The sequence below is a fragment of the Camellia sinensis genome, chromosome 11 (genome assembly GCF_055761805.1).
Source record: "Camellia sinensis isolate YWXY chromosome 11, ASM5576180v1, whole genome shotgun sequence".
NCBI classification, from domain to species: domain Eukaryota; kingdom Viridiplantae; phylum Streptophyta; class Magnoliopsida; order Ericales; family Theaceae; genus Camellia; species Camellia sinensis.
This window is the reverse complement of record NC_138971.1, coordinates 25981922-26054010: the sequence shown is the minus strand read 5'-3', so window position 1 is coordinate 26054010 and position 72089 is coordinate 25981922. Positions and strand designations below refer to the sequence as shown.

At 39.9% G+C, this 72089-nt stretch overlaps 1 pseudogene; it reads left to right on the top strand.

The window, feature by feature from the left end:
* The first annotated feature begins 24386 nt into the window (after positions 1 to 24386).
* Positions 24387 to 60037, top strand: LOC114302240 (sodium/hydrogen exchanger 7-like; annotated as a pseudogene).
* The last annotated feature ends 12052 nt before the right edge of the window (positions 60038 to 72089 follow it).

The window sequence follows — 72089 nt, the reverse complement described above, 5'->3', positions numbered from 1 at the left end:
ATGCAGTGTATGGGTACAGTGTGAACGCCGTGAATAGTTTGTCAGTGCAGAATGTAGTATATGAGTACAGTGTGTGAATGCCGTGAGCAGTTTGTTAGTGCAGAATGCAATGTATGCAGTGTATCAGATGTTGTGAGATCAGTGCGTTAGGTGTGGTGTTGTGCATCAGATTACACGAATCAACTTATGAATGGTTTGAGGCCATCGTCAGAAGAACATGCCGGAATACTATAGAGGGCTAGAAGGTCGAAGGTCCGCTGCAGCATCCCCATCATGGAGGCATTCAACTCCACGGACTGCCGGGTGTACTCGGAGGACGCCTGCAAGAGTGTAAGATACATCAGCGTTCTGCGGAATATCAAATAAACTGAAATGAAATCCCAATGCAAGATGTAAAATGAAGTAATACATACCGGAGGCAAGTCGGGGATACCGGCTAACTCATGATCAGCCGGGGGAGGAGCAAAGGGGATCTGGTAGGTGTAACAGCGCCCGCGTGGGGCCTCGTGCTACAGTTCGGACTCGATTTGTGTCACGGTTCTAAATCTGAACCAAAGAGTCCAAATCTGGCAAATCGTTTTGAGAAACAGATTTTTTGAAAAAGTAGTGCCAAACATGGACTGCTTTGCCAGATACAGAGTCGCCACCTAAATATTTTTTTTATGGGAGAATTTAGGAAACCCTGACTCGGTGCCGAAGGCCACATGTCCGTCATCACCGGAGTTGTCTCGGCTCGGGAGCTTGGGTACGATCGGGGAAGGTCAGCTATGAGCACCCCCTTTCGCCCGGTCCGAAGATCGGCCTCTACTAACCATGATATCCGTTTTTGAAAACTTTATGTGTTCTTAAACCAATTGTTAGCCTAGAATTACTATGTTATGCGCGCAGCAAACAAGTATAGACTAGATTGCCTAATTTGGAAATAAACATTGCATATCCGTTTGGTTTGAAAATGCTTTGGAATTTGCTACTCGCAAGTAGGCTAAAATACGAATTTCAACGAGTTTTTCCAACTCAAACAACCCAACCTTCACCCACAGGCATTCAAAGCAGTTTAACACATAAGCATCTAGCCACATGTTAAGCATGCTGTTATGGCAACATTCACACTCATGCGATATGCTAAAGCAGAAATACTTACATAGTACTCCGTGCCAAAACAAAGAACTTGTTAGCAAACATGCATGATCCAAGTCCATGTGAAGTGCCTAATGCATCGCATACAAAATGTTGCTAGAATAGGCTCGGCTATCCTAAACATGTCATGTGAAAATGCACAATTATCACGTATTCAGTTTGAAAATTGAAGTATTGATGCAATTAGCGTGATGTACCGAGCCTAATGCATGTAATACAAATGCATGGATGCACGCATGCATAGCATAAGGTATGCTAAAATAAATGTGACCTAATACTAACCATCAAAGCAGGTAAGTAAAAGGGAAGAAAGAAGTGGGGATTGGAAGACATTCACACACCCACACACACTTATTACAGATTTGCCCTCGCTCGGAGGGACCGAATAAATATTACAAATTAATTAACTACGCAAGCTAATTAATATTACAAATTAACTAATTTAATTAACAAATTAAATTAAATTAATTAAAGCAGGAAAGCGTCTCGGGAAACGCGCCACCATGCACAAGCTGCCTCTGTTTTCCTTCCTTTCCTCCTCTGGAGGCTGTCAAAGCCTCAGGACTACATCCTTGGACAGAGGGGATCATCACCGGCTGAATGGAACTTCCACCGGCAGTGTGGTATGGCCATCGGCACAAAATAGGGTCTGTCAGCAGAGAAAAATGTGCCGGTCGGCACATTACACTGCCGGTCGGCAGAGTATTCCTGCAGAACCTGCAACTCACAGCAACAAAGGGCAAAACAAGGCATGGCAGCATATTTCAAGGCATGTATGCATCAACCATGTCTCTTATCATTGTGATGACTCAAAGGGACATGTGCCTCGGTTCTTGGACCACCAATCATGCATTTCCATGCATGGTGGCCCAAAGAACCGAGTATGCATCTTTGATTTCAAATGTATGCACACCAATCAAACAAATAAGGCCCAATTCCTATCACCAATTCAAGGAACAAGGCATGCATGCGAAATGCAATGCAACCTAGGCATACAAGCTAGGAATGCAACATGGCATGGCAATCAACTCATGCAAGCATACAAGCATGCATATGGCAATACAAATGAGTGCAAAGATGGACTTAAACATGAATTAGGCGGCTCTAAAAAAGGCCTAAAACAGTAGCCATAATGACCAAAACCAGAAGCCAAAACACATGTACACATACACATGATGGAAGGCCTACACTTGGGCACAAATCAAGCAACATTCAAGCACACTTGAAAGGGATAAACAAGAGTAATTAGCATGCATTATAAGCTCTAAAATCATGCTAATACATGGTGCCAAACCAAGCAACAAATCACGCCAAGCATGCAACAAATGGCCTAAGTGTTCAAAGCAAATCAATAAGGCATTGAACTACACTTAACATGACCAAACATGGCATGCATTATGCAACTAAAAACAGAGTTTTAGCATGTTAAAACAAGGCCAAAGGACTCCTTAGATGGCACCTAAGTGGCTCAAATTCAAAGGCATGCAAAGGCACCAAAACATGGAGCATTGCAAAACATGCTTTCAAAGCATTAAAGAGACATGCAAGGCAATCCAACAAGCATGGAAATGGGAATGAAATAGCATGTAGGATGATTCCAAATCATCAAAACAATGCAAAGATGGCATGCTACACATGCACACACTCAAGGCCAACAAGCCCAAATACAAAGGAGCTATATAATGCATGCAAAGATCAACCCAAACGACTATGGACAGACCTAGAACATGGCAAAATAAGCACATAAACTTCACAAATACAAGCCTAAAACATGCTCCAACTAAGGCTAACAACCTAAGGCACATTAAGGCATAAACATGGCATTACATGGCAACTATGCTAAGCATGCATGGGGTTCCAAAACCAACTTGAAATCATGTTATATCATGGATATATAAGCATGAAAAACAAACCAAACATGCTCAACACACACTCAAGCATAGGCTTCTTTAAGAGGCCAAAATGTGCCCTTTTCAAGGACAACAAGGAGAGGGGGTGGCCCTCTCCTTCTTGGGACTTCAAAGCATCATCTTCACCACTGAAATCCCTCAAGATTTCAGTGGTGAAGAGACCTCAACACCAAAATCCCGGAGCTAGCACAAAATGGCTCAAAATGAGGCCTTTTGAGGCCTAAGGGTGGTCAACAACCCTCAAACAACAAAACACTCTTAATAAACAATAAAGAGGGCTTAAAAATAGAACTTTTTTATGTTATACAATAATCACAAAAATAGCTCTAAGATAGATGAAAAATCAATGCAAAAAAGGGGGAAAAAGGGACTAGTTTCTCACCCTTGTAGCCTTCTTCAACAAAGATGCTCCAATGGCCTCCTTGAGCTTGAATCCAAGACCAAAACTTCAAAACACACTCTTTAGAACCTCAGCTCCTAGAGGAAGGTGAAACACTAGGTGTTTGTGTGCAATAGTAAGGCACAAAACACCTAGTGTGCAAAATGAGAGGGAAATAGAGATAGAAAGTGTATATCTAACCCTAACCCTAGAAAAACCAGAGCTCTTCTCTGTATTTCTCTCCCTCAAAAATGTCTAAGCTCTCCTCTTTTGCCTTAGAGAGAGCTCTCTCTATAAGCCTCTTGTAAAGCTTACCAAACAAGCTTTGCAAGAGGGAGATCCCTCCATACACGTGTATGGAGGGGAGCAAAAGTTATACAGCTGTCCAAAAATATTTGCAAAAGCAGATGAACAGCAATCGGCCGGAAAAAAATGCCATCTTGGCCAAACAAAGTGCCGACCGGCACAAAAAAGTGCTGACCGGCAACAAATAGTGCCGACCGGCAAACTAAATTGCCGGTGGAAGCAAAAACCAGCCGGTGGCATCTAGCCACTGCCGGTGAAGGGTGGGGATGGTCTACAAGCCCCACTCTGCCTCTCAAAGGCAAGATGCAAGTGTTTGGTGCAAAACCAGACACTAAACGGTCGAGTTCGGGGATCCTGAGGCGGGGCGCGCGAGCCGAGACCTCCGGGAACTCCAAACGAACACAAACATGGATAATCACCGAGTGTTCAAACGGTGACGTCCAAGTCTTGAGGACGGTCAAAAATGGGGTGTCTACAGTAGGTCGCCCCATCTTGCCCTCTATATGACAGTACAGTGGACAGGGCGGGCCAGCCAGTCCCCCATCCCCTCCGAGCTCCGCTCCTACCATGCACTCGAGCTCTCCTCGACGCTCCTGCACCAGCCCCCGCTCCTGCTCCAATTGTCGGCGCCACTAGCCTCTCCCCCTCAGCTCGGCGACCACCGCTCAAGGGTCGCATAATGTAGGTCCGGACGTACTCTACGCAGTCACCCTTGCCTCTGTGATGCTCTGCTCCCTAGCCGACGGTGTAATCCCTCATCTTCTGGGTGGCGAACCTCTCGGTATCTCTCATATGGGCAGGAGGTGGACTCGGCACTATCTGCTCCGGTAAACCTAGGGTCTGACGCAAGAAATGCTCGCCCAGGTACCAAGCCCGACAGACCGGGCCCTCCAACAGAATCCGACAACGGGCAGTCTTCCCTGCGCCCTCATAGTGATCCCTCACCACAGCCGGCAACAGAGCCCAGGGCTGCCAGGTGATCTGAAAATGAAATGCAGTTTATTATCTACCGTTATTGAAAACATACGGTGCGAAGCAAAGCCAAAAATAAACTCTAAAGTTGAACATACCTCCGCGGCAGTGATGGTTGTCGAAGTATCGGCGGAAAAAAGTAAGAGACTCCCACGGTCTCCGCACACATCGCACATCGAAGCGATGAGAGAAGGGGACGCCGAGTGGGATCTCCGCATCGGGTACTGGGGTAAGCCTAGGAAAGTAGGCATACACCCACAACTGCAGAACAGATATCAGTATGACTATCAGATAAGGCAGAATATAGAATAAAGCAGAAATAGCATAACCGTGTGTTGTGCAGTGTATTGTGCGGAGTGTACAGTGTGTGCAGTATACAGTCAGTGTGGGGCAGTGTACAGTATATGTGCAGTGTCCAGAATACAGAAAGCAGGAAGTAGAAACGTAAAAAGGGAAGAGGACGTACCTCCCAGGCTCGCCAGTAGCCACCGAGAAGCTGTCCTCTGAGGTGGGAAGAAGAGCTCATATAACCATACGATGTGGCCAGGCCTGCGCCACCCCAGTCGTAGCAGCGGATCCACCTGACGTCCACCAGCGCGCTCAACAGGCATAAGGGCACGGTGTTCGTCAGATCGGCGAAAAGGGTAGTCCCAAAAAGAAACATAATGAAGCCCCACGCGTACTGGTCCACCTCCTCCGGGGACATCTGCACCTCCTTTGCCAAGGCCGGCTGGACCCGAAAGTGGCTCTCGAACCAGGAATACCTGACGAACCCCGCTTGAACGAGGGGAGGCTGAGTGCCAAGCAGGTACAGTTGGGCAGCGTCCCACTCATCCATATCCGTGTCGAAGGGGATTGGATCACCCCCTACCCCAATGCCGGTAAGCATCGAGAAGTCATAAGGGGTCATCGTCATGTCCCCTGCAACGGAGAAGTGGAAGGAGTTAGTGGTATCCCACCACCTCTCCACTAGAGCAGCAAGTAAGGGCCTGCAAGTGGTAAGTCGGGAGAGCCCCATGCAAAAGATGCCGAAGCCGGCGTTGTCGATGATGTCACGAACCGCGTCTGGTAGCTCTAGGTACCAGTCCCAAGCAACGGTGTTCCCATACCCGCGGATGGTATGGGAATCCCCTTGTAATCAAAAAAAACAATTGCAAGGCAATATTCAAAATGCAGTTTTAAGAAGCATAAAAGTATACAACATGCGTGCATGTTTTCAAATTCGAACAGACATCGGGTGTCGGTGTGCTTACAGTGAACTACAACGTGTGATGTGTCAGCGTGTTTGAGTGGTCCAGGACAAATACGGCATGCGTGCATATTTTCAGACTCAAGCCAATACCGGGTACTAGTGTGTATGCAGTGAAATACAGTGTGCGCCGTGTGTTTGGGAATCAACTACCTCCCACGTATGTTTACAATCAACTACAATAGACAGTATATCAGAATTAAGCAGTTAAAGAGCATAACCAGCTACGGCAGTTTTGCATCCTACATTGCAGAAAGTAAAGCAGAGAAGGAAAGTTACCTCGGAAGTGCCGAAGTACAGGTGGGAGGTAGGCTCACGCAGTAGTAGCTCGGGTAGCACGTGCCTATCAAAGCTCCTGAACTGGCGTAGTCCGTCAGGAAGCATCACGTGAACCGTGGGCCTGTAGGTCTCCAGATCGAACGGCCGGACGCAGAGTGGCAAAGGCTCGGCCTCAGGGTCCATCTCGTGCTCTGGAGGGATCCCGCCCTGTGGAAGGTCGTCCGCCATCTCGAAGAAAATGTGAAAATGGCCGGAAGGCGAAAAACCGGGCAAGAATGCAAAAAGTCAACAAAAAGTCAAACCCCGAGAGGGTTGAAAAGGGCCGAAAAAGTCGGAGTGTGGAAAAGGTATAGAGATCGAGAGGAACTCGAGGGAAACAAGCCCCGAGTGGTGGAAATCAAAAAACAAATACCGAAACCAAGTTTCGTTCGGTTGAAAATGTCCGAAACGCGAAGGAGATCGCGAATCGAACAACGAAATGAGAGCTAGAACGCAAGAGAATGAGGAGATCGAAGGACGAAAACACTCTAGAGAGAGAGAGAGGGAATTTTCGAGCAAGAGGGTGTGAAAAATATAGGGCTAGAGGCCCTATATTTAAAGACCCACGGCCGAAATGTCAAAACTGCCCCGAACAGGAATGGTTTGCCGATCGGCAGTATTTTGTGCCGATAGAATTTTATGAAGGCCGATGGATGGCCGGTGATGCATTATGATGGCCGGTGGGCATCCGATGGTCTCCTACAATGGTTTTTGAGCCTTTTACATCCTTGTTTGGGTTATATGTGTGGTTCAGGGCCTTCAGTGATCAAAACCGTGCAAAACAGTGCATTTCCAACGCTCAATAGGCCCCCGTTGTGACCTCGGGTCGTGTCTTTTGTGCGTGGCACTCGAATTCGTGCAAGGTGTATCCTTTTCGTATCCTTTTGGCTTTTACAAAACTCAAAAGTTGCCCCATGCGTATCGCATATCATTCGCACTGTCTTGTGCGCTCGCGTAGTCTAAAACGCATCGCGCAGTTTTGCACATCTCACTGCATTTTGCATGTTTGTTCAAATTTCATTACTTGCGTAGAGCGCATGTTTTTCTTGCGTAGACCACATGTTTGTTCAATTTCATTACTTGCGTAGACCACATGTTTTGCTTGTGTAGACCGCATGTTCCTAATCATTTCATTACTTGCGTAGACCGCATGTTTTGCTTGCGTAGACCGCATGTTTGTTCAAATTTCATTACTTGCGTAGACCGCATGTTTTGCTTACGTAGACCGCATGTTTGTTCAATTTCATTACTTGCGTAGACCACATGTTCGTAATCATTTCATTACTTGCGTAGACCGCATGTTTTGCTTGCGTAGACCGCATGTTTTGCTTGCGTAGACCGCATGTTTGTTCAAAATTCATTACTTGCGTAGACCGCATGTTTTTCTTGCGTAGACTGCATGTTTGTTCAATTTCATTACCGGCGTAGACCGCATGTTTTGCTTGCGTAGACCGCATGTTTGTTCAAATTCATTACTTGCGTAGACTGCATGTTTTGCTTGCGTAGACCGCATGTTTGTATTCAATTTCATTACTTGCGTAGACCGCATGTTTTGCCTGCGTATACCGCATGTTCCGCTTGCGTAGACCGCATTTTTTATGTCCAAGTTTATTACTTGCGTAGACTGCATGCTTATGATCAAATTCGTTGCCTGCGTAGACCGCGTGCTCCACTTACATGTTTGTGCCTTCACAGCATTGTTATTCTTCCCACTTGCTTCGCATTGTCACGCATTTCTAAGTACATTAATATGCATATTGTTAATCACATTGTACCTGTTAAGTTTGTTTTCTTTGCAGGCACGATATTGTATGTACGATTCATTTAAGGCTAGTGCAACCAGACGAACCGCACAGGTATTTACACGGTCTAGGAGACCTTAAATCCTTGGAAGGTGCAAAACCTTCGGCACATTGATGTGTGCAGTTCGGTTGCATTGCCATGCATGTCTTAAGCCACAGGTATTTACACGGTCTAGGAGACCTTAAATCCTTGGAAGGTGCAAAACCTTCGGCACATTGATGTGTGCAGTTCGGTTGCATTGCCATGCATGTCTTAAGCCGCAGGTATTTACACGGTCTAGGAGACCCTAAATCCTCTGAAGGTGCAAGTCCTTCGGTGTTTGTCGTGCCCGAACGACTTTCGATAAGTTGCGTTATACATGTATTTCAAGCGACTCGTGTCGTCGCATATTCAAGTTCACGTGCGTCTCAAAAGCCGCGTGTTGTCGCGCATTCCATGCAACATGCATTTTATACATCATTTGCATTTCAAAAAACAAAACAAAATATATAATTGCATTGTCATGCATCATTGTAATATAGTGTATATTGCATTGTAGCTTTATGGCTCGCGCCTTTCCATGATTGAGCTTGGTCTGGTATGTGCCCATACTTCTCGTGTCAAAGCATAGTTCAGTGGACCGTTCTATGTTAGACGTGGCTTGTACGTGTACATGCCCTTCCTAGGCAAGATTTGGTTTGGCCTGCGTGCCATATCCATTATATTGCATCCCCATTCCATTGCATATTTGTAGATGTTGCATTGTAGCTTGCATGCATTCACTGCATCACCTTCCATCTATGGCTTGCGTCTTTCCCTGTTGAGCTTGGTTTGGTATGTGCCCATACTTCTCGTGGCAAAGCATAGTTCAGTGGACCGTTCTATGTTAGCCGCGGCTTGTTTGTGTACATGCCTTTCCTAGGCAAGATTCGGTTTGGCCTGCGTGCCATATCCACTGCATTGTAGATCGCATGCATTCACTGCATCACCTTCCATCTATGGCTTGCGCCTTTCCCTGTTGAGCTTGGTTTGGTATGTGCCCATACTTCTCGTGTCAAAGCATAGTTCAGTGGATCGTTCTATGTTAGCCGCGGCTTGTTTGTGTACATGCCTTTCCTAGGCAAGATTTGGTTTGGCCCGCGTGCCATATCCACTGCATTGTTATTTGCATGCATTCACTGCATCACCTTCCATCTATGGCTTGCGCCTTTCCCTGTTGAGCTTGGTTTGGTATGTGCCCATACTTCTCATGTCGGAGCATAGTTCAGTAGACCGTTCTATGTTAAACATGGCTTGTATGCGTACATGCCTTGCCTAGCCAAGATTTGGTTTGGCCCGCGTTCCATATCCATTGCCATCTCCCCAGCATATCCATATATATATTGCATTGTAGTGTAATTTTTGCATTCGGCATTAGGATCATTATCCTTTCCCCAGCGGGTCGTTTCCCCACCTTTGTCATTCCCCCCCCCCCAAAATACTTGTTCTTGTGTCCGTCCACATTACTCATAGCTCAGTGGACCGTTCTATGGTAGACGGACTTGTTACCTCCATCAATCTAGTTGACATAGGTGTGGTTCCGAACCGCTCATGATTCGATCATGATTCAATTGCTTTGCATATAGTTTGCATTGTTTCAATTACATTGCATCTTCATTTGCATTGTTTATACATTGTTTTGTATATATTGCATATCATTTTGCATCCATTTTTGCATTGTCATGCATGTTGCTAACAACATCGTACCTGTTGAGTTGTTTTCTTTACAGGCACGATATTGTATGTACGGTTCATTTGAGACTGGTGCAACCAGACGAGCCGCACAGGTATTGTATCCTCCGAGTGAGAAGTATCGAGAATTGCATAATTCTCTTACGTCCTTTCTGCATTGTAATGTAGTTGCATCGGTGTATGCTACCTTAAAATTGTCGCATGTATGCTTCATTACGGCTTTCTTTGCATGATTATTAGTTATGCTCGGCTTAGTGCATTGTCTTGCATTTTGCCCCTGCCCTCGGGCGCATACCTTTATTTTTAGCTTGCATGTTTGTCTAAGTCTTCGGCCTTCTCAAAAATGGGTCGTCTCTGGGCTTTGACATTCACTCCCGTCATTGTTATGACTTTCGAGTTCTGTCAAAGAGGGGCAACTGTAGACACCCCATTTTTGACCGTCCTCAAGATTGGCACGTCACCGTTTGAACACTCGGTGATCATCCATGTTTGTGTTCGTTTGGAGTTCCCGGAGGTCTCGGCTACACGCCTTGCCTCAGGATCTCCAAACTCGACTATTTAGTGTCTGGTTTTGCACCAAACACTTGTGTTTTGCCTTGGAGGGGCAGGGAATACCTTGTGAGGCATCCTCACACATCACCGGCCATGGCCAGAAGGCACCGGCTGGTGTTTTGTTGCCATCGGCAATGTATATTGCCGGTCGGCATTCTTTGTTGCAGGTCGGCAGCCCATTTTGTCAAGATGGCAATTTTGAGCAGCCGACTATTGTTCATCTGCTTTTGTAGATATTTTAATATAGCTGTATGGCATTTTGTTCCCCTCCATACACGTGTAAGGAGGGATGGCTTCCATGTAAGCTTGTCTTGTAAGCTTTACAAGATTGGCTTCCCTATAAGAGGAGCCCTCCTCTCTTGGCTTGGGGGTTGGACAAAAAGGTTAGAAAATATACAGACGAGAGCTTTGGATTAGGGTTAGGGTTTGTGTCTCACCTATCTCTATTTCTCTCTTTCTTTTTACCTTTGTGTGTATATAAGTGCATTTGTGTCTTACTATTGCACACAAACACATAGTGTTACACCTTCACTTGGCTACTGTGGTTCTAAGAGGTTGTTCTTGAGGTTCTGGGGTGAGCTTGGAGGAGCAGCTGGTCCACCATTGTTGAAGAGGTCTTCAAGGGTAACAATCTTACCCCTTTTTACCCCTTTCTTGCATTGCATTTTTGCCTATCTTAGAACTGTTTTTGAGCTTAGTGTATAATATAAAAAAAGTTATTTTTTTAGGCCCTCTAAATAGTTTGTTTAGAGTGTTTTGTGGTTTGGAGGTGTTTGACCCCTCTTAGGCCTTGAGAGGCCCCATTTTGTGCTATTTTGAGTGAGCTCCGGGACCTTGGTGTTTGGGCCTCCACACCACTGAAATCTTGAGGGATTTTAGAGGTGACGATGGTGCCTTGAGGTCCTAGGGAGGAGAGGGCCACCCCCTCTCCTTGTTGTCCTTGAAATGGACCATTTTTGGCCTCTTGAGGGAGCACCTAGCTAAGCTTCATGTTGACCATGCCTTAGCTGATTTTTGTGCCTATTTTGTCATAATATGCTTCTGTTTTTAATTGGTTTTGGTACACCATGCATGCTTAGCGTACCTACCTTGTCATGCCATGTTTAGGCCTTAACATGCCTTAGGTTGTAAACCATTGTTCTAGCATGCTTTAGGCCTAGCTTTGTGAACCTTTCATGCTTATTTTGCCATGTTTAAGGTCTGTCCTTAGCCACTTTGGTCGACTTTGGCATGCATTGTATAGCCCCTTTGCATTTTGGCTTGCTGGCCTTAAGTTTTGGACCATGTTGCATGCTTGGCTTGTCTTTGTTTAATTGGTATGGCACCATTTTTTTTAAACATAATTTTAGAGCCTTTGTTGCATGCTATTTGTCCATGTTTGCATCCTCTTGAGTGTGCTTGGGAATTGTCCCTTTATGCCTAAGTGTTGGTCCTTGTATACATGCATGTTTGCATGCCATTAGTCCTTCATTTTTGGGCACTTTGGCCACTGTTTTTGGGCCTAGTTAGGGCTGCCTAGCTTAGTCTAAGACCACTCTTATATGTTGTAGCATGCTTACCTTGTATGTTGTAATACATTTGGCCCCTTTGGTATGTTGTTACATCCTTAGGTGGTAGTACATTTAGCATGTATTCCTTGCCAAGTTGTCTAACTTGTTGTATGCCTCACATGTGTGCACATTGGCACTACACATTGCATGCGTGTTGGTAGCATCCATGCATTCCTATGTCGCATCCTTAGTTCACATGCTTAGGATTGCATTCCATTTGCATGCATGCTTGGCCTCTTGAAATGCTTGTGATAGAGGTTCAGTCCCATTGGTTTGCTTATGTGCATTGCATTCCATATCAAAATGCACATTTGATTCTTTGGGCCATCATGCATGGAAATGCGCGATTGATGGTCCGAGAACCAAGAACCACGTCCCTTTGAGTCATGCACATGAAAAGGGGCTTGGCAGGTGCATACATTGCTTGAATTGCATTGCCATGCAAAGTCCTGTCCTCTGCTACTGTCAAACAGGTTCTGCAGGCACTTTCTGCCGATTGACTGCATAGAGTGCCGACCGGCAACCCATTGATGGCCGATGGATGCATTCTTGGCCGATGACCACCAGATCACAGCCGGTGATGATTCCTTTCAGCCGATGGCATTCCCCAGTATCCAGAGAAGCAATTCTGAGACTTTGACAGTCTTCAGAGGAGCAGAGTAGGGAAAACAGAGGCAGATTGCGCAAGGCAGTGAATTCCCGAGCAAGACCGAGCATGCATTGCATTGAGCTCTCTTCCCGAGGCGGTTTACTGTTTTTCCTAGCTTAGTTAATTGTTAACTGATTAGGTAATTTGTAATAATTAATTAGCTAGGATAGTTAATTCATTATTCAAGTTATATTATTCTTTTGGTCCCTCCGAACGAGGGCGAATCTGTAATAAGTGTGGGTGAGTGTGTGCATGTCTCCTAACCCCCACTTCTTTCTCCCTTTTACTTACCTGCTTTGATGGTTAGTAATAGGTCATGTTTAAATTAGCATACCTTATGTTGCGCATGCGTGCATCCATGCATTTGTCTCACACGCACCGGTCTCGGTACATCATGCTAACTACACTTGTACTTCAATTCCAAATTGAATACGTGCATCAATTGATTGCATTTCACATGCCATGTTTTGGTTAGCCGAGCCTACTCTAATTGCATCCTGTATGTGTTGCATTAGTCAATTTGACATGAGCGAGGACCATGCATGTTGGCTAACTAGTTTATTGTTTTCGCACAGAGTACGATGTAAGTATTTATGCTTTAACATCCTTGCATACGTGTGAGTGTTGCCATGATAGCATGATTACCATGAGGCTAATTGCTTATGTGATATAACTGTTTGAATGCCTGTGGGTGAAGGTTGGGTTGCCTGAGTTGGAATAGCTCATTGAAATCCATGTTTTTAGCCTACTTGCAAGTAGCAAATTCCAAAACATTTTCCAAAACAAACGGATATGCAATGCTTATTTCCAAATTAGGCAATCTAGTCTATACTTGTTTGCTGTGCGCATAACATAGTAATTCTAGGCTAATAACCGGAACAAGAACACATAATGTTTTCAAAAACGGATATCACGGTTAGTAGAGGCCGATCTTCGGATCGGGCGAGAGGGGGTGCTCATAGCTGACCTTCCCCAATCGTACCCAAGTTCCCGAGCCGAGGCAAATTTGGTGATGACAGACACGTGGCCATCGGCACTGAGTCAGGGTTTCCTAAATTCCCCCATAAAAAATATTTAGGTGGCGACTTTGTATCTGGCAAAGCAGTCCATGTTTGGCACTTCTTTTCAAAAATCTGTTTCTCAAAACGATTTGCCAGATTTGTACTCTTTGGTTAAGATTTAGAACCTCAAACAAAATCGAGTTCGAACTGTAGCGAGGGCCCCCCACGCGGGCGCGTCTACAGTGAGATAGCTGTCACAGTACAGAGGAGCAATGGACGCGTGCCATGTGTCTCAGTAGAGACACGATGTCAGGTACGTGAAATGATGGGCTGTATGACCGGCACGATTCTAAACAACTGAGCTACCTATTAGGTTGAGTATTTTACCTCGGTCGAACTAATTATTTTTGTTCAATTGAATTTCGTGCATTTAGCTCGACTTTGAAATAGTAATCACAATCATGCTAAGCAGATGGAATTAAGGAGCAACTAAGAGGGTAATTTATGTGAATAAATTGGGCTGAGCTAGATCCATCCATCTTAAACGCATTGGGCCTCACGGTGAAAGCTATAGTCAGCTCAGTCCTGGGTCATCTGGGAACCAGGTTGGACAGAGGCGTCAGCAAGGGTCTGACCTGGCTATCTAAAAACTAGGCTTGGTAGCATGCCGTGGTATTAACAAGGAACAGGCCGAGCTAATTTAGCTCAACAGGTGCTATCTTATAATAGGGGCTACCAGTGTTGCTTGAAGCAACCTTGAGCTGGGTAAGCTCGGTTGAGTGTGCTTCTAGCTGAGGCAAGGGTTACCACCATCTTACTTGGATGGCAGTAAGTAAGGTGTTATCAAGCTAAGCATTATCCCTAGTAGTGTAATTCCAAGGGGGACTCTGTTAGGGAAAGTTAGAGTCCTACTAGGATTGTACTAGGCAGAATCTATAAAAGCTCATAGCAAGACCTACGTAGAGATATGACAATTCTTACTCTCAAATACACAGAGCTTTTGTGTCTATTGTCTTTTCTGCTGACTTAAGCATCGGAAAGGTTTTCGGCACACACCCACCAACTAGCTCACATTTGTGTTTTCAGGTAGTGAAGCGACGACGTTTGGAGGAATGCAAACTTGATCAACAAGATTATACGAGAAGATTATTTCATGCTTGTACACCAACAAACCCTACAGTATGAACGGTTCAGATTATTAAATTAAATTTGAGACACACATTCCAAAACTCACAATACGATATTATTCTTATAAGAGATAACATTAACCCAAAGTTCCACATTTAGTGAGTTAACCAAAGTGGTCTACTTGGCAGCTTATTTTAGGACCACCCATATCCACCGCAACATATTCAATTAATACCTTCTTTATTAGGGCAAGTTTAGGAAGTCTCCATTTTAATTAAAATATAAAAAATTATTATTAAAAAGTTAATCATTATTTTATTTTTTTTTATAAATATTCTTTTTAAAAAAAGTTAATTAAAATAACTAATTTTCAAAATAATCCTTAATTTAAAAATAATATTCTTAAGTTGCGCACATATCAAATGTACTTAATACGTAGGTCTCATTTAGAAATCCATATTTCTAGCCAAAATGTCAAAAACCTCATTATCTCTATTTTTTATTTTTTTTTCACATATCTTTTCATAAAAAGTCAAAACAACCCTTTAATTTTTTTTTTCTTAATATGGAAGGTGAACATTTACGTCACATTTGACTAAGCTATGTTCTATCTATTACTTGGTCATGAACTAATCAGTCTGCTACATCTCTTAATGGAGACCTCCTAATTTCACTCCTAATGATGTGGTTAAGATCCATATAAAGCGGTTCCATACTCTCTCTCTCTCTCTCTCTCTCTCTCTCTCTTCCCCTCCCTCCTCTCTCATTTTAAGTCCTCCTAATTCCACATCATTGGAGTAAAATGGAGGGACAAAATCAGAGAGATGAATAATTTTTCCTAATCATATTATCTTGTACTTTCATCTTTGGTTTGTTTCTTGAATTTTAAGATTTCATATGTTCTATTGTATCTCTTTATTAGTAGTGGCCTATAATTAGAGTTGTGCAAAATACTACTCAATCTGTATTCGCTTAATCTGCCTACCAATCGCAGTTTGAAATTTATAATTATCTTTCAAAATTGCCTTGCTCCGCTATAATTAATACATATATTTTTTGGACAAATTACGTTGGTGGTCGCTACATTTTACCCCTTATGCCATTTTGGTTCTTACAGTTAGCACAATTTTGACCCTTAATTTTAAATTTTGTGTCAATTTGGTTCAATTTATAATGTTGTTAGTATTTTTGATTAAAAATAATTATTGAATTGGTTGAGGTTAACTCACTGAGGTTAATAAATTTATAATTTATTCTAAAAAATGTGACACATGCCATTTATATGCATATTTTTCATTAAAAAAAATGTTAAGACTTGCGATCAATTTGACCAAATTCAAACAAAATCATATATTTAGGGTCAAAATCAAGACAATTGAAATTACAAGGACCCTAATGACACAAGAACCAAAGCACATGGACTACTATCACAATTTGCCCATCTATTTATTTATTTATTTATATTTTACCTCTAATGAAATATTAAAATAAAATGTAGTATGAGAAAGATTTAAGATCTGAAATTTATTGTAAATTAGTGTTATATATATGAAAATATTAAGTAAAATTAGTTAGTGTTATATATATGAAATTATTATGCAAATTAGTGTTAGATATTATGCAAATACTTGATAATTATTTAAAATTATTCTTCAATCAATTAGCAAATTGAAACAGCCGAAACCGTCCAAATAGTGGTTTGATTATTTGATAATTCGGCAATCGCGGTTTGATTTAGAATTTTAATCTCAAATCGCATTGAATCACACCGCACACCCCCCTACCTATAATATGTGAGTAACTCGATATACCTATTGTTTAAAAACTCTTGGTAATGCTATATCGGAGAATTATGTATCAATGGAGAAGACAAAAAAATATTTACAAAAAAGTAAAAAATATCTATAAAAAAAGTGATAAATATTATAAATATTAATAATTAAAATTATGAACATTTTCACTTTTTTATAAATATATATACATATATTATCTTTTCCACTAATATGTAATTCCCCAATGTTATATCTCTTTTTGATTGTGACATTGAATTAGTAACCAACAAATGTATCTCTTTTCTTCATGTAATTGTTTTTTAGTTATAAAAAAAATAATGGAATTGAAAATTTTATGGAATTGTTAATCCCTCTAAAAATTAGAGTTAGCATTTTTATTTGAGTGGGATTTCAAAATGGGGTGATTGTTGTATATTAGTCATTGTTGTTCTTTCGATGAGACTCACTTCGGATCTTAGTTTAATAATCTTAACCATTCATTTTTTTAGAGTCCGTTAAGTAATATATCCCTATAAACAAAAAAATTAAATTAATTGAATATCGATAACCTTTTGATCAAATCATGTTTGAAATTTCGAGGTTTACAAATATTAAAATTGCAAGGTTTACAAATATTAAAATTGTTTTTGCTATTGCGAGGTTTACGAATATTAAAATTCTTTTTGCTATACTAAAGTAAGCCATCAATTTTTGGCGCCGTTCCCAGGGATCAAACTCGAGTCACCCGCGTGATAGGTAAGCCCAAGGTGGTTGTGGGAAATGGGAGGTAATGGACGAAAGTGGCTGCCATCGATAAGAGACAGTTGGCAATGGCTAGAGGTGGTTATTGGCTATAAGAAGTGTTGGTCAAAAATGATTGTCAATAGTTGGAGATGATGGTCAATTAGCCACCTAAAGTGGTAGTTGAATGTAGTTTTTAATAAAAAGTGATGGTCAAAGATGGTTACAGTCAGTAAGAGAGGGTTGGTGGCAATGGAAGTTAGTTGGCGGTTGAGAGACGTAGTAGCCGAAGATAGTTGACATATGATGTCATTATTGATGATGGTAGCCAATAGCGATGAGAATGAATGACAATGAGATAGGTTTGAAGCGAATTTACCGTCCTTCACCCTATATCATATCGGAGGCAGGGATAGGTTGGTTTTGTAGCTTTAAAAATAAATAATTAATAAAAATTAAAGGTAATATAGTATATTATAGATAATAATTATAATTAATGAGAGTTAAAAAAAATATGATAAATAAATGAGTGAAAATGAATATTAGGTATAATATTTTAATGGGGAATTTTTTTTAAGGTCCTTGATATTAAGATTTTATAGTATAAAGGGCATCAAATATTTTCATGATGTCTAAGGTGCCTCAACATTGATCCATAGAAATTTCAGTCCCAGAGAAATTCTCTCCAGAGAAAATTGAAATTCTCCCTAGAGAAATTCTCTGGGTTCAAACCAGAGAAAATTGAAATTTCTCTGAGTACCAAAGAAATCCAGAGAAAATTGTCGAGAGAAAATTTGTATGGCTATCCCAGAAATTTCTCTGACTTCACAAATTTCTCTGGCTCTATTAACTACAATTAAACCCATGTCTAACCTGATTCAAGAAGCCTTCTGTCACATCCTTTCTTACAAACCTTGTAGGGTGCGAGCCACCTCCTAACCAATCAGCCCAAGTAATGGTTCTATTCAAGGTGAGTTCAGGGCAGACCTTGGTGACTAGAGTTGGCAAGTAGTGCTCGTCCATGTAACAAGGTGGTTTGCAATGATCTTTGAATATTGAGTAGTATGTTACATCAGAGATTACTTGAATTGCAAGCTTTCGATGAACTTCAAACCATTGCGAACCTTTGCGCCAATCAGAGAGTGAAATGGCTGGCCACATTCTTTCCCTTGTTCAACTTCACCACCACCTAAACCCACCTCTTCAACTCCAACCACATTCTTTCCCTTGCACTGGCTGCCCTTCCCTATTGCACTGGCTGCAAACACAAGTCCAAAACACATAAAATATGAATGAGTTTTTCCTATTTATACGGAATTAATACACTAAAAATGTGCACAAAATAGAAAGAATGTTGTGGAGCCTACAATCTTTACTAACAAACTCACAAATTTCTCTGGTCCAAAACCAGAGAAATTTTCTCCAAACCAGACAGATCAGAGAAATTCACTGGATTGAAACCAGAGAAATTCTCTCTATTTGCAACAGACTTATATTTTTATGAACAGACCTTGGTGATTATATATTGATCCACGAAATTTCTCTAACATCACAAATTTCTCTGGCTCTATTCACAAAGAATTTCTCTGACTTTGTGTAATATGTAAGCCAACAATACAATCTTTACTAACAAACCTACAAATTTCTCTGGTCCAAAACCAGAGAAATTCTCTCCAAACCTGACAAATCAAATAAATTCTCTGGATTAAAACCAGAGAAATTCTCTCTATTTACAGTAAAGTTGTATTTTTATGAACAGAACTTGATGATTGTACATTGATCTAGGAAATTTCTTTGACTTCACAAATTTTTCTGACTCTATTCACAAAGAATTTCTCTGACTTTGTTTAATATGTAAGCTAACAATACAATCTTTACTAACAAACCCACAACAATACAATGTTTGCAACACATGGCCAAGCCATCCAAACCTGTTTTCTCTCATTGTGCCCAACAACACTGCCTACAACTTCTTACAAGTATATCTTGCCTCCAAATATGTACCTAAACAACAATGGTGCCCATAGGATATATATGGAAAGTTCAGAAGTTTTGTTTTGCCTAGTTAGTAAAGTTCAGAAGTTCTTATTAACTTTACTTTTGCATCATAGACCATGAAAAACCATTCTAGTAGTCCTAGGTAGTTAAAGTCATTGGTAACCAGAGTTACTGTCATCTAAATTGTTGTTTCTTGGTCTTTTTCTTCTTCTTATTTTTATTTATTTTTTACTTTTTTGTTTTTTCAGGTTGGCAATATGATATTCTGGTGCTTTTTCAACTTCTTGGTCAACCGATGTGCGTCCTACTCTACTACCACGACTTGATGAATAGAATAGAGAAAACACAGTGAAACATCTCCCTCTTGAAACAATGTATATCATCACACCATGGCCCAAGAGAGTACTCTGAAAATCAAAAGTTGCCCAATCCTACTGCAGTATGTCCCTCAGTAAGTTCCATCTTTGAAACTGCAGCATTACAATGGGTTTGTGCGACATGAAATTCCAATCATTCTAACATGATTTCATCACTTACCAAACATATTATCAAAAGAATAGACAAATAAAAATGGGAAGAAAATACATTAATATGGGCAATCCCAAGCAACAAAAGCTCAGGGCATTGCTTTGATCTTGGATACGCAGCCGCAGCCATAGCCACAATTCCGATCAGAGACGATGCTGAGTCAGCAACTCTCGCGACCCTAGTTGCCATGGCTTGGCGGCGTCGGAGATAAAGACTGAGAGAGGAGAAAGGAGCAGAGAGAGAGAGAGAGGAATGTGCACAAAGAGAGAGGGTTTGGTTTGGATAGAATGAAGATCAAAAAGAGAGAGAGAGAGAGAGAGTTAAATTTCTCTGATCTGATATATGGTTGTGGATTTAGGGACCTTAGACATCAAATAATAATATTGTGGATCTCTTCCATTACTAAAAATGGAAGAGGGACCTTGGACTAATTTTTCCTATTTTAATATTTTAGTTTTATTATATTAAAAAATTAAATTATGTAAATATTATATATATAAATATATTTAATAAATAAAATAGAGGTGGGAACATGGTAGATTAGGAGAGGAGAGCAATGGGCGGTAGTCAGAAAGAATGGGCGAAAGAAGAAGAAATGAAAAATAAATAAATAAATAAACAGAACACAAAATCAACTTTTTTGTGTTTAGAAAATTTAGTAAATTTTATAAACTGTTTATAACCTTTTGAAAACAAAAGCATAAACCAGATGAGTTTTTGTTTACAATTTTCAAAAAATCTGCTAATATAAACTGAAAATGGTAAATATAAATGTTACTAAACAGACCCTATGTAACACCCCTATTCCGTAATATGTTAATTGGTCCCTAATACGTATGTGACTATATGTTTTGATATGATTTTTGTGTGCCATTATGTGAATATATGCGACTTTGGAATTCTACCTGTTCACCGTAGGAATATCTGTTTGAATAATCTGCTCTGGAAATTAAATTGAGGGCCTTATCGGCCACGGAACCCGAAATTGATTACGCCATTGTGATTGGCATAATTTTTAGAGCCTACGGTGAAATTTAATTAGAAATTGATCCTGGTCAGATTAAACTGATTAAATTGATGAATTAAGTGCCCAAATATTTTATATTAAATTATTATATTAGTGGGGCTTGTTGTATGATAGCATTACACTCCCCTTTAACTCTTATGAACTCAAGAATCTAAGGGATTCAATTGTGAGAGAGTGAGGGCCGGCCTTAGTGAGAGAAAGGGAGAGAAATTGTGCAATTTGGCTTAAAGCTTGGAAATTTTGGGGATTTAGCTCAAGAATTGACTAGAGCTTAGAAGATCAAAGCTTCTAGGTGAGTAATTCTTGGATTATAGTTCGTAATTTTGTGTGTTCAAGCTAATTTGGTGATCAAGAATATGATTGAAATGAAATTGTGTTGGAATTGTTGAATTGAAGCTTAATATGTGCATGCATGTAAGAAATTACTTTGAAATTGCATGTTTGAGCACAAATGTGTGTAGTCCATGTGAAATGTTAAAGGAAATTCATGTTTTGATCACCATTTGTGTTATCTAAGTCGAGAATGATGAGCATCTCCCACATGCAAGTACAAATCATGGGAGTATAATTCTTGAATGTTTGAATTGGAGCATGTTGATGATGGGTTTGAGATATTATGGGACATGCATGTAGATAAATCATGAAATTGAGCTTCCTGATGTTGTAATTCTGTATTAGTAGCATGTTAGCATGTGTAAATGTGTAATTTGAGCCATTGCATGCAAGTAATGTAGCTGGAAAACCGATTTGGAGCTCAAGAACACGATCTGGGAAACCCATAATTTTGATGTCCGCTCGAGCGGGGTAATGGCCGCTCGAGCGGGAAAATCGTGCTCCCAGCACTTTTGCAGAGTTGGATGTCCGCTCGAGCGGGAAACCTCACGCTCGAGCATGGAGTTTTATAGACAGGCCTTCAGCTCGAGCGCTCTAATCCACACTCGAGCGCATTTTTCATGCAACCAGTACTTTCGTAGACCTAAGGGTCCGCTCGAGCGGGGAAGTCCACGCTCGAGCGGGGACCCTATTTTCTGAAATCCTGTTTTGCATTTTGTGTTCTGTTTTCCGTTCTCTTTCACTTGCAAGCACTCTTAGGCATATGTTAAGCATTGTAAATGAGTTAATGAGATGATAATAAAGCCTAAAGAGGAATATGTGAATTAAAGAACGGATTGAACTATTAATGACCCTTTTGTGTTCATGAAACGTGTAGGGTCAAGCTCCAGGGCGAATCCACAAGCCGATCACTGTGAGTAATATCAACATTCGAAAGCTTGTAAATGTCTAATTGTTTATTCCCTTATAAACCTTATGAGTTGTTAATTGGGGAATAGGCGAAAAGCCGTTTTGATATGAATGAATAGGCGAAAAGCCGTTTTGATATGAATGAATAGGCGAAAAGCCGTTTTGATATACATGAATGGACCGAAGGTCGTTTGATAAGAATGAATGGACCCAAGGTCGTTTCGATAAGCATAAATGGGCCAAAGGCCGTTTTGAAATGAATAAATGGGCCAAAGGCCGTTTTGAAATGAATGAGTGGGCCAAAGGCCGCTTTGAAATGAATGAGTGGACCGAAGGTCGTTTGACATATATGAATGGACCTAAGGTCGTTTCGACGTGAACGAATGGACCAAAGGTCGTTTCGATATGAATAAATGGACCGAAGGTCGTTTTGATAGAAATAAATGGACCTAAGGTCGTTTTGACATGAATGAGTGGGCCGAAGGCCGTTTTGACACGAATGTATGGGCCGAAGGCCGTTTTGACGTAAATGAACGGGCCGAAGGCCGTTTTGACATAAATGAATGGGCCGAAGGCCGTTTTGACATGAATGGAAATTTAAATGGGCCAAGGGCCAGAATGTTTAGAACTACAGCCACTTGGTTTGAATTTCGTATAGTTATATATCTGTTAAATGGAAATATGAATTGGGCATAAGGCCGTTTGGAACATGTTGATCTACATCGTTATGTAACTTCTGTATTTGATTTGATATTATTCACTGGGCTTTCGCTCACGCTCATTCATGTGTTTGTAGGTGAGCCAAGAGAAGTCCAGACCCAGCCTCAGAGAAGTCTGTATGGAACCACTAAGGTTTTGAGAGAGTCAGCCCTTGTGTCTCACGCATGAGACCCGCCTTCGCCTTTTTATTGTGTATTCGCATTTTGTCAGGTTGGCGAAGTTTTGTATATGTCTGCTTATAGTTTTTATGGGTTGACTTAGTTTTGGATGATCCTGTCTGTACAGAACCTATATCACTATGTTTCTGTTATGAGTTATTAACGTACATATGTATGGTTTGTTTTGATGTGCCATGTAAGCACAGCTCTATGGACAAAGTTTAAATTTTGCTTCCCTTTTGGCCCCCTTTACTCTGATGTATTAAGTTTGGTTTGGTTTGAGGCCGTAGGTAATCTCATGATTACTGGCCGGTTACGTCCTTAACCCACGGGGGCGGGTTTGGGTCGTGACACCCTAAGTGTTTTTTATATATATATATATATTTAAAATTGTTTCAAAAAACTAATTTTTAGTTTTCAAAAAAAAAATTCTAAAACAAGTTTTTGAAAAGCAAACTAAGCATGACCAGGTGTCCCTTTTTTTGTGTCAAAAATAGAATGTTAGTATGTTAGTAAACTTAGGTTACAACTTAAAAGGGCTATTGTTAATTCATCAGCTCGAACCCCAGACCTTCCACTCATCACAACTTAAGGCACGGCTATATGCCACTCAGCCACAATGGCATCGGTGCAGCATGGCAAGGTGTCTAACAGGTATGAATCCTTATTTAATGGGTCCCTAATTTTTTAACAGAATTAAATTATATTAAATAAAATATTATTAATTTAAATAATATTTTTAAGTTTTAAATTTTAAATTTTTTATTTTTTTTGGGATAGCTTGATGGGGTTATGAAACCCATCATTACACATCTATGGTACCCCTACAAATACATTAGCAAAAAGTAAGTCTCAAATACTTAGTAATTTTAAAACAAAGTTCATATGCTAGTTCAAATTATTATTTATGGCTAAAATTGAAAAATTCATCACTTTTGTATTAAAATTTTAAGAGACAACATAAAAAGTATTAATTAATAAATAGAATTAAATATTATTTTAAAAGTAATGAATAATTTCTCCAACTACTAATTGGGAAAATAACATGAAAGTGACCTTTGTTATTGGTTTTTGGCGTGACGATGCCATGAATAATTGTTTAAAATAAGTATGCTAGGGTACAAGATTAAATTAATTATCTCATTTTAATTGGTAGGTAATGAGGAAAATAAGACTATCATATAGATAATTTAGTAATGTATCTCTATCCCAGTTTTCTCATTTTAAGAGGCATAGGATTTACATGAGTGAATTTGGTTAAAAGGGGACATTCACATTCAAAAACTATGCTATGGAACAATACTAAAGTAATTGTATCATTTTAATTTGTAGCTAATAGGGAAAGTAAGAACGTCATAAAGATAAGTTAGTAATGCATCCCCATCCTAGGTTTTTTTTTCTTTTGGCACCAAAGGATGGTGGATAATTTTTTTAAAAAAAATAAATTGAAAGTTTAAAAAAAAAAATAAAACCTTCTCTTTCCACAACATCTAATTACATGGACATACATGCAACATTCTTAGGCAATACTAAAATATGGCTTCAGACAGAATCAGACTGATCATACTCTGTTTGATAAACATTCCTCTCATGGTAAGACAACAACTCTCATTGTATATGTGGATGGCATAGTGCTTACAAGAGATAATTTTGAGGAAATCCTTTTGTTGAAGAAATATTTGGCCAGTGAGTTTGAAATCAAAGACTTGGGAAACCTGAAGTATTTTCTGGGGATTGAAGTAGCTTGGTCCAAAGATGGGATTTTCATCTGTTAGAGAAAATATGTCCTTGACTTGTTTAAGGAAACAAGGATACTTGGAAGTAAAGCTTATGGCACACCATTGGAACCTAATCTGAAACTTTGTGATGATAATGGGGGAACAACCGTTGATAGGAGGAGTTATCAAAGACTAATGAGTAAGCTTATTTACTTAGCCTGTTCTCGTCTTGATATTGCTATTGTCATTGGTGTGGTTAGCCAGTTTATGCATGCTTCTCATGAAATACACTTGGCGACAGTTATGAGAATTTTCAAATACTTGAAATCTTCTCCTAGAAAAGGTCTTTATTTTTCCAAACATGATCATCTTGGTGTGAAAGCTTATACGAATGCTAACTAGGCAGGATCAATAGCTTATAGGAGGCCCACTTTAGGGTATTGTACTTTTGTTGGAGGCAATTTGGATACTTGGAGAAGTAAAAAACAGAATATGGTTGCCAAGTCTAGTGCGAAAGCTGAGTTTAGAGCTATGGCACAAGATGTGTGTAAGCTCTTGTGGATCAAGTTGTTATTGCATGATCTAGGAATTGACCAAAAAGACTCCATGCAACTATATTATGATAATAAGGTTGCCCTCAACGTAAGTCACAATCCTGTTTAGCATGACAGGACCAAGCATGTTGAGATTGTTCGCCATTTCATCAAAGAGAAGCTCATTAGTGGCACAATATGTACTCCTTTTGTGAAGTATGGTGAACAACTTGCAGATATTCTCACTAAGGGAGTTGGTAGTAAACTATTTCATGATATTCTTGGCAAGTTGGGCATGAGAGATATCTTTACACCAGCTTGAGAAGGAGTGTTAGAATATATGTTAGGATCATTCTATTTTTTGTTTCCTTATTTAGATCATATTTTGATTTCTTAATTAGTGCCTTAGGACTTTCTTATTTTATTAGTTGTTATTTCCTTATTATGTTATTTCCTTATTTATGCCTTCAGGGTTTCCATTATAAGCTACCTATTATCAATATAAAAGGGGTGATTGTCTAATCATTCTCTAAGTTAGTTTTCTCTCAAATAAACAATATTGAAGTATATTTATTTCAATAAAATAACAATAGATAATTCATCTTGTAAGTTGCTTTAACCTTAACATCTTTAGAATAAACATTACGATTTTTATTTTTTTAAACAAAAAAAAAAGGTTAAAAACATGTTGGATCTAACTAAATCTAATTGGATCCTATTAAAAACTCATTATCCCCAAAATAACAACAAATCATGTAAATATATTGGTTATTTTCGTACTAAACACTATTAGTTATATTATGTCATTTAACTAAAAAAAATAAAGAAAAAAGAATTGAAATATGATGGACATGACAGTTTCAAGAATTGCATGAAACATAAAAAGTGAATTGAATCGTGAATCAATTGTGAATTGTGTGATTCATAAAAGATTCACTTCCAAAATAGATTCACTCATAGGTTTGTATCGATTTGTAAAAATTGCGAATCGAATCGGAAATCGCAAGATTCTAATAATAGACTAGGGTAAAGGAATTTTCGATGTTCACAGCCAGAGAATCACTTAATGGGCAAAAAAGGATGTAGTACAGCTTTAGGAAACTATAATCTACTTACCATTAGGTTTGTTGTGGGTTTTGGTTAATTCATTTGAAGAATTAGAGCTCTAGGTAAAAGGGTCACTCGAGAAATGGTAGGAAGAGGAGTACGAGAGGATTAAAAATTGTAGAGATTTAAGATAAAGACAAAATGCAACTCCTCAAAATATTCTCTCATCAATGAAAGAACAATTAGGGTAGAAAAGCCCCAAACTGGGATTTTATATAACTAATAGGGAATCATCTAACCATTGCTTGAACAAGTGAACCATTTAGATATATTGGGTTACTCGTAAAATATGGTGGTTTTCTACATAGAATGGATTTTATTTCATTAAATTATACACTTCTTGGGTACATTACAAGTGACGTGGTTAGCCTTAAATTTCTATGGTTTTCAATTATTACTTTTGTTTGTACTGTAATAATTTGCACCCAACCTTTGTCATTCGCTGACACTAGTAAAATATTGATAATTTTCTCTTTAACTTTTTAGAAATTCCATAGATTCTGGAATTTGGTGATTTACATTGTAGACTCTTATCTTAAACATATAAGAAAACTAGTTAAATTTTTTTCCATGCTAATCAAATTAATGTTAGAACCCACTAGCCTGTGTCATGTTTTAAAGCTACTCTTAATCTGATTTTAACTTCCATTTATTAATTTAAGAAAAGAGATTTCATCATAGGTGTCCAAGCTGCTTATTGGGAAATGCTTGATGGGGGAAGGATCACATAAACTACTGCAAATACCTTGATGCAATCTGTGGATGAAGCATTTGACTTGGTATCTCATGGGCCCTTGGGCGACTGGAAAGGTTTGAAAGCACAAGTGCATTTCCCAAATTATTACAAGTTTCTTCAGTCAAGCATTTGTCCACCAAAACTTGTTACATATTTCACTGTGTAAAGGTTGGAATCTACCTGTTGCATTTCTACTGCATTTCTCCAGGCCCATAGAATCGCGCAACGACGACTACATGACTTCATTTGTAAGAATTTTTTGAATGTTCTTGAATGTTTTAGGTTTTCATAACTTCGACTTTTACAATGTCTTTCACTTTGTAGGAGTGCACAAATTCTATAAAACTAAAAACGCTTCTTTTTAGTTTAGACAATAGAGAATGAAAAAGAGGATGCATACAATGTTTATGCTAAGAGGGGAGTGAATAGGCCAAACCCTAGGTATTACAAGCCAATTAAAAATTTAGATTAACTAATAATAGAAACCAGTTCAACATAACAATTCAAAGTATTGTCAATGAATCCAAAGGCAACCACACAAATTCCAGTCATAATAAGATACACAAGCAATATGCATGGAAAACCCTAGAAACAACCATCCCTGTGCGGAAAAACCACGAGTAGCCCTCTTAGAGTTAACAACCCATTAGACCAAGTGTTTCAAATATAAAATTTAGGAAAAATGAGTTTGAACCTGAATTCAGATGCAGTTTGTCCTTGATGTCTACAGCCACAAACCTCTTGTTTGATCTCCACTTGCAAGTGACTATAAACACAAAACTCCATTGAATTCTCCCGCCTCCCTCTCTGTCTAGATAGTGCGATCGTGAATTCCCTCTCTTGATTCATTTCTCTGCTTAATTTGCTCTTTCCAAATATAGCTACTACCATTAAAGCACATGTTTTGAGCTTTGGTCTCTTTTACTCACTCCATTCATTCTCTTTAACCTCTCTGTCCATGGTTGTGGGTGGCTTCTATACTCGGTTTTGGGTTTGCCATGGTTGTTTAGTCACAGTTGGACAGCTCCATGCAAGGTCTTTCTATTATTGTAGGTTGAGCAGTGGTTGTAGGGGTGCCAACTTGCAAATATTATATAAATATATATATATATATATTTAATAAGTAGAAGATGAAGATGACACAGATTTTTTGTTTTGTCCTTTTGTAAATATTACATAAGTGTAATTGCCTTTTTACGTTAAAAGGTGACTTTGGCTTGATTTTTTCTCATCCCGACTCTCAGATAGGCATGTTACAATATCCATCAATTTGGACATAGTTCGTAACAATGCATTACTCCCAAACCACATGAGGGTTATGTGATCATTTTCAAACAACACATGGTAAAGTGCTTATAGGGCAATCCACAAGGGGTAAAAATGGATTTTTCCCTAATCTGTTTATACTACCACCCTATTATTAAAGACAATCCTTTAATTCTTACATGTGCTTTTTGCTAATTTAGGTGATAGTGGCATTGCAACTAATGTCATCGAAGAAAGTGAAGCTGAAGGAGAGGAAGCAAGAAAATTCTTGGAAGATGTTCGTGCTACATTTCCTCAGGTTTGTTTGTTTAAGCACCCTCATTGAATGTATTTTTAATCATCAATTATGCTAAATTCTTCTTAGAATATGTAACGCCCCGAAATAATTACTATAACCCATACTCAACATGAAAAACTGATCACAATAATAAAGTAGTTATCTTTCATTGATTTACAATTAACCTTTACAAAAGAGTGATATAATTGAAAGATAAGATAAAAGTTAGACAAATAAGAAATTCCCTAAAGGTTTACATCTTTCCAAGATGATGCTTGATTATAACAAAAGTAGACTTAAGTCCTATATAGTTAAAGCCCTTGGCTTTTACAAAAGTAAATACGGTAAATACACAAAAAAAGCTCTCGCTTCAAGTCCTCCCAAGCTATTGCCTTGGTAGAGGCACATCATCGGCACCTAAAATGTTTTTCCCATATAGGGTAAGCCAAAGCCCAGTAGAAATAATCCAACACAGTATATGAATCTTAACAAAGGTATAAGATGAATGTATATGCAATGTGCGTGCCAAAACATTTTATGTCTCTTTCCAAAACCATGCAATGCCAAGTTAATATTATGGTTCATAAATCATTTCCCTTTACAATAGAAACTAGGGTAGTGAATCACACTCTGGGAATTTCAAAACTATACAACCTTTCCAAAAATTTCGTCCGAAGGAAATCGGAAACCGGTACTCATGTAAACATAGGCTATACAAGCACTACTATTTCCATTTCACGGAAATTTCGTCCGCGGGATTAGCACCCATGTATATGCGCGATTTTCAGGACTTTCACCTTGGACATACATGTCAATTTATTTGATGTAACAACAATTCCTTCCTAGATTCACCCATTTTCTCAAAACAGTAGCATTTCCAATATATAAGTGTGAGATAATGCTCAATGCAAATGAATGAGAAAATAGTTTCAATTCTCCTAATTCACATACAATTTCTACAACACTTATAGCTATCCTCCACCAATAGCCCAAGATAGATATTTCGAAATAGATAAACAATTATCAATAAAAATAAATTCTACAAATTTTCAAGAGGTGAGTGATAATGCATATCTAACTCCACCTTCCTCATCAACCTCAATCCAATTTCACAATTTCAATGTCAATCTCATAATTTATATAAAATCATCATTTGAGGCATTTAGGGCAAAATCCATTTTCTTTCCAAAATCCATCCTAAATACCAAAATCAACTATTTGTTCCCAACTCAACATTTTCTTCCATACCAAAATCATTTTGAAGGACCTATTTGAAAAACCCCTCTTTTGATTTTTACCCAAAACCCTAGGTTATTCCAAATCTTCCAAAATCTCAATATTGTTTAGAAATAACAAATAACAATGGTAAAACTCATAAAAAGTGTGAAAAGTATCCCTACCTCAAGCTAAAACACGAGAGAGAGCGAGAGAGAGAGTGAGGAAAACCCAAAGATGCCAAAAATCAACTTTGTTCCAATTAGAACAAAGCCCTCGTCGAGCTCTATCTTTTTAATAGAGGCACACGGGTGAAAAGATCAACAGATCTAGGTGGATTTGTAAAGAGAATGTGAGTTTTAGAGAGAGAGTGTCTCAACTTAGGGCTTTCAAATGTTTTGAGAGAGAGAGAGAGAGAGAGCGAGAGAGAGAGAGAGAGAGAGAGAGAGATGAAAAGTGATGTACAAAGTGACTTTTATGGATTGATATACGCACAGACTGCTCGAGTGCAAGAAGTGTCGCTCGAGCGTCCAAAAACAAAAGATGTGACCGCTCGAGTAGAAGAAGTTTCAATCGAGCATAAAATACAAAATCCCAGTAGTTTTACAAACAGAGAGCCACCGCTTGAGCACAAGAAGTCTCGCTCGAGCAAGACACCGCTCGAGCAAAGAATGCACACTCCGAGTAGTTTTGCAGGTTTGCAAAAGTACTGAGAGTTCACAAAGTCCGCTTCAGTGTAAGAGTCAAAATATGGGCAACAACAATTTTGAAAAACTAACTCTCAACCTGTTTCAAACACAACCCTAACAGTCCAATGACCAAACTCAATGAGGAAAAGGAGAAACAAGACATGAATCACATGTAAGACGATGAAACCCAAATCCAGAACATCAAATGGGTTGGGTCTAAACCAGAATCACTATAACCTTCCCCCCCTTAAGGAATTCCATCCCCAAAATTTAAACCAAACATCAAATCCATGTTTTAAACCAATTACAACAAGGGTAGTACATCAAATTCATCACCATGAACCATCTACCGGTCATCCATTCTTATCATAATGATAAACAAGTTCTCGATATTGAATATACAATTCATATTTTCAAAACAAATACAATGTTTATATTTAATCAATACAGCAAAGTTTTCAATACATTCTCAAACATCAATAAATAGGTCCGGGTACATTTTCAGGTTCGTCATTATGTGAAAACGAGGCAAGTAACATATTGTGTGCTTAATCAATTAATTGACTATGTCAAAAATCTTGAGAAGATTAGGTTATTGGAAGAAAAAGAGACGATTCATTTTCATGATGTTGTCTAGTCTCGATGATAAATATTTTTTTGTCATTTTTCCTTCTTATGGTCTTCCTTTATATATTTAATTTAATCTTTTTTTTTTCATTTATATTGAGAGTATTATTTCAATTTTTATGCAGACCAAATTTAAAAGGCTACTAAGGAACCCTTCTTTAGAGAAGATTCCAAACAGTGTCCATCATTTCCTGGTAGATCTTCCTTCTTCTGTCCATCAGCAACTTGCAGGTTCTCCCAAAGAGATAATGAAACTACGTGGTGTGATGCTATTTAAGGAGGGTTCGAAGCCTGATGGTATTTGGCTCATTTTAAATGAAGTGGTGAAGGTAATTAAACAATTTGCCTGGGCCAATTAGAATCTGAGGGATAAAATTTTATTTCATTTGAGATCTCTCACAATTTTTGAATTTCAATATGTCACAAATGCGAATTTCTATTATGTAGTGGGCAAGTAAGAGTTTAAAAAATAAGCACTTATTACATCCAACATTTATTCATGGAACTACTCTTGGCATGTATGAAGTGCTGATTGGCAAGCCATGCGTATGTGACATGATCACAGATTCTATGGCACTATGTTACTTCATTGAAGTTAAAAAGATACGTACAGTGCTCAAATCTAATTCAACAGCAGGTATGATGATATTGGGAGTTTGTGATTCTAATCAGTGTAGAACATCTACGGCCTCATTCATTGGCATCTATGTTACCTAGACTTTTCAAAATTTGTAAAGCACCCACGTGTAGACGCGTTCCGGGGAACTCCTCGACATCTGCGCGTGGCACTTGCAAGGGCGGGGCGGGGATCTCGTTTTGTTCCAAGCTACTATAGTTCGGACTTAAATGTCACGGTTCTGAATCTAATCTTACAATGTGCGATGTAAGACCGATAAATCACCAAAGAGTCCAAATCCGAAAAATCATTTTGGAAAACTGATTTTTAATAAAGAAGTGCCAAACATGGACTGCTTTACCAGATACAGAGTCGCCACCTAAATATTTTATTTTGGGGGAATTTCGGAAACCTTGACTCGTGCTGAAGGCCACATGTCCGTCATCATCAAAGTTGCCTCGGCTTGGGAACTTGGGTACGAGAGGGGAAGGTCATGCAATGAGCACCCCCGCTCACCCGATCAAAGATCGGCCTGTACTAAGCATGTTATTTTGTTTTTAAAAACACATGTGCTCTTATTCCGATTAATTAGCAAATCTTACTACGTGATGCGCACAGCATACAAGTATAGATTAGATCGCCTAATTTGGAACACAACATTGCATATTCGTTTGTGAAAATGGTTTGAAGTTTGCTACTTGCAAATAGGCTAAATCGGGGATTTGATGAATTGTTCCAATTCAAGTAATCCAACTTTCACCCATAGGCATTCAGGCAGTTATACCAAATAAGCAATTAGCCTCATGGCAAGCACGCTTTCATGGCAGCATTAACACATATGCAGTATGCTAAAGCGTAAACACTCACAGTGTACTCCGAGCCAAAATAGAGAACTAGTTAGAAATCATACATGATCCTGGTTCATGTTAAAATGGCTAATGCAACACATGCAAGAATGCAACTAAAATAGGCTCAGCTATTCTAGAATGTCATGCGAAATGCAACTTGTTACATATATTCAAATTGGAATTGAAATACAATGCAGTTAGTATGATGCGCCGAGCCTGGTGCATGCAATACAGATGAATGAATGCACGCATGCGAAGCATAAGGATGCTAATCGGAATATACCCTAAAACTAACCATCGCAAGCGGTTAAGTAAACGAGAGAAAGAAATGGGGGTTGGAAGACATGCATCACACACACACACGCTTACTACAACACTATGCCCTGTCGACGGAGGGACCGAATAAGAAGCTAACCAGCTAATCTAAGCTAATTAAACTAATTATTACAAAACAAAATAATTAACTAATCCTAGTTAACTAATTATTACAAAACAAATTGAAATAGCTAAACGCATTAACTATTAAAGTTCAAACCAAAGCGTAAACTAGCTATCTAAACATGGCAGCTAAGTAAAGCAGTAAATCAGGGGGGTTCTTAGAGGGAGAAGACTGGATGCATGCTCGGTCGCCTCGTTTGGAAATCCAGTGCGATGCCCGGATTTGCCTCTGTTTTCAATTGTCCTTAGAAACTTGCACGAAGCTCCAGAAAGATGAAACTCCATCCTGGGAACCTGTAGGAGGGTGGCCAACCAATTATTGGTGTCTGCAACCATGGCCGACCACCTATCTTTGTTGAAAGTCAGAAAAAGTGGTCGGCCCAGTTAGTTTTTCTGGCTGGCCGACCAGTTGTTGCTGCTAAACTCCAGTTTGCTGCAACAGAGACCAAAAAAGGGCATGGCAATGCATTTGCAAGATATGTGTGCACAATCACCCTCCCTATCATGCCATGAGCTCAAGGGAGTGTAGTTCTTGACCCTCGGGCCACCAATCGCGCATTTCAATGCATGATGGCCGAGAGGCGAAGTTGCACAATTCAATATAAAATGAATGCACAAGTAAACACATAAACCCTAGAACTCTATCATGTATGATCAAGAGCATCGGCGATCGAGAATCGAGGCACGTTTCATCGCTTTGAGCATGAAACGAACCTTTTTTCCCGTGTTTGGACAAACACCTATTCCAAACACAATGCAACAAATAACATGGCATGCACAATGCGACTCAAGCATGCAAACATGCAATGTGACCTAAGCATGCAAATATGCAATGCAACATGAACAACCTAACAAGGCTAATGGCATGCAAAATGCACAATGCTAATACATGCAACTCAATGCAATACAACTTAGTCATGCAAGCATGCAAGGGGCAAGTGTGCAAACATGTAATTAACATACTAGCATACATTATGCTATGAATTACATGGCATACACAATGCTCAAGACAACTAGCATACGCAATGCAAAGGGTAACTAGCATACACAATGGAATGAACGTGGCATATACAATGCTAAATTAATCATGCAAACAACATGGCATACTCAATGCTATGAACTACATGGCATACACAATGCACAATGCTAAGGCATGCATATTCAATGCAAGACAACAAGGGCAACTTAGCAATGTTAGGGACATGCATACCCAATGCAAAGCAAAATAAGCATGCAAACAACATGATACAATGCAACTAGCATACACAATGCGAATGGACATGGCATACACAAATGCCATGAGCCAATATGGCATACTCAATGCAATGACTAATAAGCATGCGAACAGCATATAAACAAGCATACTAAATGGACTTAAACCAAAAAGGGGGGGGGGGGTAGACCTCAGTCATGCCTAAATCAGTGGCCATAATGCTAAAATAAAGGCATGAAATGTAAAACAAAGCATGCACATGCAAGTGCCCATTGACTAGGCCTAAGAGCACAACTATCAAGAGTGCTCAACAAGCGATAAACATGGAAGTGTAACCACATTATATGCGCTGAAATTAGATATGAAATGATGCCAAATCATTTAAACAATACAAGTAAAGCATGCTAGGGTCCTAAAGCATGAAAGCTAATAAAGAGGACTACAAAGGAGGCATGCAATACATGGAAAATATGCATGAACCAATCATGGATAGAGCATAATTAGGTCTAAACAAAGACCAAAACATACTAAGATGGAGGCCCAAATACCTAGGCAAGATGGCATATATGCTAGGCCACAAGCTAGGCAACAATGCACAACACTTAAAGGCATTCAAAGCATGAATGAAATGGGAATATGGCAATGCTAAAAGCTCTGAAATGAAGTAGTAAATGATGCCAAATCATCTACATAGCTCAAAGATAGCATGCATGAATCAACAAAGCACAAAGCTAGCAAGGCCAATTACACTACAGCTATACAAAGCATGAAGCATGTGACCAAGGCAACCTAAAATAGTCCTAGAACATGTCAAAATGAGTCTAAAACATGTATGAAAGGAAGCCAAAACACGCTAGCATGAAGGACATACGGCATGATGCATACAAGGCAAATAAGGTGGATTACACTACACCTATTAAGGCCAAGCATGGGATGACTTAACCAACAAAAATTAGAGTTATATCATGGAAAATTAACCCCAAATAAACACTGAATGATGGCTTGCAAGCCAAGGCATGAAGGCATACGCAATGATTCATGTTAAGACATAAAGGGGGGAAACCCTCCAACGCATTGAATAAGTGATAAATGCAAGTGCATGACAATGAAACATGGACTGAAATAACATATTAAATGATACCAAATCATTCAAATAGTCCAAGTAATGCATGCTAGTGGACTTGATGCACAAAGCTAACAAGCTAGAATGAACCAAGGTTATACAAAGCAAGCCATGCATGGTCAAAACGACACAAATCAGAGCTAATGCATGTTAAAACATGGACAAAAGATTCTTGGAGTTAAGCCAAAAGCATGCTAGAATGACATGTTAAAGCATGATGCATGTTAAGCTAATTCATGGAAACGCACTACAAGTGCATGGAGCATGCAAGAGCCAACCAAACCAACCCAAAACAGAGTCATGGAATGCTAAAACAACACCAAAACAAGCTGAGATAGAGCCAAAACATGCTAGAAAAGCATGCTACTTCATGAGGCATACAAAGCTAGTTTGCAAAATTTACACTACAAGTGTATAAAGCATGCAAGGGATGACAAAACCACCCTAAAACAGAGTTATAGCAGGTCCTAAAAGTGACAACAAAAGTGCCCAAACAAAGCCTCAAAGAAGTAAAAATACATGCTCATTTGGTTCGCCATCAACAGAAGTAAACAAGAGAAGAGGGGAGGGGGACAACCCTCACCCATTTGGGACATCAAAACCCCCTTTTCACCACTGAAATTCCTCTAGAATTCAGTGGTTTAAAGGCCAAAAAAAGTTGGCTTGAAAGGTGGTGAAAGATGGCTCAAGAGGCTTTACAAGCCAATGAGCAAAAGGGGGGAAAACCCCCTAGCCAAACAAGGCACAAACCAACACTATTAGGACCGAAAAACAGAGGAAAAACAAAGGTTTTTGTAGTTCAACACCACCCCAAAAATAGTTTACAAAGGTGGTAAAACAAGCATGCAAAGCAAAGTTTTAAAGGGACAAGTGCTTACCCTTGAAGCACCTTGAAGGACAGCGGCAAAACCAGCCAAAATCTGAGCCAAAATCATACTTTTGGAGCTCCAACTGATCCTCAAAGAACCTCTGCCCAATGGTGGTTAAGTTTGGTTATGGGTGCCTAGGCAAAGAAGAGGTATATCTTCAAGTATATCTCTTGTATGCACACAAGGTCAAGAGGGAGGGCCAACTAGAGAGAAAAAACTGAGATTTAGCTTTGAAATTTCTAGAGAGAGAGAGAGGCTCCCAAAATATCTTCAATCTTCTCCTTTGCAAAAATGAGAGATATGACTCATATATAGCAAAAGGCAAGAGTTGGTTCGAAATATCTGAGTTTGGAAATATCTGGAGCAGTACACAACAGCTGGAGGGAAAAGATCTTCGAAAAATCTGAGTTTGCGACCTGTAGACTACTTTTCTGGTCGGCCAGCTAATTTTTTTGGTCGGCAGGAAAATTTTGCTCTCCAGATCCAACTTCAAATAGGCATAACTCCTTCATCCGGACTCCTTCTCAGGTCATTCTTGTGTCCAAATTGAAGCCCCGGAAGTAAGCTTTCCAACGGTGGCTGCCTTGCATCGAAATTCCAACTGTACAAAAGGTTATGCCTATTTTGGTGAAGCCGCTCAGTTTCGATCCTTCTCGAATTCTTGCCGAACTTCTCCCAAACTAGTTTTCTTCTCTCATTTCTCATTTTCTTCAACTCCAAACCCCTAAACAAGGTGTTTTAAAAGATTTTTCAAAGATTTCATCTCTCTTTCATTCATTTCCACTTTGTCCTCGCTCAGTTTACCGAAAGGCGCAACTTTTAACAAAATACAAGCGTCGGAACATCGTAGAAACTTTGTTTCAAAAATGTTTTGAAAGAGAGGATTTTAAGGTCTAAAAACCATTCAAAATAGCTTTGGTCCAAAATGGGGTGTGGGGTTAGGATTTGACTCTCCTCTTGCCGAAGGAATCGAACATTTACACTGCAAAACTTTCAACACCAAGTAAACCATTAGTAATGGCACCCAAGTCTTATGGGCGGTCAAAAATGAGGTGTCTACAGTTGCCCCTCTTTGACAGAACTTGGAAGTCATAAAATGACGTGATTGAATGTCAAGGTCCAGAGACGACCCATTTTTGACAATGCCGAAGACTTGGACAAACAGGTAAGATAATAAAGAGATGCGCCCACAAACAAGGGCAAAATGCAAATGACATGCACAATGCCAAACATAACTTATGATCATGCAAAGAGGGTTGTGTTGAAGCAATTATGCAAAATAAATGCAACATTTTAAGCCAATGCTATGCGAGCAAATGCTACAGTAAACCCGTACATAAGCAAGTAAACACGAACCAAACTACATCTCATGCAAAAAGGATGTAAGAAAATACGCGATCTTAACTACGGCTTACGTAGGGAAGATCAAAAGCGACTATCGGGAACACCCAAAGCCTCAGACAAGATGCCAACGCGTTGCACGTGAATGGAAAATGGGTGGTATAAGCATTGGAACACGTTCCGAATGCTCTTAACCAAAGGGAAAGAAACATAGGGACACGTCCCGATGTTTCAGAATGGTATAAGCATTGGAACACGTTCCCAACGCTCTTAACTAAAGATGGAGAAACCTAGGGACACGTCCTGGTGTTTTGGAATGGTATAAGCATTGGAAAGCATTCCCAATGCTCGTAACCAAAGAGGGAGAAACATAGGAGCACGTCCCGGTGTTTCGAAATGGTGTAAGCATTGGAACACGTTCCCAACACTCTTAACCAAAGAGGGAGAAACATAGGGACCCATCCCATTGTTTCGGAAAGAATGAGAAACATAAGGACATATCCCCTTGTTTGGAAAGAAGGAGAAACGTAGGGACATATCCCCGTGTTTCGAAAAGAAGGAGAAACCTAGGGACATATCTCTGAACAAGAAGGAGAAACGTAGGGACATATCCCCGTGTTTCGGAAAGAAAAGAAACATAGGGACATATCCCCGTGTTTCGGAATAAAGGAGAAACGTAGCGACATATCCCCGTGTTTCGGAATGAAGAAGAAACGTAGGGACATATCCCCATGTTTCAGAAAGAAGAGAAACATAGGGACATATCCCCATGTTTCGGAAAGGTACGAGCATTGGAACGCATTCCAAATGCTCTAAACCAAAGAGGGAAAAATATAGGGACGTATCCCCGTGTTTTAGAAAGGAGGAGAAACATAGGGACATATCCCCGTGTTTTGGAAAGAAAAGAAACATAGGGACATATCCCCGTGTTTTGGAAAGAAAGAGAAACATAGGGGCATATCCCCATGTTTCAGAAAGAGGGAGCATACATAACAATGCAACAAACAGAAAGGCACACCTCTCAGCGTATCACACGCAAGAGAGGAAAGGGAAAAAGCTCTCAGCGTATCACATGCTATAAAGGAAAGGGAAAACCTCTCAACGTAGCACACGCTAGAGAGGAAACAAAAAACCTCTTAGCGTAGCACACGCTAGGGAGGAAAGAGAAAACCTCTTAGCGTAGCACACGCTAGAGAGGAAAGAGAAAAATCTCTCAGCGTAGCACACGCAAGAGAGGAAAGGGAAAACCTCTTAGCATAGCACATGCTAGAGAGGAAAGAGAAAACCTTTTAGCGTAGCACACGCAAGAGAGGAAAGAGAAAACCTCTAAGTGTAGCACACGCTAGGGAGGAAAGAGAAAACCTCTTAGCGTAGCACACGCTAGAGAGGAAAGAGAAAAATCTCTCAGGGTAGCACACGCAAGAGAGGAAAGGGAAAATCTCTTAGCGTAGCACACGCTAGAGAGGAAAGGGAAAAACCTCTCAGCGTATCACACGCTAGAGAGGAAAGGGAAAACCTCTCAGTGTATCACACGCGAGAGGGGAAAGGGAAAACCTCTCAGCGTATCACGTGCGAGAGAGGAAAGGGAAAACCTCTCAGCATATCACACGCTAGAAAGGAAAGGGTTGTGCAAGAAAGCGCAGTCATCCAAATGCATGTCAAACGCGAGAGGAGAAGGGTAAGTCCAAACGCATGCCAAAGGCGAGAGGAAAGGGAAACCAAACGCGTGCCAAACACGAGAGGTAAAAGGTAACCAAACGCGTGGCAAACGCGAGTGAAAAGAGAAACCAAACACGTGCCAAACGCGAGAGGAAAAAGGTATCAGTCAAACTGAACCAGAACTTCTCTGAATGAACAGTACATACAATATCGTGCATGAATGAGAAAGAAATTGATAGGTGGAATACAATACAATGCATGATGTTAAGGAATGCAACAAACAAACTAAGCGGCGCTTTAGAAAGCACCTTATGATATGAGTGGCGGTGAACCACTCTACTCCGATGGGGATCTCCCCTTGCGTTTTTCGAACACTTACCTTCAACTCACAGTATAAGGGTTCTGAAATACTGACAAGGAGTAACATCTACTGGGGAGACTATGGATGCCGCTTTTCTTCCTAATCATACTCACAACTTTCCCTATTCTTCAATGGGGTGATAGACTAGGTTGGATCAGTACCCAGGGCCGAGGCGCAAACCTGCTACCTTAACCTATGGGGCTTCCATACAGATTTCACGCCGGGGATACACCCCTGGGTATTCAAACCAGGCTTTAGTCTCGGAAATTCCAAACCTTTGTGTTCTGGGCATCAGCCATTCGAACTCTAGTTTCCACCGTCGCGATTGATCTCTTAGGAACTCATTGCAAATATAGCCAAGATGCCTCTGGCAGGGATTAGTACTCAAGGAGAGCACTTCTGATCACTGTTCTAGTATCAAAATAGTCAATACAGTATTCTGTTTACTTTGAACACACAGCTCGTACAACACACTGCTCATTTTAAACACACAGCTCATAACACCGCATTCTAGTTTATTTGGCACACAGCTCATACAGCGCACTGCTTATTCTGAACACATAGCTCAAAACATAGTACTTGGTTTACTTTGAAAACACAGCTCATATAGCACACTGCTAATTCTGAACACATAACTTATAACACAGTACTCGGTTTATTTTGGCACACAGCTCATACGGCACACTGCTTACTCTGAACACACAGCTCATTCTGATCATATGGGATGCAGTGACGGAACTTGAAGAAGTTGAAGCAAACTCAGATGCTCCAAATTTTTCGTCTTTTCTTTTGCTTCGCATCCCGGAACCCATATAGCTTCAAATAGGTCCTAGTTTTACTGTTCTCACATGACCGGGGTTGAACCCTGCAGTTTTGGAAAGAACAAAACTTGTTTTGTAAAAATATAGAGAATGGCACAACACTCTAAGCACAAAACGATATTATTTTTTTTGAAATTGAGAATGAGTTTTTGATTGGGGTACTGAGCCTACAACTGACCACAGCCAAAACGACTCAACGACAGAAAACAAAGGGTAAACAACCTAAAACACATCGAGAAACACTCGAAATGACTCAAAACAAAAATCGAGACAAACAAAACACACATACAACACTCAGATGTGTTCCAATGGCAAGAGACCTCTCAGTTCGCGAGGAGCCAGTTTCTTCAGGTATTGTTTCCCACCCTTTTCTTATTTGTGATTCTCGTATCACTCTAACACTCAATCTCTTGTTTTCTGAAAAAACCATTTTCTCACTTTTTCTCTCATCGCACGTCTCTCTATTCTTCAATCTCTTTTTTTTTTATCCCTCCCCTAGGTGGTTGATGGATAAACAAGATGTTGCAGGCTCTCGCCCCTAGCATTCTGCTAGATTCTTCTTCTTCTGCTCACAGTAGTGAACTTTTCCACAGAGGAATTGTGACAAGATGTGAAGCAGATCCATAACTGGCAGCGGTTGACGACGCCCTTAGCCAGTATGGATGTGATCAGACCTGCCTAGATGAGGGAGTGGAGTATGCTGGTCCACTTTATTTCGTGCTTCGCACCTGGCTTGATACCTCGCTGCGTAGAGGATGTTGAGAGCTTTCAGCCCTTTTCTGTTAGCTTCCGTTCTGCCCTTTTCTGGCAAGTACAGTGCCCTTCTGGCAAGTATGTTGGCAATGGGAAAAAGACAGAACACCTGACTCAACTGTGCCCCTAGTTCATCATTTTGACCATTTCTTGTTTTGTTTTTCTACTAAAACAATTTTGACCAACATGAGAGTTAGATTAACATACTTGTGTCAACATTTTGATTCAAAATCATGCAAGTTAGGCTATGAGCACTGAAAATTTTCCTTTTTTGGGTCCAAGATATGGTCCAGTTTTGGAAAATGTGGAATAGTTTTCGAGAAAATTAGTCAACCTCAGTAAAAATTCTCAAAAACTGTTTTTACAAATGGCCACTGCTCGACCGATACGGAATTTACCCTTGAGATGCACAACCTCAGATCCATAACAATGGAAAAATTGCCCCTTGTCTGAATGGCACTTCATGGCAATGGAAAAGTTGCCCCTTTGTTTGAATAGCACCGCAGCACACTACATGGCAACGGAAAGTTGCCCCTTGTTTGGATAACGCTGCAGCACATTGTAATCAGTTCTCATATACAAAGAAGACAAAGATGATCAAAACCATTACATGGACATAATTGATTTGGAAGTGTTTATGGCTGGACTTCAAAATTAAGTTGCCTACGTATCCCAAACATGGGAATCAAGCCTTACGTAGTTCCGGTTGGTTAAGGTACACTCGGATATTAACCTCTACTTTTACGCTCTAACTTTTGCCAAGGCCGCCCTTTTCTAGGTTTTCAACCTTACGAGCTTTGTTTTTCTTTTCTTTTCAATTCTTTTTTTTCATTTCTTTTTTTTTCAGAATTTTCAAGATTTCTTCATTTTTCTTTTTTTTTTTCTTTTCTTTTTCTTGCTCTAACTTTTGCCTAGGTCGCCCTTCCGGGTTTTCGGCCTAGTGAGCCTCTCAAGGGTAAAAGTGTAGCTTTGTCCATGTCAAATGGTTTTAGGATCTCGAAGCCATCTAAATCCAGAAGAATGGCTACTGTTTGTTGATGATGTAGAAGTCCATCCAATGGGGGCAGAAGTTGCCCCTAGTGTTGTGGATAGGAACTCGGTTGTCTTTCAGCAATACTTTCTTCTTTCCTCCCTTCTGGGATTTGGCATTCTTGCTGATCTTCATTGGCTTGAGAAATGTCCTAATTTTTCGTTCTTTGAGCACATTTGAAATTCTTTTGCCCCTAGTTTAAGGGTTACTTCTAATCTAGCTTCGCAAGCTTCTTTTGTCAACATCTGATCTTCTTGATCTGATTTTCTTTGCCCTAGTTCGAGGGCTACTTCTGATTCGGCCACATAGGCCTTATATTGTGGTTGACTGTTGAACATTCTGAATCTAAGTTCAAGGTTTGAAAGCAAAAGGGGGTCGAGTCTCGAGGCTGAGAGCGATCCTAGGCTGCACAATTTCAAGAGCGATTCCACATAGGTCTTCGCAAGACTGCGCAAAACATTTTTTGAAATCTTTTAAGAAAGTGACAAATCGCTCGTGCTGAAGATAGTGTAGAACCAATCTAGATCAAGCCAGGATCCTTCTCAGTACTCATATTAACAATCATGATCTCATTCATTAAGGGCTTAGCAAGCCTCTTTTTCTCTCAGATCAAATTTTGCAAATCTCGAGGAATTCCTCCCTCTTCGTTTTCACCACAATGTTCAAAAAGTTTTGAAAAACTTAGGTCAATGCAATGACTTCAAGGCGCAGAAGACCAAGTGAAAAACCCTGTCGTTTCATTTAGAACTTCCGGCACAACTGGCACAAGGCAGAAGCAAACACAAGAGTGCAAAAATCACTGCTGTTTCATTCAAATCTGTCGGCACAACTGGCTCCAAGGCAGAAACAGACTCAAAAGAAAGTGAAAAGACAAACACAAAACAGGCAAGTGATGTTCGATGTAACACCCCCGAAATCACCCGATTATAACAAGACAGGACTGACTCAATACAACAAGACAGACCCGAAACAAAAAGATTGACCCAAAACAATGAGACAGACTCAACACAACAAAACCGACTCAATACCCAAGTTAGAAAGTACAAAAATTAGCATTCGCAAATGCTCAAAATAGTGCATGCCATACGCCACATCTGGAGTAAATTAAGCGCCGCCCACAGGTGGTTCATCCCCCGATCACATCACATTATCCCCCACAAGTTCAATGATCAAGTGTCGCTAGCCTTTGCAAGACTGGCACGGCGATGACCTTGTTTTCAATCAGATCTTGTACATCGTGGCGAAGACGGATGCAACTATCAGTTTCATGACCTGTTTGTTGATGGAAAGTACAGTATTTAGTCGGGTCATGCCTTGGAGGGAGAGGATCGAGTAGAGGCCGTTGTTCTAACGGTTTCACATGTCCTTTCCTGAGTAGGACCCCTAAAGCTTTAGATAGAGGCATATAAAGCGGGGTGAAAACCCTCTTGCCTCGGGGTAGATAGTCCGAAGTTCGGGGGTTTGGATTGGATGCACCAACAAAGGGGGTGGCTGTTTTCAGAGTGGTGGTAACCATTCCAACTTCAGAAGATCTTGCAGCTGCGTCACCACTGACGGTCGCATTCGAACTGCGTATGTAACCCTTCTTGGGTGACTCCCTTTCGTGGCCAAACAGACCTTGTTTCATTGCGTCTTCAATCTGTACCCCTATCTCGTGTAGATCCGCAAACATGGGAAGGGATAAGACGATCATCTTTTGCATCAGCCTGGGTTGGAGGTTGCACACAACCATCCTTATCTGGTCTTTGTCGGAAGGCCTTATAGTCACCATCGAGGCCTTTGCTCTCTATCTCGTCACAAACTCTGAAAAACCCTCATTCGGCTCTTGGCAGGTGACTTCAAGATCACGAGTTGTGACCTCAATCTGTGTGTTATAGGAGTATTGAGCGATGAAGGCCTAAACCATCTCTTCCCAGTTCTATTTCACAAGGTTCTCCAATTTCGCATACCATATTGTGGCTATCCCAGACATGGTTCGGCCGAATAGTGACAGCTTCTGGGCTGTGGTCAAGCCCATTGGCCTCAGGATATCAGAAAATAGGTGGAGGTGCACCATTGGGTCTCCAGAGCCATCGAAGTGGTCAATATGTGGCATCTTGAACCGGTCCAGTAGAGTCACGACCGAATCGGTGTATCCATCCTCTATGTCTAGAATGGATTTCACGCCTTGAGCCTTCATTGACAGCTTTTCAAGCTTGCTCACTTTTAACGCAGTTGGATCCACTTCTAACTCGAAAGGGGCCTCAATTGAGTAGGCCTATGCTTTGGAAGTCTGAGGTAGAGTGGGGTCCACCGGAATATCTGTATTCTCCTGGGCATTAGCGGTAAGGGTAGGAGCCCTTGGTGCAAGAGTTTCTACTGGAGGTGGGTGGGATACAGAAGTTGTTCCCTGTTGTGTTTATAGCTGCTGCTGTTGAAGCCTAGCGATGAGTTTGGCCTGCTGGGCAATGTCTTCGGTCTGGCGTGCAGCATCCCGCTGCATGGCCTGCATGGTCTCTTGGAGTTGACGCATCATATCCTCCATATTAACTAAAAACTACTGATCTAACTGAACAAGTGTGTATCCCCTTTTTGAGGTGGAAGCAGATATCTCAGCCCAACTGCGCACAGGTGAGGTGGATAATGACCGTTGATTTGAAGACTGTTAAACTGGTGATCTGTGCCTGACTGGCCTTTTTACCCTGCCTCTGGCGAAGGGACACTGATTGCCCTTGAATTGAATCTCCGACCTGACAAAGTCTATCAGCACAAGTCCAATGCACCTGGGGGATATTGGAGCCTTCTGAAGCTATAGTTCTAAGACTACCTAGCAAAAGAGAAAACATGCAACATCTCAGCCCAATTTCACCATAACAGATATGAGCAAAGCTGAATGACTGCGCTCTCTGCTAAATTATGCCCAAAAGTCTGCCTGTAAACTGATACCCTTAGGTAAAAATGATTCCCCCAAAATACTGATGCCCTCAGGCCTGATTCCCAGACTTGCAAACTGATACATGCATTCTTGTAGAGACACACTCTAAAAGCACATAGCAAGCAAATGAGAGCCAAAACACTCCTATGTTGGGGTAGGGTTTCCCTGTCCTATTTTGTTAGGAGCTAGGGCTTCACTACGCACGTAGCAGTTTCAAACAACCTACAATCGGGTAAGTAACCTGTCCTAGTTTGGAATAGTCACTACAGATTCTGATATGCACTAGGTCGAATGGTCAAAAAGGGTGACCTGATAACAACCAGGGTTTGTGTTCCCATCGTGGCAGAGCCCGTAACCGGTCAACCTTATGGCATACAGCCTCAGGCTAACCGTTCAGGAATAGCAGATGGCGAACACGGTGACTTAGGTGCACCAATGCAAATGCAGTGCAAAGAAACACATAAGTATAGTCAAAATAAGATATCATGAGTTCCAGTCAAGTTCTCTAATTTCCCTAGTAAAGTCGCCAGAAACTGTAGACGCGCTCCCGGGAACTCCCCGACATCCGTGCGCGCGCCCGCGAGGGGCGGCGAGGATCTCGTCTTGTTCTCTGAGCTACTACAGTTCGGACTCAAATGTCACGGTTTTGAATCTAATCTTACAATGTGCAATGTAAGACCGATAAATCACCAAAGAGTCCAAATCCGATAAATCGTTTTGGAAAACTAATTTTTATAAAGAAGTGCCAAACATGGACTGCTTTGTCAGATACAAAGTCGCCACCTAAATATTTTATTTTGGAGGAATTTAGGAAACCCTGACTCGTGCCAAAGGCCACGTGTCCGTCATCACCAAAGTTGCCTCGGCTCGAGAACTTGGGTACGAGAGGGAAAGGTCATGTAATGAGTACCCCTGTTCACCCGATCAAAGATCGGCCTGTACTAAATATGATATTTTGTTTTTTGAAAACACATGTGCACTTAATCCGATTAATTAGCTAAACTTACTACGTGATGCACACATCATACAAGTATAGACTAGATCGCCTAATTTGTAACAATGCATTGCATGTTCATTTTGTCGAAAATAGTTTGAAGTTTGCTACTCGCAAGTAGGCTAAAATGAGGATTTTGATGAATTGTTCCAATTCAAGTAATCCAACCTTCACCCACAGGCATTCAGGCAGTTATATCAAGTAAGCAGTTAGCCTCATGGCAAGCATGCTTTCATGACATCATTAACACACATGCAGTATACTAAAGCATAAACACTCACAGTGTACACTGAGCCAAAACAAAGAACTAATTGGAAATCATGCATGATCCTAGTTCATGTCAAGATGGCTAATGCAACACATGCGAGAATGCGACTTAAAAAAATAGGCTCGGCTATCTAAGATATCATGTGAAATTCAATTTGATAACATGCTGTTGAACACGTATTCAAGTAAATGTATTGAAAATACAAATGCAGTTAGTATGATGTTCTGAGCCCAGTACATGCAATACAGATGAATGATGCACGTATGCGAAGCATAAGGTATGTTAATCGAAATATGTCTTAAAACTAACCATCGTAAGTGGTTAAGTAAAAGGGAGAAAGAAATGGGGATTGGAAGACATGCATCACACACACGCACGCTCATTACAACATTATGCCCTCTCGACGGAGGGACCGAATAAGAAGCTAACCAGCTAATCTAAGCTAATTAAACTAATTATTACAAAACCAACTAATTAACTAATCCTAGTTAACTAATTATGACAAAACAAATTGAAATAGCTAAACACATTAACTATTAAAGTACAAATCAAAGCAAAAACTAGCTATCTAAGCATGGCAGCTAAGTAAAGCAGTAAATCAGTAGTGCATGCTCGGTCGCCTCGTTCGGAAATCCAATGCGATGCCCTGATTTGCCTCTGTTTTCAATTGTCCTCAGAAACTTGCACAAAGCTCCAGAAAGCTGAAACTCCATCCTGGGAACCTGTGGGAGGGTGGCTGACCAATTGTTGGTGTCTGCAGCCATGGCCGACCACCTATCTTTGTTGAAAGTCAGAAAAAGTGGTCGGCCAGCTAGTTTTTCTGGCTGGCCGACCAGTTGTTGCTGCTGAACTCCAGTTTGCTGCAACAGAGACCAAGAAAGGGCATGGCAATGTATTTGCAAGATATGTGTGCACAACCACCCTCCCTATCATGCCATGAGCTCAAGGGAGTGTAGTTCTCGACCCTCGGGCCACAAATCGCGCATTTCAATGCATGATGGCTGAGAGGCGAAGTTGTACAATTCAATGTAAAATAAATGCACAAGTAAACACATAAAGCCTAGAACTCTATCATGTATGATCAAGAGTGTCGGCGACCGAGAATCGAGGCATGTTTCATCACTTTGAGTATGAAACGTCCCTCTGGACAGAGCTTACGCTTTGGTTTGTAATTTAATAGTTAATGCGTTTAGCTATTTCAATTTGTTTTGTAATAATTAGTTAACTAGGATTAGTTTATTAGTTTGTTTTGTAATAATTAGTTTTATTAGCTTAGATTAGCTGGTTAGCTTCTTATTCGGTCCCTCTGTTGAGAGGGCGTAATGTGGTAATAAGCGTGCGTGTGTGTGATGCATGTCTTCCAATCTCCATTTATTTCTCCCTTTTACTAAACCGCTTACGATGGTTAGTTTTAGGACATATTTCACTTAGCATACCTTATGCTTGCATGCGTGCATCCATTCATCGGTATTGCATGCATCGGGCTCGGCACATCATACTAACTGCATTGTATTTCAATTCCAAGTTGAATACATGTATCAAGTTGCATTTCACATGACATTCTAGATAGCCGAGTCTATTTTAGTTGCATTGTTGCATGTGTTGCATTAGCCATCTTAACATGAACTAGGATCATGCATGATTTCTAACTAGTTCTCTGTTTTGGCTCGGAGTACACTGTGAGTGTTTACGCTTTAGCATACTACATGTGTGTTATTGACTGCCATGAAAGCATGCTTGCCATGAGGCTAACTGCTTATTTGATATTACTGCCTGAATGCCAGTGGGTGAAGGTTAGATTACTTGAATTGGAACAATTCATTAAAATCCCGAATTTAGCCTACTTGCGAGTACCAAACTTCAAACCATTTTCAAATGAATATGCAATGTTTTGTTCCAAATTAGGCAATCTAGTCTATAGTTGTTTGCTGTGCGCATCACGTAGTAAGATTAGCTAATTAACCGGAATAAGATCACATGTGTTTTCAAAAAACAAAATATCATGTTTAGTACAGGCCGATCTTTGATCGAGCGAGCGGGGGTGCTCATTACATGACCTTCCCTCTCGTACCCAAGTTCCCGAGCCGAGGCAACTTTGGTGATGGCGGACACATGGCCTTCGGCATGAGTCAAGGTTTCCTAAATTCCCCCAAAATAAAATATTTAGGTGGCGACTCTGTATCTGGCAAAGTAGTCCATGTTTGGCACTCCTTTATAAAAATCAGTTTTCCAAAACGATTTGCCGGATTTGGACTCTTTGGTGATTTATCGGTCTTACATCGCACATTGTAAGATTAGATTTAGAATCGTGACACTTGAGTCTGAACTGTAGTAGCATAGAACAAGACGAGATCCCCGCTGCCCCTCGTGGGCGCGCGCCCCGATGTCGGGGAGTTCCTAGGAGTGCTGAGTCACCAGAAACTGTAGACGCGCTCCCAGGAACTCCCCAACATCCGCGTGCGGCGCCTGCGAGGGCAACGCAAGGATCTCATTTTGTTCCGAGCTACTACAGTTCGGACTCAAATGTCACAGTTCTGAATCTAATCTTACAATGTACAATGTAAGACCGATAAATCACCAAAGCGTCCAAATCTGGCAAATCGTTTTGGAAAATTGATTTTTAATAAAAAAGTGCCAAACATGGACTACTTTGCCAGATACAGAGTCGCCACCTAAATATTTTATTTTGGAAGAATTTAGGAAACCTTGACTCGTGCTGAAGGCTACGTGTCCGTCATCACCAAAGTTGCCTCGGCTCGGGAACTTGGGTATGAGAGGGAAAGGTCATGCAATGAGCACACCCATTCGCCCGATCAAAGATCGGCCTCTACTAAGCATGATATTTTGTTTTTGAAAACACATGTGCTCTTATTCTGGTTAATTAGCAAATCTTACTATGTGATGTGCACAACATACAAGTATAGACTAGATCGCCTAATTTGGAACAAAACATTGCATATTCGTTTGTGAAAATGGTTTGAAGTTTGCTAGTCGCAAGTAGGTTAAATCGGGGATTTGATGAATTGTTCAAATTCAATTTGGAACAAAACATTGCATATTCGTTTGATGAATGGTTTCAAGTAGGCTAAATTGGGGATTTGACAATGAAACGTCCCTCTTTTCCCATGTTTGGACTAACACCTATTCCAAACACAATGCAACAAATAACATGGCATGCACAATGCGACTCGAGCATGCAAACATGCAATATGACCTACGCATGCAAATATGCAATGCAACATGAACAACCTAACAAGACTAATGGCATGCAAAATACACAATGCTAATACATGCAACTCAATGCAATACAACTTAGGCATGCAAGCATGCAAGGGGCAAGTGTGCAAACATGTAATTAACATACTAGCATACATAATGCTATGAACTACATGGCATACATAATGCACAATGCTAAGGCATGCATATTCAATGCAAGACAACAAGGGAAACTTAGCAATGTTAGGGACATGCATACTCAATGAAAGGCAAAATAAGCATGCAAACAATATGATACAATGCAACTAGCATACACAATGCGAATGGACATGGCATACACAAATGCCATGAACCAATATGGCATACTCAATGCAATGACTAATAAGCATGCGAACAGCATATAAACAAGCATACTAAATGGACTTAAACCAAAAAGGGGGGGTAGACCTCAGTCATGCCTAAATCAGTGGCCATAATGCTAAAATAAAGGCATGAACTGTAAAACAAAGCATGCACATGCAAGTGCCCATTGACTAGGCCTAAGAGCACAACTATCAAGAGTGCTCAACAAGCGATAAACATGGAAGTGTAACCACATTATATGCGCTGAAATTAGATATGAAATGATGCCAAATCATTTAAACAATACAAGTAAAGCATGCTAGGGTCCTAAAGCATGAAAGCTAATAAAGAGGACTACAAAGGAGGCATGCAATACATGGAAAATATGCATGAACCAATCATGGATAGAGCATAATTAGGTCTAAACAAAGACCAAAACATACTAAGATGGAGGCCCAAATACCTAGGCAAGATGGCATATATGCTAGGCCACAAGCTAGGCAACAATGCACAAAACTTAAAGGCATTCAAAGCATGAATGAAATGGGAATATGGCAATGCTAAAAGCTCTGAAATGAAGTATTAAATGATGCCATCATCTACATAGCTCAAAGATAGCATGCATTAATCAACAAAGCACAAAGCTAGCAAGGCCAATTGCACTACAGCTATACAAAGCATGAAGCATGTGACCAAGGTAACCTAAAACAGTCCTAGAACATGTCAAAATAAGTTTAAAACATGTATGAAAGGAAGCCAAAATAAGCTAGCATGAAGGACATAAGGCATGATGCATACAAGGCAAATAAGGTGGATTACACTACACCTGTTAAGGCCAAGCATGGGATGACTTAACCAACAAAAATCAGAGTTATATCATGGAAAAATAACCCCTAATAAACACTAAAATGATGGCTCGCAAGCTAAGGCATGAAGGCATACGCAATGATTCATGTTAAGACATAAAGGGGGAAACCCTCCAACGCATTGAATGAGTGATAAATGCAAGTGCATGACAATGAAACATGGACTGAAATCACATAATAAATGATACCAAATCATTCAAATTGTCCAAGTAATGCATGCTAGTGGACTTGATGCACAAAGCTAACAGGCTAGAATGAACCAAGGCTATACAAAGCAAGTCATGCATGGTCAAAATGACACAAATTAGAGCTAAAGCATGTTAAAACATGGGAAAAATATTCTTGAATTTGATCCAAAAGCATGCTAGAATGACATGTTAAAGCATGATGCATGTTAGGTTAATTCATGGAAACGCACTAGAAGTGCATGGAGCATGCAAGGGCCAACCAAACCAACCCAAAATAGATTTATGTCATGCTAAAACAACACCAAAAACAAACTGATATGGAGCCAAAACATGCTAGAAAAACATGCTACTTCATGAGGCATACAAAGCTAGTTTGCAAAATTTACACTACAAGTGTATAAAGCTTGCAAGGGATGACGAAACCAACCGAAAACAGAGTTATGGAAGGTCCTAAAAGTCACAAAAAAGTGCTCAAACAAAGCCTCAAAGAAGTAAAAACACATGCTCATTTGGTTCGCCATCAACACAGGTAAACAAGAGAAGGGGAGAGGGGACAACCCCCACCCATTTGGGACCTCAAAACCCCCTTTTCACCACTAAAATTCCTCTGGAATTCAGTGGTTTAAAGGCCAAAAAAGAGTTGGTTTGAAAGGTGGTGAAAGATGGCTCAAGAGGCTTTACAAGCAAATGAGCAAAAGGGGGGAAAACTCCCTAGCCAAACAAGGCGCAAACCAACACTATTAGGACTGAAAAAAAGAGGAAAAACAAAGGATTTTGTAGTTCAAAACCACCCCCAAAAAAGTTTACAAAGGTGGTAAAACAAGCATGCAAAGCAAAGGTTTAAAGGGACAAGTGCTTACCCTTGAAGCACCTTGAAGGACATCTGCCAAACCAGCCAAAATTTGAGCCAAAATCAACCTTTTGGAGCTCCAAATGATCCTTAAAGAACCTCAGCCCAATGGTGGTTAAGTTTGGTTGAGGGTGCCTAGGCAAAGGAGAGGTATATCTTCAAATATATTTCTTGTATGCACACAAGGTCAAGAGGGAGGGCCAACTAGAGAGAAAAAACTGAGATTTAGCTATGAAATTCCTAGAGAGAGAGAATTTTTTAGAGAGAGAGGCTCCCAAAATTTCTTCAATCTTCTCCTTTGCAAAAATGGGAGATATGGCTCATATATAGAAAAAGGAAAGAGTTGGTTTGAAATATCTAAGTTTGGAAATATCTGGAGTAGTACACAACAGCTGGAGAGAAAAGATCTTCGAAAAATCTAAGTTTGGGACCTGTAGACCACTTTTCTGGTTGGCCAGCTACTTTTTTTGGTCGGCAGGAAAATTTTGCTCTCCAAGTACAACTTCAAATGGTCATAACTCTTTCATATGAACTCCTTCTTAGGTCATTCTTGTGTCCAAATTGAAGCCTCGGAAGTAAGATTTCCAATGGTGGCAGCCTTGCATCAAAATTCTAACTGTACAAAAAGTTATCCCTTTTTTGGTGAAGCCGCTCAGTTTCGATCCTTCTCGGATTCATGCCGAACTTCTCCCAAACTAGTTTTCTTCTCTCCTTTCTCATTTCCCAAATAAGGTGTTTTCAAAGATTTTTCAAATATTTCATATTTCTTTCATTCATTTCCACTTTGTCCTCGCTCGGTTTACCGAAAGGCGTAACTTTTAACAAAATGCGAGCGTCGGAACATCGTAGGAACTTTGTTTCAAAAATGTTTTGAAAGAGAAGGTTTTAATGTCTAAAAACCGTTCAAAATAGCTTTGGTCCAAAATGGGGTGTGAGGGTAGGATTTGACTCTCCTCTTGCCAAAGGAATCGAACCTTTACACTGCACAACTTTCAACATCAACTAAACCATCAATAACGGCGCCCAAGTCTTAAGGGCGGTCAAAAATGGGGTGTCTACACCATGTCAGGCACTAAACATTTAGGAAATGCATGGCATATGTGGCTGATAAATTTAGTTGGACATGTATCTAACAAGTACGTCTTAAGTAGTCAAGTTTACTAGTATATAAATATGCATGAGACCCCCATTGTATGCAATAAAAAGCTCTATGTTAGTTGTTCAACATCATTTTATCCTAAAAAAAAAAATAAGTATTTAAACATATAAAATCTAGTTGCATCGTGATGTCCTTAAGACATACGAATTTGACGAACTTAATACTGTTTAGTCACCAATTGTTCCAAAAGCTTAAACTACCCAACAATGCATATCAAGCTATCTAAACCCTCCCTTACGTTCAACCCCGTCTTACAGATGGAAAAGCAAACAAAAAGAGAACTAGACAACCAAAAAGAGAAGAAGAAACCCAAGAGAGATTGAATACCAAAAGCCAACAGAGAGATTTTAACTCAAGGTCTCTCTCAACCTGAGTTCTATACTATGTTAAGTCACCATTTGTCCCAAAAGCTTAAGCCGTTAGGAAATGACCAACAAATACCTACATACTCGCAGCCGACACCAATTCCCAAGTCCATAGTAACACAGATTGGTATGTAACTCCCAAACACAAACTTGGTATAGAACATTGATTTCTAGTTCTTAATTTCATAATATACATTCCATTAGATCTATAATTGGACATGAACTATTAAGTTATGCAACCAAGTCAAGGATATGCCGTTCATCTATTGATGTGTTTTCTTAGCCTGTGGATGTCTGTTGACTATGGAAAGGACAGTAAAATGGTATTACAATTTAGTAAAAATTTTAATTAACTCTAGAGTGGTTATGGTGTCCCATATCCCTCAAAAATGTGTTTCATAGAATGGGTCATACGAATTAACTATTATTTTTATTTTTGTTTTACATTTTTTATTATAAATTAGATGGGTATATTTTCTTTTTCGTCTTTTGGTAGGAAAGTGCAACTATTCTTGCCAAACTCCTACTTCCTCAAAGTTTTGAGAAAATGGCCATGCAAGACTTGAGAACCCTTGTCGCCGAAAGGTCAATAATGAGTATATGCTTACGGGGAGAAACTATAGAAATACCTCAACATTCCATTGGCCTTCTATTAGAATGATTCGTAAAAACACAAGTTATCCAAGAAGAATTAATTACATATCCTATAGCACTACTACCTTCATATGGGGATCTAAACTTCCTAGGATCAGAAACATCAAGTCATTGAAATTTATTTAGCATCCCATAAGATGCATGTTTACTAGTACTCTACCTTTTGTTTACATACTGTTTTCTGTTATGTATAATTCTGATGTTTTGTTTGGGGTTTGATATAAACTCACTGTTTATAACTATTAGTGACTTATCTTTGTGTTTTGGGTTTCCATTTTCACTTGACATGGGGAAATATGCCTACAATGTATATCAAGCTCTCTGAAACCCTCCCTCACACATAACACATAGAGATGTAGACATCCTTACATACAGAGAAGAGAGAATGCAAACAGGAACCAATTGCAATTGGAGAGAATTGAAGCCAAGATGTCCCCCAACCTGGACTCTCATACCATGTTAGATCACTACTAGTCACAATAATATATATCAAGTTGTCCAACAATATAAATTTGACAGCCTCAATAAATTCACATTACAAGATCTATAAATCTTCAAAACAACTAGAGAACATTCAAGAAACATGTTTGAGAATTGAGCTCCTAGAATATGAACAATTCATAGATGGGTTATAGGTACCAAAAAAAATAAATTAAATTAAATTAAATGCGACTATTTGAAGATACAGGTTTCATGCAATGGAGGAATTAGAAGGGGCCTGGCAGGTCAATGGCACAGCTAAGTTCAAAGTTCTCCCTTCTATATTAAGATATAATTACAATAAATATGTTTCCAAATAAATAGCAATGGCACACCTAATTGTTATTCTGCCATTCTACCTCCACAAGATTCAACTGGGTCTTTTACTCACCTTATTGACAGCTAATTACCCCCAATGTGGGATTAATTTTATCTTTAATTAAATTGGTTTTAGAACTTTATGTAGCGTCAAACGCATGCTATGCTCAGGTAAATGCATGTATATTATCAACATGTTTGTTTTATTTTCCTAAAATATAGCCAAAAAAATAAAATAAAAAATAAAAAATCATTGTATAACATAAAAAGCCTATAAACGGTCAGAAATTAAGTATGGACCTAAGTGTTGAGGTCGCCCCTATTAGGCAAGTAAGAATGATTAAAAGAACATGGGCTAAAGCCTAGGGGAAGTGGGTCAACAGTGGGCCAGAACAAGTCTGACCTGCCAAAGGTCCGAACAAGCTCCTTGAAAAAAAATTGTTAAGTCAAGTTGTGGAGCTAACACCTGCAGCAGTCAAGTTGCTAAGGCACTTTTGTCTCAGTGTTGCCATTTCTAGTATTGTCAGTGCCGTCATCCCAAGTATTGTTGGCGCCGCCATTTGAGCTTGTTGAGGAAAAAGAAAACCGCAGCAACTAACTTGCTGAGGTAGCACTTGAAGAGGCCAAGTTGCTGAGGTACTTTGTCAGTGCCTCTATCTTTAGTATTTTTGGCGCCGCCACTTGAACTTGTCGCAAGAAATAGATGCCGCAGCTAACTTATAGAGGGAAAACTCCAGCAAGGTGATAATAGCCTTTGAGAGAGGCTTCCCCTCCACAAGTAGAGGCTAATGTCTGGCACTGATAGAAAGCCCCAAGGCATTACCAGCCTAGGGCAGATAGCAGGCCCCCAAAGTCATTATTAGCTTAGCGCTAATAGTAGGCCTCGAAGCTCACTAGCTTGGTGCTGATGGTAGGCCCCAAAGCTTACTGGTTAGAGCTAATAGCAGGTCCAGAGAGACCAGTATACTACGGCAACCCCGTGAAGATGAAAGAAGGGCAGCCCAAGCGCAAGGGACTCCCCTTCCATTTACCCAAGTCAAGGACCTGCCTTGGTTACACGCAGGATGAAGGAAGCCCCTTTAGGCTTGGTACTAAGGCAGAACGTAGCTGACAACAGGCTTAGTTGTAGCCTTCGTCTAGGAAAGCTTAGTCATGACTTAGTTTGTGGTAAGGTGGCTAAGGGTGGAGGCTTTGCCGAGGTGAACACGAAACATGGCTGATAACAAGCTATGAAATCCTAAGAATGCATGCCTTGGCTAAACTGAACCAAAAAGGCAAGTGCAGCAGCAAACATTACCGCCTCAAGTGCACTTCCTGAGGTTTGAACTGAAAAGGTAAGTGCAACGGCAAACACTAACTCTGCAAGTGCACTTGATGAGGTTCAAAAAGGTAGTTACGGAGGTACTTCTGTTAAATAGATAGTATATAGTAAATGCAAGGGGACATATGGCACCTTCAGCCTAGTGGCCCAATGCAGAATATTTCATATGATTCTTAGGGGCACATGTCCTCACCTTATTTGGCCACTTGGTATCCTTTGGTACTAAGGAAAAGCCTATAAATAGGACCCATTTCCCAAGGTCCAAAAAGAGGGTTTTCTGGGGATTTGGGGAGGTGCTGCCCATTTGTGCACGACCATTCCTTTATTCTTGAACCACTTGCTCCACCCTTACTTACCCACTTATCCTTCAGCCAGCTTGGATCTGTTGGACCATTTACATAGTTTTGCCTCTTTAATCACTGTTTTAATCACTGTTCACTTCAACCCCCCCCCCCTACAAAGACAATAAAAAATCATGTGAAACGTTGACATGTTATGTAGGATGACCCTATATCTTGCCATAATAATTTATGAGGACCAGTGAAGGTGACTTCTTTTTGTTTCTCTGGAAAGTAAGTTATGTAAAACTGGATCTTTCCAAATGAGGCAGGCATTCTTCCATTTAGAAGAAAATTATAGGCTTATGCTAGTTGTAATTTCAGGAACTAATTAGTAACGTAAGCTAAATGAAGGCATGTCATCAACTGTGGATTTATGTGTCAACATACCAATTTATGCAATGATTAAACAATGATGACCCTTTCCTATAGGTTGAAACAATTTTTTGTGATTTCTTTTCTATTTTTTTCTATTGTCATGTAATAATACCCTACATGACTTCCAATACCATTTTAGAAAATTATTTATTTTATTTTATTATGATTGCCTTTCTTATTCTTATTTTTTTTACCTGTGCCAAAAATGGTCCCTCTTTTCAGTTTGGAGTTGTTTCCAAATCAATGAAGCAATTGAACTGAAACAAATGAAAGCAACATTATTTTTTTTTGGAACTTTATGAAACTAGGTCCTATGTTTAATCCTTCAATTTTTTAATCGATGACAGCTACTAGGCAAGCCGATTTTTGTCATTAAGCATCCTGGTATCACTTTGAATTGAGTGCAAAAGTAATAATATTTGACATCGCTGCATTTGAAGCCCATAGGGCTCTCTAGAGAAGGTCGTCTTCAGTGGTGTCACATTCAGTTTATCACCCCTCTAGATCCCTAAGTCAAGTACATTGTGGTCTTATGAGTTGGCCTGAGCATTTCTTCAATCCAAGGCAAGAAGTGAACATGTTTGCTAAGGTATTGCAACTGAACAACTTTGAAAGAATGGTATGTTCAATTTATCTTTTCTTTACTTTAAGTCTATGTTTGGAAGTAACTTATTAGATGAAAAATTCAAAACAAAAAATTATTGCACATGATTCAAGAACAATTCATTTTTTCTTCTTTTTTTTTCCCCCCCTCATCAATTTTAGGAATCGTGCTTTCATATATAGATTTCTTTTTTAGAAGCGGGCATGTTTATGGGTTTTGAGTTGTTTTATTGCTAGTGTCCCTACTTAATTAAGGACAAAAAACAAGGTAAATTACACTTTTTACCCCGAAGCTTTCATCTAAATTTTAGTTTGATCCCCGTCTTTTGATTACAATAATTATGTTCCTATACTTCAACTCGTGTTTTAATATGGTCCTTCCGTCACCTATCTTTAAAAATTTTGATTGAAAGTGCTCACTTGAGGGCCACGTGAGCACATTTTAGAGCATTAGAGGGAAAAACAATTGTATGATAAATTATACTTTTCACCTTCCAACTTTCACTCAAAATTCAATTCAATCTTTCATGTTTTAACTTTTACTCATATTTTAAATGGTGGGATGATAGGAGAACCGCATTGGAAAAACGGTTCAAGTCTAATGACCTAATTGTTAAAATTAAAAGATGAGGGACCAAAGTAAAAATTCAGTGAAAGTTCGAGGGTAAAAAGTGTAATTTACCCAAGAAAATACTAATAAAATAAAATAAAATAAAATAAAATAAAAAGCCAACCACACCAACAACTTATGCAGTTGAAGTTATGCTCTTCAGTTTTTGTATTTGTTATTTATTTTGCTTATCTTGAAAACAGATTTCAAAAAAACAAAAAACACCCAACTGCAATCAACTTGTGGCCATCTAAATTTATAATGCCTTGGAGTTACCTTCTACACTTCCATATTTTCTGAGTTTTAGCTTTTGATTTGAACTTACTCTCTACCTTCATTTTTCCATATTTTGAATTTAAGTCTGCATTATTTTCTTTAATACGTCAATAAAGCCCAATCACTAGAGAGAATTTTGTTGGTTAGTCAATCGAAATCATCCCATTGCCTGTCATATCTAGAAGTTCCGTTAAGTCTCGGGAAAGTTCTTGTTTCTGTGAGATCAAAAGGGTCCACTACTATAAGAAATCACAACTATGAATTTGAAGGTCACAGAACAAAATCCGGAAACTCCACTTCAAAGTTCATACACACAAAATAGTTCGGTAATAGATGATGACTCAAGCAATGAGTCTAGTGTAGGAGACGAATTGATCGTGAGAATTGATTCACTAAGTGGGCTTTCTTTCCGCCATCCTTCTTGATTGTTCTTTATATCTAGATTATCACAATTGTAAATTAATTTTTAGATTTTCATTTGAAAATATGAAGTACTTTTAAATTCCTGTGTAATGTATAGAAGAAATTTTGACTAAATACGAATGTACCTAACGAACTGCAAGGAAGATTGGCCTAGTAATGGAGAGAGGGTTACATGCTAGAGACATTTTAAAATTAGTCAATATTTTGTATTTCAATACTAAGTAATCAAACAAACCAGACATAATCTTTTGTGTCTTACTCAAATGGGATTAGTTATATCAATCAATTTTTGTCAGTGTGCTCTTTTAAAGGCTATGGGTTGATGGGCCAGGGGAGTCACAGATTGATTCGAACAAACACACACAAGAGAGAAACACAAAGTTTACATGGTTCAGCAATAGCCTACGTCCACGGGCAATAGAAATTCTATATATTTTGGAGAGATACAAATTCACTTGGTGTTTCCTCACCACTTCTTCTTCAATTCAATGTTTGCATATCAAATACAATAGTTTACCTCTCTATTTATAGAGTTTCTTCAAGGTGAGATGTGTAGGCAGTGACGAAAACTTCACTGCATTTCGGACATGTTCTAGAAGCTTCAAGGTGCCTACATTGTTGACATTCAAGATATTGAATTCATGATGAACACCTTCTTCTGGAGTCTTCTAGTTTGGTATTCACAAGAGACGCCATGCTTCTCTTTTCTTCTTCTTTCTTCATGGTAAAGTAGAGGGAAGAGAAATTGAGCCAACTTCCCCACAATTCTCTACCTTGGCGAAAATTCTCCATCCAAACTCTGTAGTGAGCAATCAATGCTACCATCCACCCGAAGGTGCTTACATTTGCTTTAAGTGGATTAAGTCCAAACACTGTTTGAACTTAACTCCAATTATGTTCTTCTCTCCTGGGTAATCTTTTGTTGGGAGAGATGCACTGTGCTTCTAACCCTAACCCTCTCTTGGGGATTCTCTATCCCAAGAGTCTTCTTCTTGCAATTGTAAAATGATCAGACTGATCATACCACTGTTGTGGTGATTGTTTCATTTTGTAAAGAGATTTCTTCTTTCCAATGAAATTTTCCTTTCCAGTTACTTGAAACCTTCTAGATTGAGATAAGAAAATTTCTTCATTCAAATTACCATTCTTCTTGGTGAATTTCCATTTGCAGTTGATTACCTTTTTCCTATTTGGTAATCGTTCTACATCCCAAGTCTTGTTCTTGTGCAGATTCTATACTTCTTCTTCAGCTAGCTTTTTTTGCTCGGGATTCTTCTTGGCCACTTCAGTTGTTAAGATATCATTCCCAACTACTAGAAATGCATACGATACGATATTCGCATATCTTGCCAGTTTCTGGTCTCTCTATTCGACTTCCTCGTAGCAATGGACTCTGATTGCCGCGATATTGTTGTGACTGATTCTTCTTCAATTCATTCTTCTGAGTTTACTGGTGCATTAAACTCCACCTGTTGCATTCCAATGGCTTTGTTCTATTCGTTAGAGTCTCTAGGCTTGTCTTTCTTAAGCATTTCAAACCCATTAAATGTGACATCTCGACAAACTATGACCTTCTTCGGTTCAAGGCACCAAAGCCTGTACCATTTTACTTCATGACTAAAGCCCAAGAATACTCCTTTCTTGGCTCTAGGATCAAGCTTACTTTTCTACACATGATAGTAAGTTGGACTACCAAATACATGTAATTGATCATAGTCGTTAGCATAAGTACCGAACCATACCTCCAAAGATGTTTTTCCTTTATTTGCAGCAGTCGATAGATGGTTGATAAGGCGGCGAACATATGTCACACCTTCAGCCCAAAATTGCTTGCCGAAACTGGATTGAGCAAGCATACAACGCACATTTTCCAATGGAGTACTGTTCATCCATTCTACCATTCCCTTCTGTTGTGGAGTTTGTCTTTCAGTGATGTGATGTACTCTACCTTGTTTCTGACAGAGTTCCTTCAACAGATCAGTAATGTTCTCTCTACCATTGTCTGATCTTAAGGTCTTCAATTTTCTGCCAATTTGGTTTTCCATCATCTTTTTCCATGTTGTGAAGATGTTCACAACTTCATTCTTATGCTTCATAGTGTACACCCAAACACGATGAGAATATTCTTCAATAGATGTGACAAAACAGTGCTTACCTTATTTCAATGCAACTTTGGAAGGCCCTCATGCATTGGTATGCACATAGTCCATCTTTTCTTCCATACAATGTTTTATTGTCTCAAACTTGACTTTAGTCTCCATACAATCTGTGTCAAATTTGTCAACATCTTCGTTCTTTCTACTGTTGGTGGCTGCTCCACCTACAACTGTACTCCCTTACAAGAAGTACAAATTCTTTTTTTGTTTCCTTTCATTATTACCTGAGTTCTCGATGCTACTTCGAGAGCTCCACCTTCCAAGGTAATCTCGAAACCTTTGGATGCTCAAGTACTTAGCGAGATAAGATTCTTCTTCAATTCTGGTACATACTATACTTTTTTCAGAGCTCGAATTGTTCCATCATGTAGCTTCAGTTGGATGCTTCCTATTCTCATTGTCTCACAAGCAATGACAGTACCCATAAGAGCTGTTCCACTGTCTAACTTCCCAAAGTCAGAAAACCAATCCCGATTGGGACACCTATGGAAAGTACATCTAGAATCCATAATCCATTCATCAGAATGGCATGGAAACGATGGAGCTATACAAACACAATCTGAATCTTCATTCTCTTGAGCAAGGCTAACTATAGATATCTCATTGTCATTATTCTTCAGACAATCAGCTTTCCAGTGTCCTTTCTTTCGACAAAGGGCACATTCATCTGTAGTGGGTATTCTTCTAGTTGGTGTGTGTTCTACGCTCGAGCGGGCCTCTCCTTTCGTTCGAGCTGAACAAAAGTTTGTGTCTGAAGCTCGAGCGTCAAACTCTCTGCTCGAGCGAACTGCATGATATCAAATCGCGAAAAGTACTTTTTACATCATTTTTTCATATCTTTTCACCCAAAACCCTAAAGTTAAGAGTTTCTCTCTCTCTCAAACTCATCTTCTCTCTACCATTTGTCCTAGATCCTTTGATCTCTACACCCTTGTGCCTTCATTGAAAAGGTAGAACTCCTCAAGCTCTTCACTTTGATCCGAGTAGAAGTTGGTTTCGTTACTTTTGAAGTTCCATCCTTGTTTGGCTCGTCTTCTTTCTTTGAGGTAGGGACATTCTACACCTTAATATGGTTTTTAACCTAGGTATTTGTTATTTTGTATAAATGGTGGGATTTGGGAGGATTTGAGTAAAGTTATGGTTTGAATTCAAAATTAAAAGAGGGGTTTTCCATGTTGTTTTTACAAAATGACTATGGGGCTTGTATATGAGATTCTCTAGTGTTAAAATGGTGAAATTTAGCCTTTGGGTTGATATTTGAAAAATGGAGAAATTTGTCCTAATTTGAGTTGGATAACCAAATTGTATAAATAATGAAATTGATATGGGAAATGTGAAATTGGAAGGATATGTGAATGAATGGTGTAGTTGGATTTGTTAAATCACTCACCTATGGAAATTTGATAAATTATCTGTTTAAAAGATTGTGTATCTTTCTAGAAATATCTGTTTTAGGCTATCGGTGGAGGATAGCTATGATTGTTGTAGAAATTTCATGAGGATTAGGTAAATTGAAACCTATCATTTAAATTGTGTCATTGAATATGACGGTATGATTAAGACATTGAATGTGTTGTGGATGGTCATTGTATATGACGATATTTTAATACATTGTATATGTATAATTGTTTGGGAGAAAAATGAGATGGACTCCACTATTTGGGAGGAGATAGGGGATTGAATCCATTTAAAATTAAGTTGGCCGGAGTGTCCAGGGTGAAAGTCCTGAAATCTTGTATATATATGGGTGCTGGTTCCCTCGGATGAGAGTTCCGTAAAATGGAAAAATATAAGTGTTGCAATGATGAATGTATTGAATTGCGAACCATTGAGTTGTAATCTCATTTTGGTTGATTAGATAATAATGAACTTGGTTAATGGATTAACCTGAAATGAATAGATGGAAATGAATTGAGATATGGTCATCTATATTGAATGGTTAAGGAAAGAATGTAAGTTGATCATGATTATGAAACATTTATTTGGTACTTATATCTTAGTTAAACCTCATATACTGTGTTAGTTTATCTCTATTAGGCTTTGGCTTACCCTACTTGGGAAAACATTTTTAGGTACTAGTGACATGCCACCACCAAGGACATAACTTGGGAGGATTGAGGGCTGAAGGCTCCATTTTTGTTATATTTGTGCTTAAATGTTTATTCAAGCCAAGGGCTTAACTTGTATAGAGCTTACTATTCTTTCTTTTGTTGTAACCAAGTGATATCTTGGAAAGATGTAAGCCCGTAGGGCATTTATTTTGTTATCATTAATTTGAACTACATGCTATAGATTTAGAATGAATGTATAATGCATGTAATTCCCTTTTGTAATAGAAACTCTGATGAATGAAGTAGATCATTTTATTATGTTCATAAATCTTATGGAATGGATTGTTGTATTATATTTTGGAGGCGTGACATCCACCTTCCAAGGTAATCTCGAAACCTTTGGATGCTAAAGTACTTAGGGAGATAAGATTCTTCTTCAGTTCTGGTACATACTATACTTCTTTCAGAGCTCGAATTGTTCCATCATGTAGCTTCAGTTGGATGTTTCCTATTCCCATTGTCTCATAGGCAGCGACTGTCATGACCCCATTCCGCCCCTAGTAGAATGGTGCTGTGATGGCCAGTAATCCGAGATTACCGAAGGCCAACTTTCAAAATTCACACACAATCTGAGTATTACACATGGGGCTTACGAATGCGGAAGAAATAAATTAAAATCCAAGTGGTCCATAAGAGCTGTGCATAGATCAAATGCAATGACGTACATAATATGGTTTTTACAATCGATCGATTAATAAAAAAAATACATCTTGACCAAAAGGCTTCTCAAGCCATCATATACAAAACACAATGAGATGCAAGCCAAGAAGCATGATCTTCAAGATGCTACAAAATGCGAATCCAAAACAAGTTGCAAGGCACATCTAGGCGTCACTGTCGTCCTGCTCATCACCTACATATATATAGAGAGGGTTAGCTTGGATACTTAGTGAATGGTACAAGAAATAAAGAGTTTGCATGAATGGTATCCGAGATCTTTTAACAAACAATACATAATCATAGCTTGGAACAAAACATGGGATTAATCAAGTTCATTTAACCAATCTTCCAAGTTTCAAGTTTCAAGGGATGACATTAACAAAGGGTGCTACAAAAGCTTAGAGTCCTCTAGCACGTGAGGACTTCCAAAGGTTGTGCTACAAATGCTTATAGTCCCCTAGCACGTACGGACTTTCAAAGATTGTGCTACAAATGCCTATAGTCCCCTAGCACGTACAGACTTCCAAAGATTGTGCTACAAATGCTTATAGTCCCCTAGCACGTATGGACTTTCAAAGATTGTTATCAAAACCAAAGCTAATACTCGATACACCAAAATGGGGATAGTCATCCATGCTTAACAAATACTTTTCAAAACAAAGCAAGGCAAAGTTTATCAAACATTATAACATAGCTTTATTAAAAATACCACTCACTTAGTTATTCAAACGTCGGGGTCAAGCGAGAGTCCGAGTCCTACAAACACATGGCAAGGTCTATTGAATGCACTATCAAACAAGCTTTTCATGTATGCAAATGATCTCAGCATTCTTTCAAAGCCAAGGCAAACCAAAACAAAACACTGTTTCTCATCTCAGGAGGACATGCTGGGCACCAACCAGGTCTTGGCCGAGGTCCCACACCTCCTTGCCGAGGTGTGGTCCCGAGGGCCGCATTCAAGGGAATGAAGTCGGGAAAATCTGGGTTTCCCTTTCTTGAAGAACATGACGAACATGAAGAACATGAACATGACGAAGATGAATGCAAGGATCATAACTCGCTATTACAAAATCTTAGATTTCATGCTATGAGTTCGAAAACATGGACCTGGGTACCCATACTTGAAGATCCTACGAGATCAAACACAAAAACATGGTTCTTGATATAAACTTTCAGATCAAAACAAGACTTTTCTTCGGGAACATATGAACACTATTTTCTCTTTCTAAAACAAACTTTAAATCAATGCATGGCGTGCAGAACAGTTTCGATCATGCAATGCAGCTAGATGATCAACAAGAACAACAAGACTAGTTTAAGATTCTAACCTTAAAACTCGAATCTAACGGTTCAAACTCCAAAGATCAAGCTTGGAAGTCCACTCCCTCCCTCAAGAACTTCTTTTTCTTCCTAGAGCCACTCTCTCTAAAAGACAAAGATGTGAGACAAAAATGATGTGTTTTCTTGACAGTCACTGACTTAACCCTCTGCTGGGACACGTGGCATCGGCTGATTGGCTCACTTCAAAAAGGTGACTAATTGAAAAGACAAGACTATGACAAAGTGTGTTCAACAAGTTAGGTAGCAAAACACTCTAGCAGGTAATGATCTCGGCTAAGGACAAGGCATCGGCAAGTAAGGGAACAATTATCTCGGCTAGGAAGGACGACACTTGGCCTAGTTGTGCCACGCCTCATCCTAGATGTGCCACACCTCGATCTAGGTCATTCCAGTCCCAGAACAAGATCACTAGGTGCAATGATTAAGGATCTCGGACGCCTAGGTGATAACATCTCAGCTAATACGCCTAAGTGATCGTGGAGGTCAACCAAAGAGATTCCAAGATGGTAATATACACAAGAGGTTCAAAGGTGCTACTTAGGCTTAAGATGACCTCGGCTAAACTCACACCAAGCAAGATACAAAACATGCAAGAAACACTTAAGCAAAACAAATCAAGGTTTGCAAAATGCAACATATCAAGACAAGATCATGTAATATATGCAAGCAGGACTAGAGTAGAGTGAGGGTTGTTACATCCTACCCTCCTTAAAGAAGTTTGGTCCCCAAACTTAAATTACCTTGCTCCACATATAACCCCGGATGACGGATTTTCATTTCTTCTTCCATTTCCTATGTAGCATCCTTGCTGTAATGCTCTTTCCATTCAATTTTCACCATTGGTATAGATTTGTTCCTCAACTGTTTCACTTGTCTGTCAATAATTTTCATCGGCTTCTCCTCGTAGCCTAAATTGTCATTAACCACAATCCTAGAATAATCAATTACATGCAGTGGATCCCGAATATACTTCCTCGACATCGAAATGTGGAACACATTGTGGACTTGATTTAGTTCTGGTGGGAAAGCAAGTCTATAGGCAGCTCGGTTAACTTTCTCAAGTATTTCAAACGGCCCGATGTAACGAGGTGCTAACGTACCTTTCTTCCCAAATCTGGAAACTCCTTTCATTGGTGAAACCTTCAGGAATACATGATCCCCAACTTCAAATTCCAACTTCCTTCTTCTCTGGTCGGCATAACTCTTCTGTCGACTCTGAGCAGTTTCGATCCTTTGTCGAATGAGCATAATCTTCTCGGTTGTAACTTGAACTAGCTCAGGACCAATCAAAGCTTTATCTCCCACTTCAGTCCAACATATCGGTGATCTGCACTTCCTTCTATACAAAGCTTCGTATGGTGCCATGCCAATGCTAGCTTGGTAACTGTTGTTGTAAGCAAATTCTACTGACGGTAGATGTACTTCCCAACTTCCCTTGAAATCTAACACATATAGTCTGAGCATATCTTCGAGCGTCTGAATCGTTCTTTCTGTTTGTCCATCGGTCTGGGGATGAAAAGCTGTGCTAAACTTCAACTAGGTTCCGAAGGCTCTTTGTAAACTCTGCCAAAATCTAGAAACAAACTTCAGATCTCGGTCTGACACAATGGACATCGACACTCCATGAAGTCTTATAATCTCATTCATATACAGTACAGCAAGTCGGTCAACATGGAATGTGGTTTGAACAGGTAAGAAGTGTGCTGACCTAGTTAATCTGTCAACGATAACCCAAATCGAATTCATGCCCTTCTGCATCCTCGGCAAGCTAACAACAAAATCCATGGAGATGTGCTCCCATTTCCACTCAGGGATTGGCAAAGGTTGAAAAAATCCTGCTGGTCTTTGATGTTCTACTTTCACTTGTTGGCAATACAGACATTGGGATACAAACTCTGCTACCTCTTTCTTCATGTTTGGCCACCAAAAAGTCTGCTTCATGTCTTGGTACATTTTGGTGCTCCCTGGATGAACGGCGAGCTTGGAACCATGGGCTCCCTGCAAAATCTTATTTTTCAACTCCGAGACGTCGGCCACGCACAATCTTCCTTCAAACTTGAGTACATGATTTTCAATGGCATACCCTGACCTCGGCTTAGAGATAATCTCATCAATTACTTTCGTGAAGAATCTGTCTTCCATCTGTCTGGTCTTTATTTTCTCGATGATGGTCGGCTCCACTGAAATCATTGACAAACATGCTGAATTCCCAACTAACTTTCTTCTGAACGCGTCGGCCACTGAGTTTGCTTTACCTGGATGATACTGAATCTGCATATCGTAATCTTTTAGTAATTCAAGCCATCTCCTCTGCCTCATAATTAGTTCCTTCTGGGTGAACAGGTACTTCAAACTCTTGTGATCTGTGAAAACTTGACAATAAGCTCCATACAAGTAATGACGCCAAATCTTCAAAGCAAAGACCACGGCTGCTAGTTCTAGATCATGGGTAGGATAATTCTTTTCGTGAGGTTTCAACTGACGAGATGCGTACGCTATAACCTTACCGCCTTGCATTAATACACAACCCAAACCCTTATGTGAAGCATCACTATAGATCTGAAATTCCTCATTACCTGATGGTAGGACAAGAACTGGTGCTGTGACTAACCTCGTCTTTAATCCTTGGAAAGCTAACTCCCTATCATCGGTCCATTCATACGCCGTTCCCTTCTTAGTTAGTTGTGTCAATGGAATTGCAATCCTTGAGAAATCCTTCACGAACTTTCTGTAATAACCTGCCAAACCCTAAAAACTACGAACCTCGGACACATTGGTCGGCGTCGGCCAATTCACAACGGCTTCAATCTTGCTGGGATCAGCTGAGATACCCTCCTCATTAATTACATGCCCCAAAAATGAAATGCTAAAAAGCCAAAACTCACACTTGCTCAACTTAGCATACAACTTTCTGTCTCTCATGATTTGTAGGGCAAGTCTCAAATGATTCTCGTGCTCATTTGTACTCTTGGAATAGATCAATATGTCGTCAATAAAAACAACCACGAACTCATCTAGATACGGCTTAAAGACTCTGTTCATCAAATCCATGAATACTGCAGGCGCATTAGTCACTCCAAAAGGCATTACTAGGAATTCATAGTGACCATATCTTGTCCGAAAAGCAGTCTTCTCAACATCCTCGGCTTTAACCTTAAGCTGATGGTAGCCCGACCTAAGGTCAATTTTCGAAAAGACTCGTGCTCCTTGTAGTTAATCAAGCAAATCATCAATCCTAGGCAACGGGTACTTATTCTTAATGGTCATCTTGTTAAGTTCTCTGTAATCAATGCAAAGGCGAAGTGTGCCATCCTTCTTCTTAACAAATAGAACGGGTGCTCCCCATGGTGAAGTGCTCGGCCTAATGAATCCCTTATCCAACAATTCTTGTAATTGTAGTTTCAGTTCCTTAAGTTCAGCTGGGGCCATCCTATAAGGTGTTTTGGAGATAGGCTGCGTTCCCGACATGATGTCAACGGAAAATTCTATTTCTCTATTGACTAAGTGGCCAGGCAAGTCATTTGGAAAGACGTCGGGGAATTCTCTAACCACGTGGATGTCGGCTAACTCAACATTTCCTTTCAAATTACTTAATATACTACACAGATATCCATGGCACCCCTTTTGGATCAACTTATAGGCTTTCATGGATGAGATCAAGTAAGGTGGGGATACTACTCCTTTACCCTGGAAAATAACCTCGGCTTGGTTTGGGGGTTTCAGTGTGACACTCTTAGAAACGCAATTTATGGATGCATGATTTGCTATTAACCAATCCATTCCCAAAATGACATCAAAGTGAGTTATGTTCAACGGCATCAAATCAACTAATAATTCTACATCCTCAATCACAACAACACACGCCCTGTAAATGGATGCAACAATCATAGTTCTCCCAGTTGGAGTAGACACATTTAACACATAATCAAGGGGTTCTCGTTCTCTATTTAACTTCTCGGCAAACTTAACAGATACGAATGAATGTGTAGAGCCCGAATCAATCAATATGTATGTATCTTGAGAGCATATTGGGAGTATACCTAACACGACTATCTCAGCATTCTGAGTGTCTCCTGGTACCAATGCAAAAACTCTGCCCAGTCTCGTCTAGGGCCTCCCAATGTTATTTCTCTGTGCAGAGCCCGAGGGATTCCCATTCTTCTTACCATCATCAGTCCTTGCCTTCGGATAGTCTTTCACGTGATGACCCATTTCGCCACATTCGAAATAGGCTCCTGATGCCTAATGGCAAACTCCGGAATGTGGTTTCCCACAACTTGCACACATCGGCTTAGCATTACCTTCCTGGTTCGAGTTGCTGGAGCTGTCCACATTCGCTTTCTTCTTGGCATTAAACGAAACTCAGCGAGTGTCATAGTTCTATCTCTTCCTCTGGCTCTCTCCTAAATTCTGATATCGGTTCAAATTAGCTTCTGCAAGGATGGCCTTATCCAATACTCCGACGTAGGTCGGCATGTTGAGCATGTTAACTCGATCTTGTATCGGCCCACGAAGCCCGCTTTCAAACTTCCTGGCTTTTCTATATTCATCATCGACCATGTGAGGTGCATATCTCGCCAACTCGGTAAAAGCACGGTCGTATTCTGCCACTGTCTTATTGCCTTGTGTTAGAGTCTGGAACTCTGTGGTCTTGCGATCTCGGACACTAAGGGGAAAATGCTTGTTGTAGAACAATTCCAAAAATCTAGCCCAAGTCAACCCTGGGTTACCTTCCCTGGTCATCATCCACCATCTTCGTGCGTCGTTGTCCAACGTGAATGCTGCTTATGACACCTTCTGGGCGTCGGTGCTGGGAAAAAACTCAAATAACTTCTCCATTTCCAAAACCCATGCTTCGGCTTTCATCGGTTCAATACCCCCAGAAAATATCGGCGGTTTCATTTTCTTAAACTCTCGGATCAGGGCTATGGTGTCGTCTCCATATAAAGCTCGTTGTAGAGGCACTTGTGGCCCTGGAGGAGGTGGAGGTGGAACTACATGTCGGCCGTTTGTCTGCTCGGCCTGGGTAGAAGTAGTACTAGTGTCTTGAGGTCTAGATTGTCTCAACTCGCGGACCAACCCTTCGACCAATCTATCTAATCTATCCAACCTGTCTTTGGAATGATCTCGGCCAACTGGTGGTCTCCCCCTTCTCATGATGCTAAGAGTATGCAAAATATAACTTTAAAACAAAACGATCAAATAGACATGTATGCAAGTAACAAACAGTCAAGCCGAGATGATGCACACTTTGACAAATAACAAGCAACATGATGCAATCCTATCATCTTTCTAAGAGAAATCCTATGCTCTTTAGGACTCAAGGTATGTAAATAACGTACTTTAAGGAACTTGTGCTCTGATACCAATCTGACACGACCCCATTCCATCCCTAGTAGAATGGTGCCTTGATGGCCAGTAATCCGAGATTACTGAAGGCCAACTTTCAAAATTCACACACAATCAGAGTATTACACATGGGGCTTACGAATACGGAAGAAATAAATTAAAATCCAAGTGGTCCATAAGAGCTGTACATAGATCAAATGAAATGACATACATAATATGGTTTTTACAATCGATCGATTAATAAACAAAATACATCTTGACCAAAAGGCTTCTCAAGCCAACATATACAAAACACAATGAGATGCAAGCTAAGAAGCATGATCTTCAAGATGCCACAAAATGTGAATCAAAAACAAGTTGCAAGGCACATCTAGGCGTCACCGCCGTCCTGCTCATCACCTACATATATATAGAGAAGGTGAGCTTGGATACTCAGTGAATGGTACAAGTAATAAAGGGTTTGCATGAATGGTATCCGAGATCTTTTAACAAACAATACATAATCATAGCTTGGAACAAAACATGGGATGAATCAAATTCATTTAACCAATCTTTCAAGTTTCAAGGGATGACATTAACAAAGGGTGCTACAAAAGCTTAGAGTCCTCTAGCACGTGAGGACTTCTAGAGGTTGTGCTACAAATGCTTATAGTCCCCTAGCACGTACGGACTTTCAAAGATTGTGCTACAAATGCCTATAGTGCCCTAGCACGTACAGACTTCCAAAGATTGTGCTACAAATGCTTATAGTCCCCTAGCACGTACGGACTTTCAAAGATTGTGCTACAAATGCTTATAGTCCCCTAGCACGTACGGACTTTCAAAGATTGTGCTACAAATGCTTATATTCCCCTAGCACGTACGGACTTTCAAAGATTGTTATCAAAGCCAAAGCTAATACTCGATACGCCAAAATGGGGATAGTCATTCATGCTTAACAAATACTTTTCAGAACAAAGCAAGGCAAAGTTTATCAAACATTATAACATAGCTTTATTAAAAATACCACGCACTTAGTTCTTCAAACGTCGGGGTCAAGCGAGAGTCCGAGTCCTACAAACACATGGCATGGTCAATTGAATGCACTATCAAACAGGCTTTTCATGTATGCAAATGATCTCAGCATTCTTTCAAAGCCAAGGCAAACCAAAACAAAACACTGTTTCTCATCTCAGGAGGACATGCTGGGCACCAACCAGGTCTTGGACGAGGTCCCACACCTCCTTGCCGAGGTGTGGTCCCGAGGGCCGCATTTAAGGGAATGAAGTCGGGAAAATCTGGGTTTCCCTTTCTTGAAGAACATGACGAACGTGAAGAACATGAACATGACGAAGATCAATGCAAGGATCATAACTCGCTATTACAAAATCTTAGATTTCATGCTATGAGTTCGAAAACATGGACCTGGGTACCCATACTTGAAGATCCTACGAGATCAAACACAAAAACATGGTTCTTGATATAAACTTTCAGATCAAAACAAGACTTTTCTTCGGGAACATATGAACACTATTTTCTCTTTCTAAAACCAACTTTAAATCAATGCATGGTGTGCAGAACAGTTTCGATCGTGCAATGCAGCTAGATGATCAACAAGAACAACAAGACTAATTTAAGATTCTAACCTTAAAACTTGAATCTAACGGTTCAAAGATGCGAGACAAAAATGATGTGTTTTCTTGACAGTCACTGACTTAACCCTCTGTTGGGACACGTGGCATCGGCTGATTAGCTCACTTCAAAAAGGTGACGAATTGAAAAGACAAGACTATGACAAAGTGTGTTCAACAAGCTAGGTAGCAAAACACTCTAGCAGGTA